The 70,963-nt window shown below is 48.5% G+C and overlaps 1 protein-coding gene and 1 long non-coding RNA gene across 2 annotated transcripts; one reads left to right on the forward strand and one right to left on the reverse strand.

Annotated features, from left to right (window-relative positions):
* Positions 1 to 18,391: 18,391 nt before the first annotated feature.
* On the forward strand, positions 18,392 to 35,974 carry TFAP2A (transcription factor AP-2 alpha). Its single transcript, XM_051612146.1, is given in 8 exon segments — positions 18,392 to 18,462; positions 23,273 to 23,401; positions 23,403 to 23,708; positions 26,638 to 26,689; positions 28,522 to 28,753; positions 29,724 to 29,842; positions 32,186 to 32,327; positions 33,863 to 35,974. Coding segments are annotated over 8 exon segments (1,320 nt in total). The 5' UTR covers positions 18,392 to 18,411; the 3' UTR covers positions 34,152 to 35,974.
* On the reverse strand, positions 26,873 to 28,608 carry LOC127381611 (uncharacterized). The gene is made up of 2 exons (XR_007888768.1): positions 28,498 to 28,608; positions 26,873 to 27,263 (listed from the first exon to the last, which is right to left on the reverse strand). It is a non-coding gene; the product is annotated as an uncharacterized LOC127381611 (long non-coding RNA).
* Positions 35,975 to 70,963: the final 34,989 nt, after the last annotated feature.

Here is a 70,963-nt window from a genome sequence, read left to right on the forward strand (position 1 = left end):
GAGATATGTTGAATCACCAGGACAACTGAAGCCTGTTGGGCTTTTATTGAGTAATGACAAGCTACTGGCAGAAGTAACTTGTGACTAGTGACAAACAGTAGTAGCCAGACTGGGGAAGAAGTTGGTCAGTGCTGTGCAGCTGCAGTTTTCTTCCTGCCAGCAGAACTATTGCCTTTCTTAGACCAAAGTACAACGTTTTTCTTAAGCTTTAGCTTAAGATTTTCAGCTTCCATTGTTTTGTTTTTCCTCTGAAGGCTTTATTATATGCCATGGTCTCCTCTTGGTATAACCAACCGTCTGGAGAAAGCAATCTGTGTTGGTGATCCATCTGCCTCACACTGCATAAGACCCAAACTTGTACTTAAACTTAGCACTGTCTATTGTGAAGAGTTTGGTTTGGGTTTGTTTTTTTTTATTTGTCCTTGCCATTCATACCAATTAACCTAGCTTCAGGCTCAATCAAGTTTTCAAATCCATCTCCATGTCTTTTTTCTGATTATCTTCTAGACCGGATGATGTACGCAAACCCAAAACCCCACTCAGCAAAAGCCCCAAATTTCACTCCCAGGTGTCTCAAATTGCCAAGCACCTTCCTGTTTGCTCTTGTTTGGGGTGGAGGCTCATGCTCTTGTTTTGGTCCCTTGTTCTATTGCTTACATAAAAAACTTTTTATGGCTCTCTTACAGGAAGGCTGCAATCACCAGTCACCATGGGGTCAAAGGCAAACCCTGATGGCATTACCGAAGCTGGGACAATCTAGTCTTCCCATGTTGGGTCACTAGGATGTTGTAAAGAGGCTAGAAGACTACTGGAAATTATCTGCCTTGCACAACAACATCACATTCTTCAGCTCCTGCAGCCAGCCTCATCTTCTCTGGTCCCTTCCTGCTAAACGGCCTCTCCCAGGCCAGGGTTTTCTCATTGGGTTCCCCAATTACCAGACATACCTGGCAGCTGGTACCCTGGCATGGGGTTTTTGTCCCATTATGGGTTATTGCATGGTGCTTTCTTGAACTTTCCTTTTGCAGCGTGAATCTGTCTCACCTTCAACTCTGCAATCTCAAAATTCTGCAAGCATCTGTTTCTTTTCTTCCAGTTAGGTGCATTTCTCTGTTTGGGAGCTACTTACAGCTTCTTGCCTGTTGCTCACACTGATAACATTCCTTGGCCTGAATCCCTAAGCCTGTATTTAGGATAGTTTTTGCTATGCTGCTTTTTATTTGCAGAGAATGTGCACAAAAGCCTCTTTTCCCTGTAACTGCAGCAAGCAGAAGAAAACAGACTGCTTTACTCCTAAACTCTGCTTGATTCATCTCTCCATGGTCTCTGTTCAAAAATTGGCTGGGTAAGTTCATGAGAGAGAGGACCATTCTTGAATACACAGCAACCACATCCATCTCAGGAAGACCTTGGTCTGCAAATAGTTGGAGGCTGGAAAGGTGTCAATAGAAGTGCCACATTTGCTTGCCCTGCTCCTTTACTCTTCCATAGGCCTCAGTTTCTGGTGTTTGTTGGGGACAAAATACTGGGCTGAAATGTTTTGACCCTCCTAAGTTCTCGCTCCCTCACAGATGTGTAGGCAGTTGCTTTTGCCACTCTCAGATCCTTTTCATATACATGTGTATAACTCAAGATAGCTGCAAATGCTGACTTACCCCAGCCCATTGTTTGTCAGTGGATGCTAATACTTCTCCAAGTAAGGCCTTGCTTGGGACATGACATGCAATTGGTGTCTCAGGTAGTGGCTTCTGTTGCTTCAGTGATAACTAAACAGCTTGAGAGTTCAGGCTGTTCCTGGTGGTTAGCCTGAACAGACCACAGGGAAACACATTACATCCCTCAGCAGGCCCTGAGGTTTCTTACATACCAGGCCTGCTGCATCCAGCATGAGGCCACGATGTCCTCTAATCAATGCTGCAGCTCTTGAGTGACTTGGCTTCTCTGTCAGAAAGTAGTGGCCAAATTCATGTGCCTGTATTTGGACCATCTCAAAAATTTCAGCCAGGCCATCTCATAGTGGAAGTAAGACTTTTTCCAGGAGCATTAGCTGTGGGATCTCCAGAGTTATAGCCACATTAATCATGAATTCCCCAAGAAACTGCCCTACCCCATTAAATACACTGGCATATTTTTTAATAAGGTCACCTGCCTTGTGTCGGCTGAGATGGAGTAATTCCCACTTTCATTACCAGTTTGATCAATTTAATATCCAACCTGCTTGGGGACTGAGCTCTAGTGATGCTGCTGTGTGTACAGCATGAATTCTGTGGTATTTTACATCCTACTTGATTGGGTCTAAAAGTACACACCATGTCTGTCGATATAACCCTGCTTTACCTTTCTCTTGCAAAGGTGTGTTTGTGCTCTCTGTCCCTTCAGCCAGTCCTGCTGTTGCCACACTTATGTCTGTCAAACAGTGTGGCCATTTGGGGAGCTATTGCTGAAGCCTCTGAAGGTTCTCACTTTCATCTGGGAACTGACGGCTTCCACAGGGACACCAGGAGGATGGTACTCTTCCTTTTGGCTGCCTGATTCTTAAGTATCACATCTCACACCTTGGTTTCAGTTGCATAGGCGCTGGGCTCACATGTCAGCTCTTTGTGGCAAAGCTGTTACAGGCCACTGTACTGTCCCCAAGCAGCCTGTCCTTGGCATTCACCAGCCACCATGTTCTGTCGCGTGCTGATGATCTCCACTGTGGCTGCAAGGCCAGCAGCTGTTCTGGGACTTCCAGAGCAACCTCTGTGCCATCCCATCTACCCAGCTTTTGGAAAAAGAAAACAGTCCTTTTGACTCTTCTTATGCAACCACTTAAAGCCAAACAGTTGGTGTTTGTTTCATTTTGAGTGGTTTGTTTTTTCCAATTACAGCCACGGAAAATTCCTGTTACTGGCTCTTTTGGGCTGGGCTTTGGTTCTTTGCAACCCAGCTGATTCAGAGGATCTCCCTCTGGGTAACAAGAAATGGCAGCATGGCCAAGCCATGAAGAGCAGATGGGTGATAGATATTTTCCCAAAGCCCAGACCACACTGATGTAAATCTTGCAAGTTTTCTGTGGGAAAAGCCTCTGTATTTTTGCAGATTATTTTTCCCAGTGGTGTTCTGCACTGCTTGCTTAACATTTGAGGTTTTGGGGAGCATTCTGGCTAACAGCATCTTAGGAAAAAAATAAAAAAAAAATTTAAATGGCCAGAGGAGCTCATTAAGGAGACCACTAAATGAGTAGTGTACTCAGTTCTGCAATCTAGAGGGCAATAATGATGCAAACTTCTGCCTACTAAAACACTAAAAAGCTTATACTGAAGGTGAAAAAAAAAAAACACCACAACAAACAAACAAACAAAAACTCTGCAACCAACCAACTTTAAATACAAGCAGGATTTAGGACTCACTGGCAGCTATTGTCTGAAATGAGCTGTGTACCCTTCAGTTAGCACACCCTGCCCTCGTTAAATACTCACAGCCTTCTCTGCAACACCCCGCTTACCAGCAAGCTGACGCTGAGCAGCGCTGTTACAAGGTACCGGTACATGCTACACCAAATCCATCAATAAATTGTATATCATACCCAACCGCTAGGTTTCTGCCCAGGTTTAGGCCAGCCTGTGGAGCCGCATCATCAGCGGATATAGAGATGAAACGAAAGACGGTGCCCGCTCCTACAGGCAAGCTGTCATTTGTCCCCTGTGCCACTGGATGGCAATGCTGACTAAAGTATCGCTGAGGTTTCACGGCGGGTAGCGGAGACCGGGCTGAGGTGGTGGAGGAGAAGGAGGAAGAGGAGGAGGAGGGTTGGCAGCGCCGACAGACAGGATTAAGGGCAGGAGGACACAGGCGTGCCGAGTCGGTGGGAAAAGAGTCCACCTGGGACATCGTACCCTTTGCTTTCCAACCTGACAGGAGATGCACGACTCACGGGGAGGGGATGGCTTCTCTGGACTCCCAGATTTTGAGAACTTGAATCGCGGAAAATTAATATTCGGTGTTAGGATTTTAAGCGTAGGAAAAGGTTGCCGGCAGGCGTGACTGAGAGTCACGCTCTGGCACAGCCTGCTAGAAATTGCCCAATTTTTAGACTTAAAAACTGTACTTAGACTTTGCAAAAATTACTTTGTAAGCACGGCATTGCTGGGCTCAATGACTATTCAGTGAACTCATTTGAATGTGCATAGACAGGGCTTGCTTGAACTGCTGCATCAAAGAGAAATGCTGAAATGAGTCATTTGTGAATCACGGCTTATTTTCTGTTGTTAGCTTATCTGGAATCCCATGGTGATCAAACAGCCTTTTACAATGTGTTAATACATCGCTACTCCATGTGTTTAGCAACAGCTCAGTTCCAATAAATTGTAGGTAGTCACCCATTATAAAGAGGTAGTGTTTTCTGCTGCAAGTCTGCTGGGACAAACTTGAAGATGAAAACCCATGCAAAATGTCATGCTTTTGCAAACACGCTTTTCCACACTGCTTCCACTCTGATTTCATACCTGCTTTCTGTCTCCTTGCTTGCAGAGCACAGTCCAGCCACAAGAGATTGCCTGCGAGGGCAAGGGCTCCAGTTCTCCAAAGAGAGCTGAGGGCAGCTTTTCCAGCAGGAGCCAAGCGCCACTTCCCAGAAACAGGAATGGAAGGGAGGCAGGAAAGAAAACACCTTCAGCAGTAGTTTAAGGTAAGGCCCTATTTTCTAAATTGGTGGCTGTCCCCATCCCACACTCTTGGCTCCATGGGCTGGAGAGCTTGGGCCAGACTACAGTCAGACTGAAAAATTCATCTCCTTACATTTGGAGGGGAGGGTAATTACTCCTTCTTCTTCTCCCCACCCTTTTAAAATTTTTTTCTTTAATGAACCGAATCAGTCCAGCAGGTCTACAAAAAAGTTGACAGGAGTTTGAGGAAGAGGGTGTGAATCCCTTAAGGCTGCTATTGTCATTGAACTCTCCATGGTGTGAAACCACAGCCTGAGGTGCTGAGCTTCTCCCCTGAAAGACTGAGGCTCAGGAACAAATTCCCTTCTGCCAGCTCTTTTATTGGAGTGAGCGGCTGGAGATGGAAACATCTTCAGCCAGCACAGCAAGCTTCACCGCAACCCGTCTGTCAGTGCCCTAAGCCCTGTCTGCTTGTATATGAGTTACGTGGCCGTAAAGGCCAAATACTCTCTGCCATCAACTACTTCGGCTTCTTCTGTCACACATAATTGTAGCTTAAAGGTCCTGAATAATTGCATTCATATTGGGCCTGATCCAGCCTTCAATAACAGTCTTAATAATGCTGCTCTTAACCAGCCACATGAATCCCTTTCAATCCCCAACGCAGGCTCAGTCATGCTGTAATTCAGTAGAGGAGGCCATTCACTGTGGGGCTAATTTAGTTTAAAATGCAGACAGCCTATTTATGGGACAATTTTTTGTTCCTGCTCTAAATTCTTATGCTCAATCAACAGCCTGTAAACCGGGTCAAGCCAACACATGACCCATTAATGGAGGCAGTTGGGGCTTACAGCCCTTAGGAGCTGTGTTTGTGCTGTGCTTCCTCACAAGTGGGACCCATCCCCTATTTAGCTAATGGGTTCTGTTGTAGGGGAAAAACATAGAAAGCCTTTTCCTGCACTGGAAATCAATTTCATGTGATCATGGCTGAGTTTGACCCCACATTTGCCCACTTGATTAGCGAAAAGCTTTTGCAACCAATGCTTGCCTTCCAAAATGAAGGAGCACCACTTTCCCTCTGCATAGGAAGAGCACAAAATGGAGGTAAGCAAAGGAGCTTCACTGTGTTGCAACAAAGACCATCCTCTCCCCATTTGTGCTGCTGGGAGTGGCATTCCCAAGAACACGGGGAAAGGTTTTCCACCTGGGGAGGCTCCACGTGAGCACTGGACTATTAAGAAATCTCAGATTCCTTAACGGGTCTAAAAGAAGATTAAGAAGTAGCTTATTTGCAAGGTTTGAAACACAACCCACAGCATGCAAGACCAGCCAGGGGTGAAGACATGCTAATATCCAGCAGGGAAGCAAGCAGCAAGGCAGGAGTCCTTACACAGGACAATTCCCCTGATTTATGCAACTGCCCCTCGCCCCCACCCCCCCCTTTTTTTTTTTTTTTCCCCCAGGGTTTTATTTAAGATAGCAACCTGACTTCAGCTGTGTGACTTACCAGGAACTTTGGTGGGGCAACCCAATACTGTTTGAGAGGAGGGGAAGGGTGGAAACAGAACAAGTGAGAGGAAGGGAAGGAAGGAGGGAGGGAGGTAAGAGATGCCTTTTGGGACAGCTTTCCCTGGTGTGGGGAGTTGTGGCCTTAGGGGCCAAATTTACCTGTGACAAGGGAGGTAGTCCTGGAAGAGCTGGTGAAAGGAATAATAAGCACTCCAGGTGGGAAACAAAGGCAGGGCAACCACCCACCCATAAATATAGGCAGGGCAGGCCTACACCTACATTGCCTACAGCTGGGGCCATCTGTCTAAAGGCAGGGAAGGGTGTCAGGAGAGGAGGGCCTGTTCCAGGTTAGTGAGGTTAAGTGTAAAGCAGGTGATGCTGACTCTGGGGCAAGTGATAGCCTGTCTGTATTTGCATGCCATATTTTTCCAGTGACACTTTGCAGAGCTTGTGTGTGTTTTCTGAATAATCCCAGACAAACACTGCACCCCTCAGACATGCATGTACATTATACGTTTTGAAAAAAGCACTGACAGTGGCAAGACAGGGTAGAGGGCAAAGACTTGGGAGACTCACTTCTGAGGAGCCCATTTATACCAGGACCTCCAACAGAGCAAATCTCACCAGGACTTGGCATGGCTGAGTTTCCTTCCTCTTTGTCCAGATGTCTCACAATGTCCCTGTACCCTTAGGCAACTCACTTCAGTCCTTTGTGTCCCAGTTTTCTTGAAGATATAGGATAAAAAATGCCACGTACCTCACAGAAAATATTTACAGTTCCTTTTAGGATTTTTCTGTGTTTTTATGCTGAATTTCCTCATCTTTGCCTTTGAGAAGCACAGAGGCTTATATTGCAGTCCTGATTCAGAGTTACAGACATGTTTCCTACAGGCACACTATTGCCTGCCCATTTGTAAATTTAACCCCTTGAGACCCTAAGGTATTTAAAATGCTTGATTTTTCACTTCTTTTCTGTAAGGCTTTTTCCATGTGTATCAGGAGATACAGGGTTGTAGAAAAAAATGTGATAAATGTAATGACTATGGAAGTGGTGCTTTAAAACCGTTTGTCATTTTGGATAAAGTTGCCAAAGAGGGCAATTATGGTGTCTAAAGGAGAATAGTTAAGGATGGGGGAAATCTCATAGCTCAACTTAAGGTCAGGCTGATGGGTAGTGTGGTTCGGGCTGCCTTTGCAGAGCTCGCCCACATTCACTCTTGGTTTTCTGGTGCTAGGTTGAAGAAAGAAAAGTCTGTGCTTCTTCTGCCGTGGAATTTCCCGAAGAGGAAACACACAGGGGCGCCAAAGACTTAGGAAAAGACACGTAAGCCTGAGATTTTATTTTTTTTTCTGCATGGTTACTTTTTGAGCAGGCTCCTCACTCCCTGAACTTGGGCAGCGGGAAGAACTCTGCTCCGGAGCCGGTAGTGTTAAGGGAGCTGTTGATCAGCCCGGGCCTGATTTAATTTGCAAACTCGCTGGAGCTTCGCAACCGTTTACACTTGCCTGGTGTAAACAGGCTGGGCGGCTGCTAATAGCCCTGCACCTCTCGCAAGGGGAGTCCTGAGGAGCTGCTGCTCCCGAAGGAGGGACAGTGTGCCCCGAGATGTGGGGGGCCCAAACTCCAGCAGGAGGCTGATGTGTCACTTTATCCTTCTGGCACAGCACTTCCAAGCACAGCCCCAAACTCACGCCAAACAAATTTCCCAACTAAATTGGTTCCAGTAGGGTAATACCACCCTTCGGAAAATAAAAAGTTTGCCGAAAAATAAAAAAGTTGCTGAGTTACTGTTTGCTTTCCTGTGTGTGATGCTAACGGTGTGAATCTCTGCCGGGTCAGTTTGTTCTTATGAGCTCAATCTGGTGAGATGGTGTCTGTGGCAGCTGTAATGGTCACTAAGGTGTAAACCCCTCGGACAGCTGTAATGTGGGTGCACGTCAGCTGCAACCTCCATCCTCCAACCACACCCTGGTTTCCCTTTGACATAGGGAGGAGGCTGGCGTAAGAACAATCACATCAGCTCTTGACTGTCATTAGATTATACATATAGCGGGCTGGTATTCCTTCAACAGCTATATGGCATGATTATACAGGATTACCCAGTGCGTGGCCTGCTCTTTCATGCACTTCCAGAGGTTTTACTCCATAGCTGTCAGGGAGGCAGGCAGCACATGCTGGTCAAAAAAACACCACAAAAAACTCAACTGAGCCAAGAAATCTGGACCAGTAGTAACAGGCTCCCATGGAAAAAAAAAGTCATGCTGTTCACTGTTTTGTTTTGTTTTGCTCTCCACCAAGTGATATATCTTAGTGACAAGTTGCTCCAGCCATACAGCATTGCTTTTAATACCATAAAGTGTCGTGGGGTGTAGGCATGTGCTAGGACAATGGCTAGAGCTAATGTTAAAGGCTAAATGTATTGCAGCTGCATGCAAGCTGGGCTAGATTAAAGACTACAGCCTTGGAAGTTTCTTGTTAAAACAAAAAAAAAAAATCATTTAAGAGGTTTGGTGTTTTTTTGTGCAGATTAATATTGTTTTGGACATCAGAGCCTCCAACAGTCATTTTCCAGTAATATGGCTTTTTGTAATTATTTCACACTTCAAAATATATGCCTTGCAGACAGCAGTTATGATGTTAGCATGGATATATCAAAGTAGATTTTATTTAAACTCTGCTGTGGGTAATACCAGGCTTTTTAAATGTCTTGGAATTATTAGGGTGTTTTATTCAATGCACTAAAGTATTAAATTCCACTTCCAATATATCATATCATGCCAGGATGGATGCAACACCAGAGTACTGTTAGAGAAGCTGAGAGTTTCAAATGTGGATGCCTAAGTTGAGCTATCAAAGAGTACAATTAGGCACCTGACTGGAAATTACCTGGTTTATAGAGGTCTTAATCACCTGATGTTCCGCTTAATATTGCTTTTCTGGCTATTGGACACGTTGTCACCAGCAGTAGGGGGAGTGGATACTGGTCTGGTGGTTAGTTCAGTTCCAATTCTTGATTTTCTTTCCTTCCCTTGATCTCCAGGAAACCAGATGCAAGACCTTGGGGAAATTCCTTATCTTCCCCTTGCATCAGTTTACTTATCTGTAAAGCAGATAAACTAATAACACTGCACCTCTCGAGGGTTTGTTGAAGCTTATTATGCAGTAATGGGTGCTTTGAGAGAGGAGTCATTATAAAAATGACAGTATTAATATGACATGAAGGTAACATGAAGGAGCCCCATTCTGCTCCATGCAAGTTAGCGGAGCTCTGTTACTTGAATTAGCAGAAGCAGGGATTTGGCCTATGCTTAAATGACTTACATTTATTTTTCTTCTTGAATGTTAACATGTAGCTAAGAGATAGCATTACAAGGAAAGTTCATTCTGGCCTATGTGTAAATATCTAGCAGCTGAATAGGCATTATTTAGCAGGGCACAGTTTCTGCTTCTCCACAGTTTCTAAGGATGTTAGTACAGACTCATTCTAAGCTGCTACAGATCAGAAGATACACTGAAATTACCAGATCAAAATCCTTCCCAAATAAGTGTACACATACAGAATTTATTTTACTGGGCAATTAAATGCGTAAGATAAATATCCTTGGAGAGGAGGGTTGTTTGAGGTTTTACGGCATATCTTATTATGGGCTCAATTTCGAAATCTTAATCCAACCAAAACTCTCCATGTAGAGACTTAACACTAGAGAGTGACTTTATGTTTTGTACTTGGGATCTGTGCAGTTGGGTGGATATGGGCAGCTGCATCAGTAGATTCTAGGGCAGGAGAAGTGAAGTCAGTGAAGCTTCACCAGGAGAAAAGCAGCCCATCCTAGAACACCTGTAGTAGCTCAAATACAATATTTGTATTTTTTGGGGGGTGGTATGTTCACTAAAACTGCAATCTACTGCAGCTATGGGATTGTTGGCAAAATAGTTGCCTGTGTTTGAAATGTAAAAGCTTTTTTTTTTTTTTTTCAGGGCATGTGAGCAGTCAGAATTGCCCAGTAAATACTCCAGTTTTATGTGTGAGTTGCATATGCAACTATTTTCTTAAAAATGGGTGTGTTTTTATGTTTAGGAAATGAAATGTACAACAGAAAAAGCAGCCAGGTTGGAGTAAACAAATAATTAGGTCTTGACTTGCTTATAGTGGATAGATTTCTTTTTCTAAAGAGAAAGTGCTTTGTGCCTTCGGGGTGAATTTATTGTCCTTTACAAAAAAAGACACGTTTTTCACAAACATCTGTAATTGACACTGCTCCCTGCGTAATCCAAAAAAGCTGAAGCACATAGTTTTACCCCACCAGTGGTTTCTTCACAGAGATGGTCTTTTTAGGAGCTCTTTTTTTGGAGAAGGCAATGACGTTACCTAGCCCCAAAGGGCCTAGGTTGAGAACAAGGGGTCTGGTGAAGTAGAATGTGCCTTTTAAATTTCCATAGGATATCAAGAGCATAGGAATTTGAACCACGTGGTTGCTCATGCAAACACCATTTAGTCCTCAGTTTCTGGATGACTCTGGTACCACAGTGTGTGCTCGGTTTTAACTCTCAGTTACTTCCCGGTTTTGCTTGTTGAGTTGCTTTAGTGTAATTAGTTTACCAAATAAATATTAAAGCAGCAAGTAAGACCCACGTGCTCCTTGGAAAAAGTTGGCTTTTTCTCCCTGCCTTTCAAAAACGTTTTCACCTCACTTCCAAAAAGTTGCACTCAGATGCCCTCTGCCACTTCATGGAAAAAAAAAGAAGGAAAAAAGAGCAAACAGGAAAAAGCCATTTATATGTAGAGCTGATATTCAAAATTATCATCACCCTGTAAACACTCTGGGGCTTCAAAGCGCCGGGCCCGGGAGTCCCGGCGTTCTCTGGGCAAGGAGGGGTTGCAGCAGTATGGAAAGGTACCGCAGTGGAGTACCCAGGGGCACAGCACCCTCATCCCCATCCTCCTCCTCCCGCCCCTCCGCCCGGGCTGCGCAGGGGCCTGCCCCCCCCGCCGCGCTCCAGGCGGGACGCTCGGTACCCTCCTCCAAAGAGTGTCCCGAAGCGAAGCCGCTATGGGGGCAGCAGGAAGGGGCGCGGAGGGGGAAAAGAGCTTTGGTTTCGTGAGGTCCCCCCGGGTGCGGCTGAAGCGACCTGTGGCCCTTGGTGAGCTTCTCTCCCGTGGGAAAACAAACTCAGTTAAACTGAGTAGCCGGGAGACAGCACCGAGGGCAGGACTGTCGCAAGTGGAAGCAGACGGATTTGTCCTCCTATCTTTTCCCCCCCACCCCCTCCTTCTCAACCATCCCAAGTCGCGCATGAGGACTTCCCCCGGATCCGCAGAGGAGAGCGGTTGAGGCTGCTCCACCCCGGGAGCCGCGTCCCCAGCAGCAGTGCATGAAAACAAGACACAAACCCCCCCAGAAAAACGGGGAAAAACCTTTCCCCTAACACCCGGAACTGAGCGTCTCCCCAGCATCGGCATCTCAAAAATAATTGAATCATATTGGACTGCAAAGTGCAGGGCGAGGAAGGGCGGGTGTGGGTGTGTGTATGTCTGTTTTCTTCTCCCTCATTTTTTTTTCCCCCTTTTGTATTTGTTTTATAGGATTTGAATTTTTTTTTTTAACGTCCTGCGGCTTTTTGCCTCTTTCCTTCTGACCCCTCTCCCCCGCTCCAAGGTGCGCTCGGGAAGACGGCCTGCTGTCCCACTCTTCCCCGGCCCCTCGGAATGCCGAGGTAGACCCACAACCGACCTGAACCTCTCCTTTCTCCCTCCGAAAACACCGACGCCAGCAGTTCAGCCGTGGCAGAGCCCACCCCGCTGCCGGCCGCTTCTCCGCATCCCCCGCTCAGCTCCCGCCCCGGGACGCCGCAGAGTTGCGCCTCTGCTGGCCCCCTGGCTGGGCTGCAAGTGCCCACACGGGCATAAGCCACCCACTGCCAAAAATTATTTTAAAAACAGGCCATAATGTGGCAGAGCCGGTGGGAACCAGCAGCGCTGAGCCTCGCCCTAGCCGAGCGGCACTGGGGCAGGGAGAAGGGAAAAGCAACAGCGCCGAAGAATAACCAACCCTAAACTCCCCGCAGAGCATCGGGAGCCGGGTTTATCTCTCCGCTCCTGCGGGGACCGGCAGCACAGGCAGGAGGGAGAAGGGAAGATTTCGCCGACGGCTGGGGACCGGGCAGGTGAGGATAATTCCGACTCAAGGGTACAAGGACGCATTGGTAACTCAGGGCGGGGAGACTCGGCGCCGGGCAGGGGAAAGCTCTCCGGGGTTGGGGTGTCCCCTGAGAGCAGCTAGAACTCCCTTGGCTGGGAAGAGGTGCCTAGTGCAATTTAGCCAAAAGGGTGCTGCCCTTGGGAGCGAAGGGAAGCGCTTTGCCCTGTCTCCTACCCGCGCCGTGACACACGGGGAAGGACCCAGGAATAAATCAGCGGGGAAGGAGCTCCGTGGTGACTTTCTCTGATCCACCTGCCAAAATCGCTGCTGACGGCGGGAACCAGCCGCTGTGACAGAGGGAGGAGGGGAAGAAAAAAAAAACAACACCAACTAAACAAACAGAAAACAACAAGAAAAAGAAAAAAGAAGAAGAAAAAAAGAAGCTATATATGTCTTTGCTTTATAGGAAAGTGTTTTGTCTCGGGAGAAAAGTTTCCTGAGCCTCTTCTTCCCTTCGCACAGGGAGGGAAAGCAGGCGGCGGGGTAGAACGAGGAAGACACCCAGAGCTGGCACCTCAGGGATAACAGCAGCCCAAGGTGCGGTGGCTTCAGCCGCCTTCACTTTTGCGTGCCGAATTTGCCCTTAAGGCTGTGAAGGAAAGGAGTCCCCTAGACGCCCAGGCCAGGGAAGCCGAATTAACCCCCGAAGTGCAGTCACCAGAAGCCCCAGGGAGGGGAAAATGAACACCCCATAGCCCTCGGGCTCTACAGCACGCCCAGCCCGTGCCTTCCTCCCCTGGGCTAAAAAAAAGCGCGGGGGTGAGTCCGATGCGAGCCAGGGCTTCCCCGTAGCCCCCAAAGCCCGGCTCCCTCCCCTCAGGTGCTGGGGCCGCCTCTGCCAAGTACCTGGGGCTGCGGCAGTCGGGTCTTGACCAGGAGGGTTTAACCCCTTGTGGGGAGCGATGGAGGCAGGGAGAAGGGAAAGATCCTGGCGGGAGGACAAGAGGAGCGTGGCATACAAGTTTACCGGCAACGTTTCGCCTAAGGCCAACTTCAAATGGAATAATTCCCCGCCAAAAAATATTTATAAAAAGTAGCATTTTAAATAATCGTCAAAACCAAAATCTTCATCTCTTGCAGAGTTGTCAGAGGAGAAGGGAAGTGAGGAAAGAAGACGCAGTAGAGTCCCAGAGGCACGAAATCTTCTCTTATCTTCCGCAACCCCCTCCAATTTTGCACGGGGCTGTCTTTGCTCCGTGTCTCCCCCGAGCAGGAGCCTCCCCTGGCCCTGGAGAGTGGGGAAGGGGCAGGGCTGGGTTATTAAATTCCGGTGCCCGGCTAATTGCTGTAATTTGACGCTAACTGTACACCGCGGGCAGGCGCTGAGGGCGGCGGTGTGAAGCGCGCCTCGCACGGCCCATTGACCGCGTCCCGCCCCTCCGCCGCGCAGGAGCCTCCGGTCCCCGCGGAGGGGGCCCGGTCCCCGCCGACCTCGGCTCTCCTGGGCAGGGAGTTGGGAAGCTTAGCCCCGCGGCATTGCAGGAGCCGGGGCTTCAAGTGCCCGCGACCCCAGTGATTTCCCGGGGCGGAATGGCTGCGAGTACCGGCTCTCACCTCTCCCTTCCCACCTGCCTGGAGACAGGGCCTGATGCTCCTTCTGCAAGGTCCTTGTCCCCAGGCTCTTAAGGTCAGGCCAGAAGGGTGCGTTCCTCTTCCCTCTACCGAAGGCTGAGACTAGCCCGGGACCCGACCCAGCACTGCGTCGTAAGTGGGGGGCAATGGACACCGGCTTTGAGGAGGCTTCAAAGTGACCCACACCTGGGGCACAAAGCCACATTCCTCTCTCTGTGAAATGCAAAGGGCTTGCTGCAAAGTGGAAATTAGTTGCATCCCTCCCCAAAATCCTGTTGCTGGAGTAGTACTGCTTCTCCTCACTCCCCCCGTGTCCAGACTCTGGAGATGGAGCAGAGGCCGTGCACCCTCTCTTTCGGGGCGTGAAATCAGACCTGAGCTACACCCTGGAAACTTTCCAGGGCACTTTGGCATTTAAATCCCCGAGGGGAAAAAAACAAAACAAAACACAACATGGGCGAGGACAAGGGGTGAGGACACCGCGGGGTCCCAGGGCCGGACTGTCGCAGGGCCGGCTTCTCCCCGGGGGGTGACAGCATGTGCCACCGAGTGCCGCTCCCGCTGGGCCAAAGCCCAGCCCACCGGGTGCCGAACTGCCCCGGGTATCGAAGCCACCCGGCTGCCGCCACCCTCCCCCCAGCCTGGCCCGTGTACCACGGGCTGGGAAGACCGTCTGCTCTTGAGGGGCTCTTCGTTTCCCCCTGGGTTCCTTCGGCCACTTGCAGAGCCTCCGTTACCCACTTGGGCTAGTTCAGCGCCCCCTCCGTATTATTATTATTATTATTATTATTATTATTATTATTATTATTATTATTATTATTATTATTATTATTATTATTATTATTACTATTGGCACGCACTTGCTGCCAACTTGCCCCTGATGAAACATATCGACCCCCCCGGGGGAGGCCTCGCCCGTCCCCACCCGGAGCACTGCAGGCACCTGGGGGGCAGATCTGCCCTTCGCTCGGTCTTGAGGGGAGCAGTGGGGCAACGAAGCGGGCATCTGCGCGGCGGCTGTGGCATGCCCGGAGGGCTCACTGGGGTCCTGGTGAGGGTGCACCCCGGGGGTCTGAGGGATCGGGTCGGACGCCGTGGTTGTGCGGTGGCGGGGGGCAGCGCGCAGGCAGCGCGGAAGCAGCGCGCAGGCGCGGGCAGGGAGCACCCAGCTCTTTATGGCCAGGTGAGAGAGTCCCGGCGCAGGTAAGGGGAGGATTTACCTACAGGCATCCCGGGCGGGTGGCTCGCCCTTGCAGTCCATGACCAGCAGGGATTTGAGGAGCCGGAGCCCGCAGCCAGGATGTCTGTCCTTGCCAAAATGGGGGACTGGCAGGTAAGGCGACCCTCCTGCCCTGGGGGAGTTTATTGTTATTTTTGGAGGGGAGGCAGGGCTGGAGCGGGAAAGGTGTCGGGCCGGGAGGGAGCGGGAGCAAATCTGGCCCCGGGGTTGACGACTTTTGCAGCTCCCCGTGCCGGGAGCTGCTCCTGGCCACCGACGAGGCCCGGTTGCAACAGGTAGAGAGCGCGGCGGGCCGGGAGGGGCAAGGGCTGCTTTGCCTCTGGGGCTGCTCTGCCCCGGCCCAGGGCTGAGCTGCCCGGCAGCGTGGGCCGGTGAAGGGCGGCGTGTGCTCGCTTGCCGACCCCGTGCCAGGGGCTGGTGGCGGCCGTCCCGCTGCGGAGCCCCGGGGCTGTTGCCGCAGCGAGCAGGGCACCCGGCGGGGTAGCGCCCGCCGGCTTCGGGAACGGGCAGCGAAGGCTGAAACTTTGCTGTGAGCTCCTACCCGAGCCGGTCCCGTGGAAAAATACTGGTTCCAGCCGGCGGTAGAGGCTGCCGGAGCGCCCCTGGAAGGCGCGGGGATGAGCCGGAGGGGAAAGCAAGCAACCACCAGCGAAAGCAGCCAGGAGGGGAAGACGCGGCCCGACGGGGGCCTCATCCAGCCTCACCGACGCGGGGGGACCCACCCGCACCACGAGCGAGCCGACACGTGGGGAGTTATCACGACTCTGAGAGCGGGAGGCACTTGGAAAGCCCTGCAGGCTCCCGACGTACCTCCGCCCGGGCCGGAGCGGAATGCTGAGTTTTACGGATAATAATAGGAGAGACGAACCGTCCTGTTCAAACACCCGAGCTTTTACTGCCAAAAATGACTCTTTATTCCAAGACAGTCCAGTTCTGGATGGAAGCCTAGCTTCTTCTTCTGCTCCCTACTTTTCAAATATCGCGACTAAGTCTTTCCCCGGGCTGCCTTAAATTATTAATTTTTTTTAGGATAGCACTAAGTTGTCTGGAAAAAAAAAAAAGTAAAAAATACATCTTTTAAATTACTTTTACGGTTAGAACTGGCGTCTTTTTATCAGGCCGGTGGGGAGAAGCGATCAAGAGCATTTTTTTATATACATATTCTTTTTTCCCCCACTGAAGTCAACTCTTATGTAATCACATTCACTGGCTATCGGCCTTGAAATCTATTGCCGATTTTTCCCTACACTCTGGCCCTCCTAGCTCCCGTTCCTGGCGCTGCTTTTCCCCCTTCCTCCCCCCGCCAAGCCTGGCCGGAGGGGCCGGGCCGAGCGGACCTGTCGTGGGGAGCGGAGGAGCCGCCTCCCGCTGCCCTGTGCGTGTCTCTCGGGGAAAGCCTCCCCGTCCCCTCCTACCCCCGCATCCTAGCCAGCCGAGGCTGTTGGCGACGACAAGGGCAGGGCCTTTGGCCCACGGGAGTCCCGAGTAGCCGCTGGTGGGAGACTGTCCCGGGTGGGAAGCTCTCCCGGTCGGCTCAGCTCCACCAGGACTGCGCTTAGGGATGATGGGCCCCTTCTTTACCCTTCTCCCCTCCTCTTTTTTTTCATATCACCCCGCCCGAGGCATTAAGTAGGCTTAAACTGCCAGCTCCATTTGAACCTCAATGGGAGTAAAAACAACAATTTACTCTCCTGCCACTTGCAGACAAAAGCGCTGGTAAAAGAAGAGCATCGAGGGGTGGAGGATGGGGAAAAGGAGAAGGGGAAAAAGAAAAATAATCCCTTTTGGGGTTGTAGATGTGTGTGTGAAGGAGCAGGCCCGGGAGCCTGGAGGCTTTGACGCCCTTCTTAGTGTGGGGACGCGTGTGCAGGACACCCCTAGGGCCCACTGTGGGTTCCCTGAGGAATGGAGGGGCCGTTCGCTCCTGGAGGCACTAAATTTCCTGCCCGACGTCGGGGGGTGGGCACCGGGAGGGTCTCCCAAGCCGATGGGGCAGGTTTTGCGGTTGTCAGAGGGAAGTTTCGGGGAGCGGCCGGGCAGCCAGGTGCTCCCCCTCCCCCGTCCGCAGAGATGTCCAGCTCCGGGGGATGCCTGAGGGCCCGGAAGGCTGAGGGAGCCGCGCCAGGCCCGACACGCCGGCCCCACGGAGGGGAAGATGCCTCGCCATTAGGAGTGGCGTGGATAAGCCAGGGAAAAAAGAAGAGAATCGCGGAAAAAAACCGAAGCCCTGTGGAGGATGGAGCAAGGCCGGCCACCTAGGAAAATAGAAAAGGAGAAGGGTGGAAAAGTCACTCCCCCAGGAGGGCTAAGCGCTCGCTTAGCGGCACATTGTTAAGCAAACGAAGTGCTCCACCTAAGAAAGTACCGAAGTTTTATGATGGTCATTGTTTTGTCCCTTTGCTCAAGTTCTTGCAAAAGACTTTTTGGCTCCTGCTACGCTCATATTACCGCTCGCTCACTTCTGTCTCGGAGATTATATTGGGTTTGTTTAGGATTGTTTTGGGTTGGTTGGTTTTTTTGGGTTTTTTTGTTTGGTTGGTTTGGTTTTGATATTTTTTTTTAAGACTGATAGCCAACAGTGCCGAAAGGAGCAGAACAGAAAGGAAAAACCTTTTCAAATATCCACCAAAAAGATCACATAAAATCCAAAGCGCAACAGAAGCTTCCGCAGACAGTAACCTCGTTAGAGCAAGACCCGAGTCTCATTTCTCCTCGCTTTGGTTTCTTTTAAACCTCGAGGGAAAGGAGGAGGAAGGGAAAAAAAGATAAAGGGGTGGCTTCACGTCCAGCCCCAAACTCTGCAGGTGACGGGACGGTGACTTTTTTTGATTTCGCTGGCTACTTTCTTCCCCGCTGAAAGGCAGAGGCAAGGGGGGAACGGCAGCCGGCAAGCCCCACTCGCAGGGAAGGAGGCAGGCAAGGCCCCCTGCCCCCCCGGGCAGGAGTTCGGCGGGTTGGAGAAAGCCTCTTGCTTTCTTATTATTTATTTCATTTTTTGCTGGTGGGTTCTTTCTACCTGTGTCCATCGCTGCAGGTTGTTGTGCTGGCGAGCAATTGGGCTGTTGTTGATATGCTAATGAGGCGATTAGGCTGTGGGTAAAGAGCTGGAAAAGGGAAAAGTTTCCACCATTAGAGGGAGATCTCCGAGCGCGGACGGGAGCGCAGCACAGCCTCCGTCAGCCGCGCTCCCCACGCCACCGCAGGGAAAGGCAGGGAGAACCAAATCCTCTCTCACGCCAATCCATGAAAATGCTTTGGAAACTGACGGATAATATCAAGTATGAGGAATGTGAGGTAAGCGCTTCCCCCGGCCGGGGCAGACCCTGCTGTCCCACAGCTGCGAGCGGGAGCCTGCAGCATCCCTCCGGCTCTCAATTTCGTTCAGGAAAACTTCTGCTCCTTCGCCAGGCTTCCTGGCGGTCCTGCAGCTGGATAGAGGGGCTGAGCTCCTTCCCCAGGAACTTCGGGGCTTGTCGAAACCCAGCTTTGTCGGAAGTGTATGAGGAGAGGCAAACAGGATCCAGCAGCAGTCTGGTCTATAGGTAGATCTTCCGTAGATAAGGCTCTGTAGGATGCTACACTCATCCATATGGATGGACGGATGGACTGATGGATGGATAGATGGCTGGCTGAATGAATGGACGAATGAATGACTGAATGAATGAAAGGGCAAAGAGACAAAGGGAAGAGAGTTATTCTTACAAGCCAGGTACCCGAGGCATCCCAATAAATTGGTTCAGGACGGATGCTTAAATTCAGCCTTTTCGATGTAGCTTCGTGTTCATTAAACCAAGCTGCAAAAATGTGTAGGGGTCAGCTGCCGAACGGAAATCAGCTATGTTCCCCAGCCTCCTAATTTTCAGGGCCACACTCCTACGGCTTTAAGCAATAATATTTTGACAGCTTGGAAAAAAAAAAAAAACCAAACAAACCAAAATAACTAAAAATCCACCTAATTTGGTTTGAAGCAGTGTTCTCATCTCTCTCTGCGTCTGCGTGTGAATCCATATTTTTAGAAAGAGGCAAGTGTCCTTTAATTTGACAAAAAGGAGAAGAAGAGGAAGAAGAAGAGCGATGCCTAGGACCCATGCCTAGTCTCAAACCAACGAATACTGTTGTCACCCGCTCTGCAAAAGTTGCCTGTGCAGTGCCTTTAAACCGCTCAATAAAGGACTCGACTTTGCAAATGAACGCAGTTATTTGGTCGTGACCAACGCGGGAAGGTTCCCCCCAGCCTCGGCGGAGCCCTGCAGACATGTATGTCTGGGGCAAAGGCGGGGGGGGGGACACACACACTCCCGACCCTGCCGCTGCTTTGGGCGATGCTGTAGCTAAGGGAAGGGACCGAGGACTCGCCAACTCACCGCCAACTAAATGATTTGGTGATTTAGTCCTGGATCGAGGAGTTTGGGATAAAGCTGTCTCCCGGTACGAGAGCCTGGCTCTTAGATCCACTTGCTGGCAGATGCTTGATTTCTAGGAATGAGGTGTTAGGGCTGGGTTTGTTGTTTTCTTTTTTATTTGTTTTGGTGGTTTTTTTTTAATTGTTGTTGTTTTTTGGGCCTCTTTTGTTGCTGCTGTTTGGGGTTGTTTGGGGTTTTTTTTTAGCCGGAAAAGAAAATATAGATATATTGCTCATCTGGATTTCAGGAGAAAAGAGTGTCTCTTTCCCCTACCCCTTCCCCCAGGATCGGTGTTCAAGTGTGCACACGTGCGAGCGTGTGCATTTCATTGCAAATGGCTTTTGTTGCCTTGCGCTAGTGGGACTTCGCACCGAGGTGCTACCAAACACGGAGAAGCCGCCGCCACTCCGCCGGCTTTCGTGCGTGCGTGTGCGGTTGGATCTGCCTTGTTTTCCTCGGGAGGGGACGCGAGTGGGCTTGTGGAGAGGACGGAAAACAGGGTAGCTGTACGGTGAAGGGGAGTAAGAAGAAACAAAAAGGAAAAAAAAAGGAAAAAAAAAAAAAAGAAAAGGGAAAGAAAAAAAAAAGGGGACAAAAGAAAAGCGGTTTGAGAGCCTGAAAGCCCGGCACGCCGCGCCGGGGGGCCGGGAGCCGGCGGGCGGAGCGCGGGGCCGGGCAGCGGCGGGGAGGCTGCGGTGGGGCAGCGGCGGCGAGTGGAGCGGTGCCTGTTTAAGGGAGTTGTTTGGGAGTTGCACAGCCAGTCCGACGGGTTGCGCCGGAGCCCCGGCTTGTCTGGGCCGGGAGAAGCGCTCGCCTTGCCTCTTTTCCTGGCTCCCTCTCCCCCCCGCGTCCCTCCCGCCCTACTTCCCTCCCCGCCTCCTGCCTTTTCCCCCTGTCTTTTCCCGGATCCTCCGAGAGGGGGGCCGCGGGGAGCCCGGCGGATGCTCCTTGGGCTCCCCAGCCCCCCCGCCCCGGGCGCCCGCCGGCCTCGGCGCTGGGCTCGAACTGGAGGAGGAGGAGGAGGAGGGCTGACACCCAGAAGGGGAGACACCCAAAAAAACTTTCCCAGCCGGTTTCCGGGACGCGGGGCACGGAGGCGAGCCGGCTCGGCGGCGCGGGGCGGCCGCCGCGGGGGCAGCGGCGCGGGGAGCCCCTCGGCGGGGTGCCGTCGAGGCATGGACGGGGCGGCGGCGGCGGGCGGCCCCGCGGAGCCCACCCCGCGCAAAGGCGGCGGCGGCGCGACCGAGGGAGGCAAGAGCCAAGCGGGGAGCCAGCAGCCGCTCTTCTCCCTGGGCTTTGAGGCCGGCTACGCGCAGCAGCCGCAGCCCGAGGTGCGCCCGCGAAGGACCGCGGGGCTGGGGGCAGGGGGAGGCGGTGGCGGGGGGGAGGGAGGGGGGAGGGAAGGGAAGAAGGGGTGATCCCGCGCCCCCCTCCCTTCTCTCCTTCTGCCCGTCTCTCCCACCATCCCTCCCCCCCCCGTCCGCACCCCCTCCTGGCTCCCACCCTCTCCCTCTCTCCGGATCTCTTTCTCTTTCACTTTTGCATGCCCTGCAACCTTTTAAAATGTTGCCCCTTTCCTGTGATTCGTCAGACGCAGCAGCATGTCCCCCCTCTCTCTCTCCCGCTCCCTCTCTCTCCCTTTTTGTCTCTCTCTCCCTCTCCCCCATCTCTGATTAGATACACTGATTCTTCATTCAATGGACGTCATTTAGAACAGGCTCTGCCTTGAGTTGCCTTCTCGCTTCACGCTCGATTTCCAGCCATTCTTCCCTTATTAAGTATTCGTGTAATATTAATAGTCATGAATATCTGCTATTAGGAGTCTCCAGGAAGGCAGCAGATCTGTTATTAGGAGCTCAAGTGAAGCAGCAGCTAAGTCAAAGGAGAAAAAGAAAGAGACAGGAAAGAAAAAAAAAAAAAAAAAAGGATTAAGAAACAAACATACACACGCTTAAAACAAAACAAAACAAAAAAGGGGGGGGAAAAAAGCGCAAAACAAACAAACAAAAAAAGGCAAAAAAAAAAAAAGCAACCAACTTTGACTCCTCACACCACGCCAGGATAGAGAACTCGCCTTGGCAACACCCGATGAAGGGCAGCAGAGATCGGTGCAAGTTCTGATGGATTATAGTGGCGCGCCCGCGGTGCAGGAGCAGCCCCGGCGCCCCGGTCCCACCGCCCGCGCCTAGCGCCGGGCTCCGGCCGCGCTCCCTCCGCGCCCGCGCCGTGCCCGCACCCGCGGGGCTCCGCCGGGGGCTGCGCGCTCCGCCGGTCACTCTCCTCTGCTTGTTGGTTTTTTTCTGCCCTGCCTTGTAACCCCCGACTCTTCGCAGATGTTAGTACACAGTTTTTCGGCTATGGTGAGTTGCTTCTTCCCGTTTCTCTCGGAGGGGGTTTGGTGTGTGCTGGATGTTGCTATTGTTGTCGGCGGTGGCGGTGCTGGTCGGGGTTTCGCAGCCAGCTTTGCGGAGAGGGCTTTTCCCCCCGTTTTCTTCGTTTTTATAAATTCGGCGGGTTAGCTTTTTTCCCTTCTTTCTTTTGTTTTGGGTTTTTTTTTCTTTTATTTCTTTTTTTTTTCTTTCTTTCTTTTTTCTTTTTTTTTTTTTTTGATCAGCTTGGAGCGAACGGCTAAGGGCTTTGCTTGCACCCTACCCCTTCGATTTCTTCACCTTGCCACCTGCAAACGAGATATTTTCAGCTTTCTCATTTCCCTTTTTCGGGATAGTGGCTCTTTTCCCTTGAATCCTCCTCCTCCTCTTCCTCCTCCTCCTCCGCGGAGGCCATACCTTTTTCCCTGGACATACCCGCGGGCTTCTCTCCCCGGCCGCGGGAGCCGGCAGAGCCGTGCCGAAACGCCCGGGAGCATTTCGGTGCGCCCACCGGTGCGGCGGGGCTGGGGGCGGCACTACCCCCCGCCTGCCCGGCGCATTCCTCCGCTTCCCCGGCGACGGGGCTGTTGCAGCTCCCAAATCGCCCACTGGCGAGGGGATAGCTGAGCCGGGCACCCGGGCGGTTCCCCCCGTAGGTGGGGGACCGTGGCAGTTCCTTCACCCCGAAACATTTGTAAAACTCGTGGGGGGAAGCACTGGTTTGTTTTAGAGCCTATGTCGGCGTCTTCTGGTAACAAAATGGCAGTGGGCTTGGATTTTCCAGGGTTTTCTTGGGATGCGTTATCGGTAATCCCAGCGACAGTATTTGTCTGGGTTCTGTCCAGGGCCAGTGGGAGGTTTTTGAGTCGCGGTAGAATTATTATTTTAATAATGCCCGCGTATGAATTATTCTTTTTATTTGCGGGAAATACCTGCTCCTGAAATGCTGGGGAGCGATCTGTTGGGAATCCACACTGTATCGCCACAGTGTTTTATTAATTATTGTAAACAGTCCGGTTATAATTGTTGCTATTATTGCTATTATCTTTATTGCCGTTACTGTTAATACTATTTTAAAAACGAGACTGCTTCTTAATTGTGTGCGAGGGAAAAATCAGAGGCAGAGAAATGCCCAGATCTGCTCTTCTCTGCCTCGGAGCGGACGAAATTTCCCATCTTTGCCCAATAGGTGAAAATCGCAAGCCTATTTTGAGGATAAACAGTTTGATTTTATCTTCTTTTTTTTTTTTTTTTTTTTCTCCCCCTCCTTTCCCCTCCTCCCCTCACCCCCTTCCTCCCCCCCCCCTCGTCGCCCCCTCCCCCCCATCTCAGGAGCGCCACGACAGTACCAGCAACGGGACAGCCCGGCTACCCCAGTTGGGGACCGTGGGTCAGTCTCCCTACACCAGCGCCCCGCCGCTCTCCCACACCCCCAACGCCGACTTCCAGCCCCCCTACTTCCCCCCCCCCTTACCAGCCCATCTACCCCCAGTCTCAGGACCCCTACTCCCACGTGAACGACCCCTACAGCCTCAACCCCCTCCATGCCCAGCCGCAGCCCCAGCACCCAGGATGGCCGGGACAGAGGCAGAGCCAGGAGACGGGGCTGCTCCACACGCACCGGGGTTTGCCCCACCAGCTCTCAGGGCTCGACCCACGCAGGGACTACCGGCGGCACGACGACCTGCTGCACGCCCCACACGGGCTGGGCTCAGGACTGGCCGACTTGCCCCTCCACTCCATCCCCCACGCCATCGAGGACGTGCCGGTAAGCCAAGGGGCAGCCCCGGGGCCCGCTCCCCTTCTCCCCTGTCCCTCCCTCCTTGCGTCGGGGGGACACCCCTAAAAGAAGAAAAAAAAAGTGGAAGGGAAGAATAATACCTGCCCCCCCAGGGAAAGGCGAAGCCCCCACCTAGAACAATAGGTTCTTGCAGCTCGTCCCTGCGCGACGCCTTCCCTGTTAACGCGCCCGCTAAAATATAAATAAATCAAATTACTGTCATCGTTAACAGTATCTTTCCTTCTCAATGACAATAAGCTGTTACGATTGGAAGAATATATAATATCACCACAGGGCCGTGCATTTGGGGATTTCTCGCTGCCTTGGGAAAAACACGAGTCTGAAACGCAAGATCTCATTAAATGTCCTCCCAGGCAAACATAAAGGGGGAAGGAAGACAAAAAAAAAAAAGTGGGTGAAAGTGGCCTAAGAAGGAAAAATTGGTTTCCCGTGATTACAGAATTGGCATATGGGATAACGACATCTAAAGCTGTAAGAGGATACGGGCAGATCTTCTAAAGGAATTAATTGACAAATCAGGGAAGAGGTATATTAAAACACTGCCTTCTTCTTTTAGCAGCAGTGCAAAGGGATGACCTCATAAATCATTAGCTATAGGTTATCAAATTCGAGCCAGACCTGCTACACCCTGTATTAAATTAAATGTTGGGAGCCTATTGGAGGATGCAATATTTGGGGGATCTAATTCTGTTATCGATAAATACAGATTTAAAAAATGATTTTTAATTAAGCATGACATTAGTGCATGGGCTATTTACAGAGCATGCCAGGGCTATTGTTTGGTTGGGAGAGTGGCTTTATGCAATGCAATAGGTTGTGATCAAAGTTCATCTTTTTGGGTTTCTCCCTGAACATGGAATTAGAACATGGCAATAAATTTACTAGAGCCCACAGAGCTTGTGCTAAGGGACTGAGGCTGCTTGACTTGCAGGAGGAAAAAGAAGGAGGGAACTGTGGTATCTGGATGTGATTTTTGCTGAAATGCCATCCCAAATTACAGGATCAAATATTACAACAATATATTTGCTGACAGTTTAATGAGTACAGTTTCGTGTTGCAAGGATAATGTTCAGATGAACTTACCTATTTTTGGGGGTCATTTTGAAATCTTTTGTAAATTATACTCGGGGAAAATAATGAATTTATTACAGCCCTCATCTAGCTAAATTAGCCACAGAAAATTGCTGGTTATGTTTAGCAGTTTTGCAATAAACGCATACGTTTCCCAAAGTGGAGGATTTAGTGAGCAATTTGGATCCGTTAAGAGCAAGTCGATTCTTTAAACTTGATATAAAATAACATGGAGGCCATAGTAAGAATAAACTAATTTGTTGACTGCAAGTCCCTGATTGCTGCAGGAGGAACATGACCTAAAATGTTCTGTTGAATTCTCCCTCTCCTCAATGGCACTTCGTGGCAGTGGGCTGATTCAGGAAGCCTCCTCTGCAGATATTTTAAATACAAATAATTTTATTTGCCTCTCAGGGATCTCTGAATTAATAGCATTGCTATACTTAGTGAAAATCCAATGCCATCTGGTTTAAATCCTTAAACCAGCCTAGTGATTTTTTTTTTCCCCCCTCTCTGTAAAACCTAATCAGCAGGCTGAATGAAGGAAAGCATAAAAATAAGAGGAGGTGTTTTTTTAAGAGTATTTTATCTAGTTATGAAAAAAAAAAAATCCTTAAAAGAAACCTGGTTTGGGAAAGGGTCGGGTTTGCATTTTTCTGTTGCTGCAACAGTTAACCTTTAATAAAAACGACCACTAAATATTTACGAAAATCAAGTAGACGGTGAAAATTATTTAATCATAAATACCTCTGTGGGATTTTAAACTTAACAGTCCTCTCTGTATGGAATATGTGTAGAAATAACACAAATAAAAGTATTATGCCACACTACATTTACTTTATGGGTTTAGGGTGCATGCATAAAGGGATCATATTTCCCCATATAGTTAAAACACAAGAACTGCAGCAGTAGTCATTTCTGAACATTTCTCAATTTAATTATACTTAAATCCAGAAGCACTTTAGGCAAGTTACAAATGAGAGCATTGAGTATAATAAAACCTGTAATAAAGCAACTTAGTACCATCCACCCGGAATCATTGAGATCAGGCACAATTAACAGGAGCATAAATCCAAGACAGAATGGAAAATGTTAGAATCAGTATTATTGTTGGACAAAGACTAGAGAAGGAAGTAATAGTTTTTTAAATGGTAATGCCTGGGTTTTGTAACGATTGCGAAATCTTCTATCTCAGCAGCACTGGTGTTAATTTGTAAACACAGCCAGACATTATATTGCCTGTCAGTTTTTGGAATTGGAAAACACGATTTCATTTGACTTTCTAATCACGTCGTGGCTCCGCCGCGCGAACCCCAGCTGTAGTCACCACCACGCAACCTGCGAGGGGACAATAGTGGGGGTGCACGGGGATGCCCGCCGGCACCCCCGGCACTGCACCCCTTCCCCCTCCTTTGTGCTTTCCCTCCCGCGGCCGCGGGCGTTGAGGCCGGAGCCGCTTCCCAGGGAGGGGAGGGACAGGAGGAGGAGGAGGAGGCCCACAGAAGCTGGAGGCCACTCGGGTGTCCGGCTCGGCCGGGCAAGCTCCGGGAGTGTGTGTGTGATTAGTTTTGACATATATTTTTTTAATTCTTCTTGGGGAAGTGCGGGGAGGGACACAGAATTTCTCCCGGTAAAGGAAACCACCACCACCACCCCCCAATTCCCGTATTGACCCCCTTCTCCCGCGGCAGGATCTGTTGTTTCTTTCCCCGCACCGTTCCTGGGGAGGGGAGCACACAATTCCTCCTACGCCCCCCCCCCCCAGCCCTCCCTGCCTTTTGTTGTGGTTGTACGTTTACATCCCTGCCTATTCCTTTTGTTGCAGCACGTAGAAGACCCCGGTATTAACATCCCAGATCAAACTGTAATTAAGAAAGGTAAGCCGTTTCCTTGCGCATACCAAACGTGTCGTCACAGGCTGGGGACTACTCTTAGGGAGGACTTACCCGGCCTCCCCCCCAACCCCCACCCTCCCCGACCCCGGGGCTTCTTCCTTTGGCACGTACTGTTGGCCAAAATGTTGGGAGGCAGAGAAAGAAAACGGGCCATAGGGGTTGAAATCTGTCCTCCTAAACGGCTACGTTTGCCGGGTATTTTAATTGTTGTCGTTAACGAGGAAAAATGTTAGCAGATGATCTAGAAAATCCGAGCCGGTATTTTAGTGCTTTAGCAAACAATTCGGTCTCGTGGTTTGCCCCATGCATCTGGCTGAGCGGCGGGGTTTGTTCGTTGTTGGTAAACTAGGCTGTGAAAGAGGGAAAAAAACCCGTTGTTTCCCCCTCCTTCGGGTTTTCTTATTTAAACCGCGGCGGTGACGAGGTGGGCTGCTGGAGAACAGGGAGCCAGTTTCTGGCAGCTGATGGCTTGTCCATCAGGGTGGTTTGGCTTTCGTTGGCTACTGTGCGCTTGCTTCACTTCGAATGGAATGGCTTGGAAACTGGTCCCCAAACCCTGCGAAAGGTTTATGGCATGTTTTCACGCTCCATTTTCTTTTCCTGTCTTTCTTCGCATGACCCAAAGGATTGGGAAAAGGGGCACGGAGCAGTTTGCAAAGGAGGTTCTCGGTAGAAAGCAAGGGGTTTGCGTTTGGGTCCTGTGTAGGGAGGGAGCTGCTGCTGGAGTGAAACTCGTAGGGCTGAAGGCAGGAGTTGGCTGCTGCCTGCTCTGACGGGTGCCGTGGCTGTGCAGCCGCCTGGAATTTGGGTACTCTGAGCACCACCAGAGCAAGGTGCTGTGCAGAGCCACTCTCCTCTCTAACCCTAACCACTTGTGCAGCCAGTGAGCTCAAAGTTACATTTCTTCTCCCGTCTGTGAAGCCTTTGTCACGTCAAATTAGATGTGCAAGGGATAAATGTTAAGAGATGCTCTTTCCAAGTCGACATGATAATTGGCTCTTTTATTAGTAATCTCAAGAGTTCGTTTAACTCCTCTTGTATCTATTAGCCTTCCCAGAGCTATTAATGTCACAAGTGATCTATCCAAAACGGGAGAGAGCCCCCTGCTCAGTTGCACTGCACCCGTGAAGAGCAGCGGGTTGGGGGTGGGGGGGAAGAGCAAGGGAAGGCACGGACCGGGATCCGAGGCTGGAGGGCACTGAGAGCCAAACGGAGCCCCGGTGCCTCCCTGCCAGCCGCCACCGGGCAGGGCTAGCCGGCCCGGGCGATGGCGAGAACCAGGCTTTCTTTTGGGGAGCGACCGGCGCTGGCCTCCGGGGCACACGCGTGCCGGCTCCTCACTGCTTACGTTGGTTTGTTTTTTTTTTTTTCCCACGTCAAAAAGTTGTGCGCTGGAGAGGCAGCGGGGCGGGGTGACCGGTGCCCGTCCCCGGGGGATGGCTCGCTCTGCCGGCACCGCCATCCCCCGGGAACAACCCACGGCGCTTGACGTGCTTTTTAGCCGAAGAGCCACCGGGCCCCCGACGGCGCTCGCTCGCTCGCTCGCTGGCAGCGTGGGGTGGGGGCCGGGTTATTTCTTCCTGCCTGTGCTGCGGGTGGAGGGTCTTCCCGCGCTCTCCCTGCTTATCCCGGCGAGCGGAGCGGTGCCCCCCGCGGCCGCTCTGCCCTGGCCTGCCTCCCCGCTCCCCCCTCCCCGTGTCCCGCAGGCGGTGCGGGCTCGGGGCTGGCCGCAGCCCTTCCTCCCCTCCCCCCCCCCCCGCCTCGGCTCCCCGCCCGCTCCTCACCCTCACCTCCCTGCTCCTCCCTCCCTGCAGGCCCCGTGTCCCTCTCCAAGTCTAACAACAACGCCGTCTCCTCCATCCCCATCAACAAGGACACGCTCTTCGGCGGGGTGGTGAACCCCAACGAGGTCTTCTGCTCGGTGCCGGGCCGCCTCTCGCTGCTCAGCTCCACCTCCAAGTACAAGGTCACGGTGGCGGAAGTGCAGCGACGCCTCTCGCCGCCCGAGTGCCTCAACGCCTCCCTGCTGGGCGGAGTGCTCCGGAGGTGAGGGGGCGGGCCGAGCCGGAGTAGGCGGGTTTGGCGGCGGGGAACGCCCGCTGCCGCCGCGCTGGGCCGGCCGGCCGGGAGGGAGGGAGGGATGGAGGCGGCGGAACGGGGGGACGGGAGCCCGCGGGCGGGGGGCGGGACGCGGGGCCCGCCGCTAGGGGGCGGGGCGCACGCGGCCGCCCGGGCAGCGCTGCCAGGCTGGGGCGGGGGGGGGGGGAAAGGCGCGGTAGCCATGGCAACGCGCAGCCTGGTTGTGGCCCCCGCGCCCCGCTTCGGGGGGCTCGGGCCCAGCACGGCCTGTGTGTGTGTGTGTGTGTGTCCCACCCCCGCGGTGATGAACCCTCACACGCACACAGCTCCCCCAAGGTGTGGGGAGATGATGACTGGTGGGTGCCCTGCTCCCGGCGCCCACCCTGCGGCCCACCGCCCTGCGGCCTTGGGGAGTCTCGCCCAGGCAATTACGCCGTGCGCGGGCCGGGAATAGCATCCAGGAGTAATTAAGGCAGCTCCCACCTCCGCGGCCCAGCGCTGCCGAAAAAGCCACATGTGAGACCACGTAGGGATTAATAACGAGGGGTGGGATGCTCCGCGGTGGGAGGTGGGGGGGGTTTGCTCACCTTACAAATTCGTCTCCTCTGTAACGCCCAGGCTGCTCCCTGGGTCAATGGTGCCTTGGGAGCTCAGATGGCTGCTTCAGGGGCCCAGCCCTAGCCACAATACGCCCTGAGCTCCCCGCTGGCCAGGGAGTTAGTTGATCTGGACCTCAGTGAAGGCCCACATTCCCTAGATGTGGAGCCATCCAAAGCGCCATCCCTATGTCTGAGAGTCAGCTTTCGGCAACACACAACCTTCAGGCTCCACAATATGTCACCCCCCAAAAAACCGCTCCGTTGCTCCCCTCCGTGAGAAAGCAGTGTGTCAGGATGCCCATCAGCCCCGTTTCTCAATGCCTTTTTGCCTGGAGCAGGGCGAAGTCTAAAAACGGAGGGAGATCTCTGAGGGAAAAACTGGACAAAATAGGATTAAACCTGCCAGCCGGGAGGCGTAAAGCTGCTAACGTTACCTTGCTCACGTCGCTCGTGGAGGGTAAGTGACTCAAAGTGCTGGGAGGGCTCGTTTGGAAAATGTGCCTGTTGCTTTTGCCTAACAGGAGAAGACTTGGTGTTGGGGTTTTTTTGTTGTTGTTGTTTTTCTCTGGAGACAGTGCTGCTTGTTAGAAACTGCAAGGGCATTTTTTTTTTTCCTGTGTCTTTAGAAAAAAAGAAAATGTTAATTGTGTGCCGTTGCTTTTTGTTTTAACATGAAACAGGCTTGCATGTGTCTTACAGACTCAGTGTTAACATTTCACCAGTTAGTTGCTTTTGAGTCTCTGAGGTAGAAGTTTTCAGGGCTCATCTTTCTCCCTCGTTTAAGTGAGTAATCCGAGAGTAAGTGGATCTCATTGGGAGCAGCATGGGGAGGATCTCTGCAAATGGGAGCTGTGGGCTCAGCCCCGTAAGAGACCCCCGAGTCTTGAGTTGGAAGTTATGGGGAGCAGAGCCTGTGGTGCTTCACTGCCCTCCTGCCACAGGTGGACAACCAAGCAATTGTAAAAGTCAGAAGCTGCAGCTACTTCAAGATTGTTCTCCCTCCCAGCCTGCAGCCACATAACAGTAAATCATTTAAGTTTTCTGACATCTGCATTTGAGAAATGCATGACCATTACTTCCTGAATTAATTTGGGAATCCTTGACCTCAGCCAAGAATTAATGGTGTCCTGAAAGCCCCAGAGCTGCACCACCTCCCCACTCCCCCACTCCCTTTTGGTCCTCATTTTCAGAACACGTGTTCCCCTGGCTATATGAGTCCCCTCTAGTGTGCTCTGGCCAGAAAAGGTGCAACTTAACTTTTAATGCCTTGGGATGCCCTAAGCTGTTAGAACCGGGAGGTGGGAAGCCTAAGAGTTTGCAGTCATTTCGTTTTGAAGCAGTTGCTGCACACACTGACTGGCACAAAGCAAGGCCAAGGACAGTATCTTCCTCCTTTCCTCTCACTTAAAAGGTTCGACTGCATTTTAGACCGGTTTTGGTCTGCAAAGAACATTTAAGCTCAGTTCGAGCTGTGCAGGTTTAGCTTGAGTTTGGTTGTGTAGGAGGGAATTTGTTGCTTTGCTTTGTTGTCACTTCGCGTTCTGCAAGAAATGCTTCATGTTCAAAGGGTCGGGCAAAGAAGCGCTGTGCAATGCCAGGCTTCATTTTTTTTTTAAACATCGAAGATTAGTGGCCCCACTGTATTTATATTGTGTGAAAATTACTGTGTCTTCATGCTCTTGAAAAGGCTTTGCAATTGCATCAACGGGGCTGTGGTAAAAAAATCGGGAGGGCAAAACTTGTAAAAAGTCTTAAGATTTGGTCGATGCTTAACATTATTTGTGATGTTAATGAATATGGAGAAGGTTTTATGGTAATCTATTGTTCTGTTTGGCTTTCACATACAAAGGCTTAAAAGAATTTTTAAAAAGCACAAAAAACATAACAAACAACAAAACAAAATCAGAGGCCCGATCTCCACATAACTTCGCAATGGTGGCTGATATTGGGGGGATGATAGTATAAACATTGGTGGGGCTTTTGAGTCCTGTAGCGATGAGGCAGTTTCTGGAGTACTGTTATTGTTTATGATCCGCTCCATTTTATGGAAACAAGCTCACTGGACTGAGGCTTTGAAGCTCTAATTGGCGCATGCGTTCTTCCGGAGCTAGAGCTAATGGCAGGAAGCCCTGCAGTAAAAACCAACTGGTTCAGGAAATTAAAACCAAAGATTTGAAAATCAACAAAACAGACAGACTTGGTGGAATGACCCTAAAATTCTCATGGTTAATCGTTTGGGGGTGAACATATAATTATATGGGATCAAGTTAAATTTTAAACACTTAGCTGTTTAATGCATTTTATTTAGAAGAGCTCTAGGAGTAATTATGATCAATATTAATCACTGATGCATTGCAAAAGAATATAGAGAGGTGACTGAGGCAAACAAAGATTTCCAGAGTAAATAGCTAGGAATAAAATGTATGTAAATGGCTGGGTATCGGTATGGATATGTAAATCTAAGCACACATTCTAGGTGGCTGGAGCCTGCCTGTCTAAAAGTATCTGACAGTCAGTGTAAACTTAAAAAAATTCTTATGCGAGATTTCACTTGTAACGATTGTCATGAAAATACACATTTGCATTGCTCTCAACTGAAGCAAAGAACACTCCTGCAAGATAAGATGCGATTAGCATTTCTTACCCTACCTTTTTCAAAGAACAAAAGTCCAAGCCTTTTAGAAGAAAAGCCCAAGCAGAATGTAGTGCTTTTTTTTCCTAATGGATTTTTGCCTCTGTGCGATGTGTACTGATGAGCTGTGTGTTTCCCTCCCATCCCCACCCGTGCCTCCCCTTTCAGGAGAAGCAGTACATCTAGCTAGAGATTTTGGGTACGTTTGTGAGACAGAATTTCCTGCCAAAGCAGTAGCTGAATTTCTCAACCGACAACATTCCGATCCAAACGAGCAAGTCACAAGAAAAAACATGCTTCTAGCTACGAAGTAAGACATTTACTGATTTCTAGCACGTTGCTCAGACGTGAGGGGAGGGTGACAAACGCGGGTTTGGGGCTTTTATTTGTGAATATTTGCTACATGGAGAGTGGCTGATAGTTTTGCAAATTGTGACAGGGTGTATGTGTTTGCCCTCCTGCTGTAGGAGAACTCTATAACCCAGCTTGGTTTCCATCAACACAGTTTGTGCAGGATTACCTTGAAAGTGAGTCGTGAAAATTGTGGGTGGATGCTTAGTTAAAGAAAAAGCCGTAATTCTTCAGAGCTAAACATTTGCTGGGCCTTTTCACGTAGCTTATCAATTTAGGTAGAAGGGGAAGGCTTCCCATTGACAGTAAAATAAAACTGGCACATAAAACTGATTTCAGTTCATTAAAATCGGCGATGGTTCTTTCTGCCTAAGCAGCTCTGTTACTTAGTGAATATAGGGATATTAAAAATATATTTTAAATGGCAATCTGTACACAGTTAAAATGCTAGCGGAGTTTGTCATTGGTGGGGCCTGACTGCCTAGACTTCCAGGTGGTGTGTGAAAAGAAAATGATTGTTTTGATACGTTTGCTGGAAATTAAAAGGGTTGTTTAGTAGCCCTTAATTACCAATGGAGGTGTCACCAAAGGGCACAGTGCCAGAGGGCGCAGGCAGAAGATGGGAGCCGCTTTATGGCTGGAAGACATTAACGTGGGTTTTAGAATACAAACTGTTTCAACACGCCTCTGAGCTCTCTTGCTATAAGGTGTGTTATTTCCCCAACTCTTTGTGCAGTGAGTGGATGATATAACCTAACTTCTGCACTGTGCCCTTGTATCCTCTCTTTCCACCTCCCTGGCAGGAAATTTCCAGACCCCAGTTAAGTGTCAGCCTTCCCCTCTGTGGGAAGGTCCCTTTGGATTTGGAGATATAGATGTACATATAGAAATGTTACAGAATATCCTAATTTGAAGCCTCGATTCCCCTCTCTGACCTCACTCTTTCTTCCTGACGCACAGGCGTGTTTTCGCCTTGCGAAGGAAGAGGCCCATGTCCCTCTCCAGTTCCAACAAAAAGCAAAAAGAATCTTCCAAGATGTGAATAAATCCCCGAACCTATTTGTATATTGCACCCCATCCAGCTTGCAGGGGAACCTTAAACTGCATGTCTGCTCCAAAACCCAGCTGGGCAGGGATGTGTGTTTGTGGGGGGGCTGTGATGTGGGGATGGGCAGCAGGGATGTGTGTGTCTATCTGTGTGCCTGTGTTACTTGCGTGTTGGCTGGGGCGTGATATGTGCATGCAGTCGTGTGTGCATATGAGGGGAAGGGAAGAGGTTTGTGTGTGTTGGGGAAGTGTGAGAATTTGGGAGAAGGATGTGTAGAGGAGAGGGAGAAGCCAGAGAGTGCGTGTGCATTGGGGGGCAGCAGTCCCCTTGATCCAGGGGCTTGTGTAACCTAGCAGGGAGCATGCACCGGCTTTGCTGGCGCCAGTGATGGTTCATTTCTCTCCCTCTCCTTCTCCTTCTGTCTCTCTGCTCCATTTGTGCTACAGACAGATCTGTAAAGAGTTCACCGACCTGCTGGCTCAGGACCGATCTCCCCTGGGGAACTCGCGGCCCAACCCCATTTTGGAGCCGGGCATCCAGAGCTGCCTGACCCACTTCAACCTCATCTCGCACGGCTTCGGCAGCCCGGCAGTGTGCGCTGCTGTCACTGCCCTGCAGAACTATCTCACCGAGGCGCTCAAGGCCATGGACAAAATGTACCTCAGCAACAATCCCAACAGCCACACAGACAACAGCACCAAAAGCGGCGACAAAGAAGAGAAGCACCGAAAGTGAGGATTCCCCCCCTACACTCCTCTCCCTTCCCCCTCATACGTAGCCCATCGATCCATTCATCTCCCTCCTCCCTCTCCCCCTGCACCCAGCACCCCAGGCTACAGCAACAAAATGAGCGTCCTTCTGCCAATCCTGTTCTCTGACTCTGCAGGACTGCTCTCTGCCCTCTCCCCACACCCCCTTCCCAGCATCCACATTTCGATTTGCTCCCTCTCTGCTTCCCCCCCCTCCTCTCCCTACTGCCACCATCGTTTTACCCCAGTTTGGAGCCTAAGAGAACAGAACAGGGGGACGGAGCCAGCAAAGAGAAAAAAGTTCTGTCTTGAGTTTGTGAACTTTTTTTAAAATAAAACAAAAGCAGGAAAAAAAAACAAAACAACAAACAAACAAACAAAAATAAAACAAAAAGAAAAGGACTTTTTTTTCTAAAAATATATTAAAAAATAAATAAAAAAACCAAAAAGAAATAAATAATACTTAAAAAATTCTATGAGCTTCACCGGACTGAATCACCACCTTCCCTTACATAAACTTCAGTTAAGATTGTAGCCATATTAAAACTGAAAAAAAAGAGAAAAAAGTGCAACAGCAAACAAACAAAAGGCAAAAAGGACTGATGACTTTTTATCAGTATTGTGAATAAACTTGAACACAAAATACAAGCAGTTCCATGTCATATCTTCAGTTGTAGAACTTTTTCCTGTCCAAGGTAAAGTGACCAACTTGAACTTTCTATTGCAACACGATTCACGGTTATTATATAAGGGAATCAGTGTTCATGTATGTATATATTTATTTATGTGTAATTTAATGGGAATTGTAAATATGGTGAGTCTGTTTTAAGCCTTTTTTTATTTATCTGGTGATCTCGTTTACCTCTTGTTTAGTGGGTTTTAAATCTTCCCCTCTTAGTTCATCATGTGGTTCATGGTACTTATTTAGATATCAGAGGTTTTTTGGGGTTTTTTCTCTGGGATTCATCATTTTTAGCCCTGTTGTAGCATGTTAAAGGCGACAATGAAGCAGCTGAACAAATAAAAAAACCTGAATTTTTATATATAATTAGTATGACATTTAGTTTCTCATTGAAGATAAAATAAAGTGATGTTGGACCCTGGCAAGGTTTTTGAACATGTTAGTGGTTTTACAACCCTTATGTGTTGTGAAAAATGAAAGAAGTTATTTTAATCCACTGTCCTTCTCCTGAAAGCACCATCAGAGCAATAAATTAATACTGTCTTTTAAAACAAGATTTAGCTTTCCTTTCCCCCCTCCCCCCTTCTTTTTTTTTTTTTACCCCTTTTTTCTTTCTCCCTTTCTTTTGTTTCTTTTTTTCTCCTTTTTTTCCAAAGAACTTCAAACATTCGGGACCACCTGGTATCCTGTATTTCCACTGGCCATATTGGAAGCAGTTATAGTTGTATTGTATTGAGTTGTGCTGGCAGTAGTTTCCATGCCTATCAATGTATCATAGTCCTTTGTTGCCCAGATAAATAAATATTTGATACGCTTTATGTCGATTTTTTTATTCAGTGGCTGTCTTTACCCAGGCGTATTTTTGTTCTTGGCAGTATTTTTTATTCAGTATGGTTACAGTAATTGAGTTTAACTCTCCCTTGACAATTGCTCCTTGCAATAAGCAGCTGAACCCATTGTTTCCCTCAAGTATAATAAAAACTTACTTTCAACTTGGAGTTCAGAGCAGGGTATCATTTAGATATTCCACTGAGCCTGTATTCAGACAAATGACACAATAAAGCACAATGTATTCTTTTGGATAAAAAATTGTCTGTACTACTAACAAAATGACACACTATCTTTTCTTCAACCAAAACATAATTTTATTTAAAAAATAAAGTTTTATTTTATTTATGTTGACCTCTAGGTTTTTATTTATGTCTATATATAGCATGCAGAATTATAAGCCTATAAAATTTTGTACATGTAGTTGTCCTAACAGAGAGTGGAGATTAAAAAACCCATGTTATCTTGAGAAGGACATTTTAAAAGGAATCATTACCGAGCAAATACCAAAAATTATCTGCTATGAAAAAAATTATATGCTGGTGAATCAGAGCTGGGTGCTCCCTCCCCCTCAAGAAAAAATAAAAGCTCCATAGTCGGTGCCAACAAAATCATCTCATGGTTGTGAACTTTAGTGAAATCTTGCAGGAGACAGATTATTTCTGATTGATGGTTCGTGTTTTAGTGGAATGCACAGACTGACATTTTGAGATGGTTGTGTCAAGTTTATAAGGGACTGAAATTTTTATCTGGAGTTTCTTCTCATGGAAACCAGTTGTGAGATAGGGAAGTTTGCCTAAAAAAAAAAAGAAAAAAGATGAGTGTACATCTTCAAGATGGGCTGTAAAAATATGTGAGAATTCAGGCTTTGAATCTTTTTTCTTTGGCCCAGGGGGTAGGTGAAGTCAGGATCAGGCTGGATTATATTATATCATAGGAAGGGAGGCTAATGCTGTTTAGAATGCAAAGGCATTTTAAAGAGATGGTCTTTAAGTGCTGATGATATTTCAGTGGTGGTGGCTGATTTTTCTCTTTCTTTTTCCTTCCCTCCCTGACTCTGTCTCTCTCCTTTTTTTTTTTTTTCATTTTTTTTTTTTTCCTTTCCTTTTTGCTCAGGCAGAAATTGAAGAGGTTAAGAGGGAGGTGTTTACAATAAAGCTGCTAAGAAAATTAACATTTGCTCATATATTTTGACGTTTGGTAGGGCTGGTGAAGCAAAGCATTAGATAAAGCCCAAGATGTTTCATTTTGCTTTGGTAATCTACTTATGGAAGGCAGTGTAAAATCAATCTTGCCAAGCAGAAAGAGAGTTGGTGGAGTCTAAATTCTATTTTCAAGAGCCAGCCAGTTTATAAAAATGGTGAATATTTTTTCCTATAAATTGAAAGCTGATCTTTTGAATGCAAAGCTGCAATTGTTTTAAAAACAGTTATTTATTATTTCCAAGAGAGACTGGTTAACTGTAAAGTAGATGTAACAAAATAATGAGGTGAATGAACCCTAACTGTACATATTCTTGACATAAATGAAATGCACAGTATTGTAGCAGGTGAAGTGAAGCATTGTCTATCAGGGCTGTTTTTCTTGGCTGCATCTCAGATTGTGTGTGGGATCCTAACCTCAGGCACAATAGCATTCATAAACAGCAATACATTGCTGCTCTTTCTACAGCAACACATAAATACTCATTTTTAAACGAAAACAATCTTATTAAATACCATTCATTCATATCTGGATTTACAGATGCTTGTTACTTTTTGAAACCTGTACCCAATATAATCGTTTTATACTGGGCAATGTATAAAGCAGTCTTATGCTAGAACATTATAAGGTCATAATAAATAATGTTTTAAAGATATAATTAGCTACTTTATGCTAGGGGAACGCATTTTAAGTATCCTGCTGCTGCGTTAGCCAAGCCACCAGAAAACAGAAATGAAATGACCTTGCATAGATTTCTTTAATACTGTTATTTCTAAGGAAGGATTTTACAGGTGATAATGGAAATCAGACTAGCTCCAGTTCAGCCTCTTCTGCTGTGACCAATATGCGGTTACTAAAACGTGCTAATTACTTTAGCATTCTTTGAATGTGTCTTTAACGTTGTGATCAATGCGCAGCAGTGAAATTCTAGGTCATGCTTTTGTGCACCAAACAAAAATTTTTCCCCCAGATTGGCTGGAATGAGGGGGAGCGGTGGCTGAATGTTAGACCGTCGCTGCCATGCTGAGCTAATTCCTACATGTGAACCAAAATACAGCTCGGTGCTCTTTCACCGTGAACAAGGACAGCCCTCCTCTTTGTACCATAATTTACCCCACCCTCCAAAAATCGAATATTAATATAATTTGAGATTTAACTGGTGGAACAGCCATCAGGACAGCAATGCCCTGCAGCTGAAATAATATTTAAAATAGAAGGGATTTGACATTTGAGAAGTCAGTGGCTTGAAATACCCAGTTGTACTTAGCTAATTCAGTCCTTAACCTCTGGTTTCAAATAAATCAATTACAGTCGATTCCACTTCAGTTCAGAAGTGCACGAGGTTTTTAGTTAATTGAATACATTTTATTCACTTGCCAGGAGTATTCATTTATCCAAACCCTTACATTTAGAGGCGATTTCTTTATTGTCCATGATAAATTTGACTGTGTAATCAGATCAGCTCCTTGTTTGTTTACTTGTCTTCTGCCTTTCCTTTAAATTCCAGAATGTGCACTTCCCTTTCCCTCCTTGTTTCAGCCCAGACCAGGTGCCCAGAGTGTCAGCCCTCGTGTTTGCAATGTGTAGCTAAAACACCATGTGCCCTTCTGACAGGGAGGAACGTGAAGCCTGCCTTAGCTATTGAGGGCAGAGGGATTTAAACACGCTTAATCGAACGGGAAAGGTTGGGAGTCTAAAAAATGCATGGTGCCTCATTCTGTCCTGTGTACCTTTTCTGAACAGAAGAGCTATGTCTCTGCTCCTTACCCTGCAAGCGCTGGGAGCAGATAACTCTTAGGGAAGATTTGGGGCTGGCTTGCTGTCATCAGGAGGAGATTTTTGTCAAGCACTGGGCAATGGAGTTGTGCCACTGATCCACTTTGAACCGATACTGATACACAGTGTACTTGTGTGTGTTATTTGCAGAATCCTGCTGGCATTGGTTTGCTGTTTTGCAAAAGGAAAGGGGTTAATTAGCATCGTTATCAATCACTAATGCTTGTCTAATGTGTCCAAAGAATAATCAAGTTAGGGGACTGTATGAAGCTAACATCTGCTTCATTCCAGCTAAAGATTTTTCCCCTATATTGTTCAATTATTGGAAGTCCACACCGGTTTCAAGCTTTTGTCAGGGCCATAAAACAGGGTCAGATCGTTAGAAATCTAGAATGAAGGGGAAAGTGCAATATAAATAACAAATGGCTTCATTATTTGAGTTACAGGTGCAAGAATGGCCATGAAAATGAGCAGGGATTACTAGAATGTGTTCCTTCTTTTTATCTCCAATATGGAGTAAAAAAGGCATCAGCTATGTCTGGTTCTTAAATTATTTATTCTGCATAGTTTACAGCCTCTGCAATATTTAGTTTAGTAACCCCAAGCTCCCCAAAATAAGTAGTTTAAAGAAAGTGATTGGAAACTGAGGAAAAGTTGGTGTCTTTCATAACCCATTACTAGTAGAGCCTTACCAGCTTCAGTATAGCAAAATAGCCTTGTTTTCTAGGGGTTTTTGGGTAGATGAAAGAGCTGATATTTTGGACAAGGTAAATAGAAATATAGCTTATGATGGCTGTAAAGATCTGTGTTCTTGAACTCCTCTGTTCTTGTGCTTGGTGCTGTAGATATATGTGTGAGCTCTGTGGCCTTTTATTCTTTCTTACAACCACTGTAGTCATGTCTCTCTGATGCTGAATACAATTATGGTGGCCCAAAGGGCTGAAATTTCTTATCTAACCAATTGGGTGGTTAGAGCACCTTCACCAAGTGAACATCAGACTAAGACTAACAAGAGTTTCCTGGTAGGATAGGAGTGACCTGTTGTTTCGTAGTGGAGGTAGTTTTTTTTTAGATTCCAATTTTGTGAGGCAGGTGCCAGCACCCAGAGCCTGTCCTTGAGAACCTTGTAATTTCCTCAAGTGTGGGAGTCTCTTGAAACCAGGGCCCTGAGGTTACTCCAAGCTACGTGGTTATTGTCCTCTTCGCAGTCACAGAGCTTGTTTGTGCAGACACCTTCAAAAGAGGCTAAGCTGCAAAACAACCTGCATGAGGAAGAAACTGTCCTGTGTTCAGAGCAAGAAGGTAGAGGACTGTTGGGTTTGAAGTGTGAGCTATTTCACCATGTCACTGCTCGAGTGTGCTATGCACACACATCCTAGTTTTTTTAGGAGATCTCCAGCATCTACATGAAGACCTTCCCCATCCAGAGATGCTCTCAAGCCCCATAGCCTTTGTTGCCTGTGGTACAGTTAATTCCCTTTGTAATACTCTATTGAAAGCAGATGTAGGGGCTTTGAATAGAGTTGTTTTCTAGCAGAACTGTGGGCTGGGCAGTTACATTAGCAGGCTGAGGGATGTATATTGCTTCTACACAATGTTTTTAGTTATGGTCCTAGTTGTTTGTTCATCCTGCAAAACCTCCTGTCTCAGTGCTGCTTTGGGCACAGCTGGCCCCCTCCTCTCTGTGTATAATCACGCCTGCTCCCCAAACCTGAGGATAAAGAAGTGGAGGTGTGAAATATTTGGGGCACATTTATGGTTGTAGAGCAGAGCATTTTTTGGAGCTCCCAGGAGAAAGAAAGAGCTGTGTTCCCTTTCCTTCTCTCTTCCTCCCTCCCTCCATTTTCAGCCTGCTGGCAAGCCCCCCTCTCTTCAGCACATCCTTCTTGCCTTTTCCTTTACTGCTGGTTGCTACTCCTTGTGCTTGTCCTGTCTCTTCTCTGATGCTGTGGCCCTTCCTTTTCTGTGATGGAGCTTATCTTTCTGGCCTGCAAGCAGGGCAGCTTGGATGATAGCTGAGGGCACACCCCACCCCACACTGCAGCACATACTGCTGTGCCCAGGCAGGGAAAGGGCAGTGGGGCAGCCCTGGGGAGGGGAGAGGCAGGGTCTGTGCCTGTCCTGAGTGCTCCTTTCCTTGTTAAGCCTGACTAGCTGTGCTATAATAATGCTAAAAAGAAGCTCCTGTCACCCTTGCCCATGGATTTTGGAGCCTATGGATCTTGGTATGGGTGTAGATGACCCAGGCCAGAAGCCGATGGGTGTCATGTTGCTACAGAGCATGGACACAGGCTGCTTCTGGAGCACTGATGTTTGGGATGGGGGCTGGCTGCTGGGGTCTCTCCCCATCCCCATACCTTTGTGAGAACTTGCAGGTATCCTGCTGGAAAGAATGGGGTTTTGCAGGGAGCTGGGGGAAGGGAGAGAAACCAGGAGGTGGATGTGGCTTGGGAGAGAGTGAGATGGAAAAGGGGCAAATTGAGTTTTTTGCCTTGTGACTCCAGCAGAGCCTGGACAGGGCCCTGGTAGGGGAGATGGATTTCACCCCATCCCTAGCTGCAGCTGCTTTTGGAAAGTTTCCGGGGAAAGGGCTGGGGAAACTGAAGCCTCCAGCAGAACAGGCTGCTGCTGTGACCCTCTCAGAGGCCGACTGTTTATTTGTTTACATTGCCATACCCGGGGAGGTTTTTCACCTAGGGCACCTCTTTTTCCCTGCCTGTCTCCCTGTACACAGAGGTGTGTACAACGTGTGGCTGTGCGTGGAGGTGTGTGTGCATCTCTCTTTATGGGTGCTCGTGTGTGCATGCGTATTTATCTATTTATCTTTATGGGCGTGTATATTTATCTCCCCATCCCTGAGACTTTTGGAGAGGTTGGGAGAAGAGGGGGTGGGGTGTGCTGTCTCCCGGATAGTTGATATTCCAGGTTCAGCCTCTTTCTCCGCTCTCATTCTCTAAACCCAGCCAGGGGGAGTGTCGCCCCAGGCCGAACATATGCTTCTTTCCATTGCACTAATCCACCTTCAGCGTGGAGGAATAATTGCTCGAGTGTCCATGGCTCCTCGGCGCTTTGTCCCTCGCTGGCTCCCATCAGCTTGGCACACGCCATTTCAATCAAATCCTTTCAGAGCCCTGTCTCCTTTTATCACGTCCCCGCTCCGGCGGGAGGAGGGAGGGGAGGACAGGGCTCCCTGCCGCCCTGGCGGGGCCGAGCCAGGCCGGGCTCCTCCGTTTCCCCAGCCGGGAACAAAAGGGCTACCGAGCCGCACCGGGCTGAGTTTGCTCTGCCTGCAAAGGCGTTCGAGTATATTGTTGTTGTTGCTGGGAGGAAAAAAAAAAAACAACACAACAAAACTGTCCCGCCAGGTGTTTGAGCTCTATTCCCTGATGCGGTGAAGATGGGCAGCTCTGGGAGCCAGCTCGGCCTGCCAAACCGCTCACGCGAGGGCAGGGAGAGCGACTGGGGAGAGTGCTTGTGAAACCTTCATCTCTCGCTACTTGTGCTGCTGGTGACAGAGCAAGGGCTGGGAACTGACGGCTGGAAAACTCCCTCATGGCAGGAGGAAGGGGAGGCGGTTGCAGGAATATACACCCTCACACCAGGATAGAGCCGCTGGGGGCGGGAGAGGGGCAGGGATGCTCCCCGGTCGGCTCGGGACTTTCGGAGGGGCAGCGTGGGGCAAGCTCTGCTCCGTGGCAAAGGAGGGCTCTGTCTTTTATTTATGTATTTTTCCACCCTTCACCTTCGGCGAGGTTGCGAAGGGGGTTAAAAATTCCTCCTAGGAGCCCCGAGCTGAAGGAGTGAAAGGAGAAAACTGCAGTATGGTTAACCGAGGGAGATTTAAAATTAGGGCGGGGAAAAAAAAAAACACAACCCACAAAAAACCCCAAACAAACAAACAAAAACCCAAAACAAACAAACAAAAAACCCCAAAACACCACCAAGCCCCACCCCCCAAAAAAACCCAAAACAAATAACCAAAAAAACATGAGAAAGATTGGCTCTATGTTTACATCCCTTGCAGGACTTTTCTGCTCTTTCTCACCTCTTGAGCAGCTGCCTAGGATGGTTGACGGGGGCCAGCCCCCAACCTGAGCTGGCCTCACCGCCAACCCCGAGCCCACCTTTCCCGGGAAGGCCGCTGCGCTCCCTAAGGCGAGGGGCTGTCCGCTAACCTGCCCGCCTTGCTGCTGCTGCTGCTGGAGAACTGGGCAGGCTGCTAGGGTTCCAGCTTGGGGGGGGGGTGGGGTGGGGTGGTTCTGCTCTCCCATCAGCTCTTTGGGGTCGCCGCAGTTGAGGACCGAGGCTTTCCCAAGAGTGCGGACTGTCGGGGCAGCGCCGGGATGCTCACATTTCACACGCCGCCGCCTCTCCATCCTTCCTGCCTCAGGCTCCGGGGGAGCTCACGGAGCCCCGACCCGGGGAAAGCTGCCGGGGGAGCTGTTAGGGGCTTTGTCGGGACACACCGGTCGGGGCGAGGGGCGAGAACACGGGGGAAGCTGCTGAGGGTAGAGGGGAGAGCCACCCGGCAAGCATGAGACGGCTCAGGAATGCGCCGGCGTTTTTCTTCTAGCAATGTTTGCCCCGTGAGTCCCTGAATAGTTTTTAACTAAAGCGTGGGTCTTTCCTGCTGCTGAGAAAAATCGCCTTAAAAAAAAACAGCCCAACAACAATCACCAAAAAAACCCAGTCAAAAAAACAAAACTAGGTTTGGATTTAACCGCAACACCCACAGAAACTGCCTTATGAAAACCAGACTTTTCTATGGAAAGACTCTTCTGGCAGCAATTAGTCTGGCTTTCTTTAACAAAATTCTTTGTAATGTCATTCAGCGAGGAAAAATAAATCTCAGGGTAATTTTAACAAAAAATATATAAATTAAAAAAAATTAACATATACGGGTTTGCCCTAGGGGAAAAAAATATTAAATTTTCCATTGATCGAAAAAACCCCAACAACTGGCTAAAATTTTGCGAGGGTGGGCTTTCACGAGATATAGTCTCGTTCGGTGTCAGTGTGATGGGTGTGAAAGGTATTGAGACACACACACACACTCGTCACCGACTTGATTTCAGGGGTATTTGCCCCAGCCTCTCTTTGCTCAGCCGGGCAGCGGCAGGCGGGAGCGCCGCTACCTGCGGTGGGAGGCTGGTGTCAATCCCCCGCAGCTGTGCCCGCCCCCCGGCAGGCAGCGCTCGGCTGAAAATCGCGCGGGGAGAAGCGCATCCCTTTCCCCACACCCCACCCCCTGGGATGTGGGTGTCCCCGCGTGGGTCCCGGCCTCCGGTAGGGCAGTGGTGCCCACCCCGACTCCTGAGGGCTCCCAGTGTGCTCCCTGCCTGCCCACCGGGGAAAGAAGAGGAAAAAGGGAGGATCTCGTCCCAAGAGGCGGGGGAGGGTGGGGGTAGCTGCCTACCTGGAAGCATGTCGTGGATGCTCGGGCAAAGTCAGTCCCTCTGCCTCATCCTCAGGTTTTTGCTACTTTCCCCCCTTCCTTCCTCCCTCCCTCCCTCTCTCCGTGCACTGGCAAAAGGTTGCATGTTCCAGCCTAGAGACTCAAACGTTAAATTGCTAAACCAGAGTAGAAAAGGAGGGGGACGAAAAAAAAAAAAAAAAAAAAAAAAAAAAAAGGCGTGTTTATATTTCAGATCTTTTAAAAGGTCGGTTTTAATTAGGTTAAATACAAGTATTATTGGCCCAGAAACACGTACTGCAATAAGCTCGTTACAACCCTAATTGCAACGAAAAAAAAAAAAAAAGGAAAAATTAAAAAAAAAAGGCGTGTGGGGAGAGAGAAGAGCCGTACTCTTCGTACTCTTTCGGCACGACCTACCCCCCGCAGTGCATGCGTGGGTTTGCGCGGCACCCCGCCCCGGAATGCTGCGCATCCCTCCTCACCCCGGCCTCCATCCTTCTGGGGTGCGTTTGACATTTCTCTGTGGTGCTTGCCCGGAGTGGGGGGCTGTTTTTGCGGCTGAGCGGGGTGTCTGTACTTTAGTCTGTTCTGAACATAACGTGGAGCCCGGTCCTGCTCGACCCTCCAAAATAGCTCCAGCTGGTCCTACTCTCTCAACCCTTTGGCAACACAACTTGAGGGGGGGAAGGGGGAACCATTTGCCCTGAATCACAAATTTTCATGGCTTGGAAAGAAAAAGGTAACCCTCATGTCTAGCTCAATTAATAAACATGGTGATTTCACACCCAAAAGGAGGACATTATTTCACGGGAGCGCTATCGGCTCCATCACAAAGGGTCACAGCGCAGCTGTGGCGAGCCCGGGGTTATTATGCAGCCTGATGATAGGATCCCGCTTGCCATCCCGGCTCCTTCCTCGGGGCGACCAATAGCCCCCGGCAGGGCTTGTGCCACCTCTTGATAAAGGACTTACCCGATGTGTGAGGAAATGGAGCAGCTTTCAGATGAGAGGTAATCAGCTTGCGGGCGCAGCCCCAGCCCCTCGCTTTCTCCTCACCCCGTCTCCTGCCTTTCCATTTAACTTTTTTTTTTTTTTTTTTTCCCCCGAACAACAGCAAGAACTATTTATTTATTTATTTAAACACAAACCTGACGCTCCCTCTCACGTTTTCCGGCCCCGCGTGGAGCAGAGGCGGGAGACACCCCCACCCCCCCCGGCCTGCCCTCACTACTGCCGGTGGCAGGAAAAGCAGCCTCCCCGGACGGAGGGACAGTTGTGGCTGATAGATTTCTGGTGTCAGGAATTGGGTCCAGAAGCTGAGAGGCAACATATTAACTGCGATCCCATAATCTCTTAATCACATTACATTTTAAGTGAGCATGTGTAATTTCACCCATCAATGATTTATTTAAGCAAGGGAGCACGATTACTTTTCTCGCACACAAACGCTGGCTGGGGGAGCATTGTTTGCCAGAAATAAAATCTGCGGTTTCAGGGACTATCTGTTTCTCCGTGCTGAGGATTCCCCAGACCCACGCTCCTGAAGACAGAAGTTACCGCGACCGATCCTCCTACCCAGGCCAGGCGAGGGCGAGATTTCCCACCCTTGTCATCCCCTTTTCAAAACCAGCGCAGCAGCAGTATCTGGCGCTGGTGAGGAGAAGAGTGCCTTCAGTTGCCCAGTGCCCCGGTGCTTTCCCAGCCCTTGCTCAGGAGAAGTCGCCGTGGAAGCCAAGGGGAGGTTTGCTGGCGGGGGGGGCGGATTTGACCCTTCCTCGCCGCTTTGACTAAACCAGGTATAATTTACAGAGAGAGCTGATCTGACACGGGTTCACTCTCCCCGTATCATACATGAAGGAAAAGGGAAAGGCGAGTAACCTCGTGGCGCAATGCTAAACACCAGTCCGGGCATTTATTTTACTCCTCCGACTCTCACCAGGACATCTCCGGCGTTGTGAGAGCCGCCCTGCATTTCGGTCAGCCAGCCCCTTCCCACTCTGCGCCCAGGCTGCCCCCTCGCCCGCCCACCCTGGGCTGATCCTTTCATGTTGCCCCAAGAAGAGCAGGAAAGGGACGTTCCGGTTGTCGGTCAGCATCCTCTATCCTCCCGCTGCTCGGGAGCCAAACTTGCCGGCGAGCGGCCGGTGCCGGGGCGGGGACCCGCTTTCCTGGCGGCGGGGCTGCATCCCCGCCCATCCCCGCCGCCTCCCGCCTGGGGACTGCGGCCGCCTGCGGGCAGCGGCTCCGCAACCCCCCTGCCCCCTCCATCTTCCCGCGGCGAGGGGAGGCGGGCGCACATGGACTCCCCCAGACAGCCCCCCACCCCAGGCCACCCTGTCCCGCCGTGCAGCCTGGCCCCAGCGCCAGGCTGGCAAGAGCCTAACAGCTTTAGTGTTATTATCGTTATTATTGTTATTGTTTCTCTTAACCCCCTTGCAGATCGCTCTGTGCGGAGCCACTGCTCCCCTGCCCTCAGCGAGGGGATAATAAACCCACCCACCCGACACAGGCGTGGGGCTGTCCGGGAGCCGCTGCCTTTCCTAAAGCCGGCTGGGCGTTTCCAAAGGTTTTGTTCTACACGTGCCGCTATATTTATTAAATCGTCGATGCAAGAAGATGCCTGAGAGAGAAAATCTTAGGCTAAAGAGAAAGCGACCTCCTCCTCTTTCGTTAGGATTTCGATATATATCTATTTTTTTAATATAATTTTTATTTCCCCTCCTCCTTTTTCTTTTCTGGAGCTGCTGTCAGGCATTTGGCAGATTTAATGTTGCAAAGGAAACAAAGGGGGGAAAAAAAGTAATTACATTTTTGGAAAACAAACAGTAATTACACGATACAATCGGTACAACAGTAAGCGAAACAGCAGCGGGAGTTAGAAACAATATTCCAGCCATGGAGATGGGCTCCGCCGCTGACTCAGCGGTTTTGAATACTCCAAATTATCCTTACATCGGATTTCTGTAGCATAGTTCAGCTGCAGTCTATTGGCTTTTAAATTAAAACATATCTCGCTGATTAGGCACGTATTAGTGCCTGAAAAAGAGGAACGAAAAAAAAAAAGAAAAAAAAAAAAGAAAAAAAAAGAAAGAGAAGGAAGCAGGTTTCCCAACCTAAAAAAAATTAGAAAATTCTGGTGGGTCAGGAATATTTTATGATCCCTGCTTCCCTATTTATATGTAGAGCAGAGGAGCCGCGTTTGCAGGGGCGGCCCGGCAGCATCTCCCCCCAGCTCCCCGGTTACTGATGCCTGTGGCGGGGGCGGGAGGGGAGCGGGAGCGGCTCCCTCACATCTGAATTGCTGCAGCACCTGTCACCTGGAGAAGTCGTGACTTCACATGCCCCGCGGCTGTGACTTCACGTTGGGGCGCATTATTCCATCACTGAACGGTGTTGACATAAACACCCCCTCTCTCCCGACCTTCCACCCCCCGCCCCCTTCCCCCGGCTTGCCCGACTTTCGCACGAATATTTGGGTTGATCTCTAGGGTGACAGAAAAGTTGTGCGTGTGTGGGGTTTTTTTTTTTTTTTCCTTTTCTAATTAACCATTTCCCTCCCCTATTTTTTTCCCCCGATTGATTCAATTTTATTTTAATCGAGAGCCCTTAGGAGTAGTTGTAATGATATGAATGGTTAAGGTGGGAAAGGCTCAAGGCTGGAAAATGCTCTCTTCTCAGAAGAAAATAGCAGACATCCCGCAGAAATAACCGACCGAGTGTAGGTCTTATGTAGATGGAGAGAAATCACAGGGCTGTTGGGTGTAACGTGAAGCATACATCAAATCTAGAGTTTGTTCCCGTTAACGGCCAAAAATAAAAAATACAAAAAGAGGGAAAATAAAATAAATTTTAAAAAAAGACAAGAGAGGAAAAAATTAATCTGCCCCCAAAATGCTGATTCCCACCACTAAAACATGCGTATCCCAGAGAAAAGTTTGGAGCTGTGTCGCTGCTCAGCCCCGGTTCTGCTCGGGACTCCCGAATTTCCCAGGGAATGGGCGCACTAGCGACACGGTGACAACAGCAGAAAATATGAGGCTCCTCATTGCCTGCTCCTTTGAAAACAAACCCGCCCTACTTTTTGTCAGGCAACCCCAGACAGAAATGGCAACTAAGGCTTAAAACCCTTTGGAAATTCCTTTCTGATTTAAGAGAGCCAGGGGGCTTTTCCTCCTCTCCCTGCCGCTGGTTGCGAGGAAGGGCAACAAAAGAGGTAAAATGCCTTCTCCAACTAACTGGCTCAGCGTTTCAAACGCTTCAAAAGGAAAGCAGGAGCTAATCCGAAAATGACCACTTTAATGTACACGAACCCATGGCTACAGCAGCAGAACCGAGGGGGATTTTGAACTCCCCACCACAACAAAACCCCACACTTAATGTCATAATAACAGATATTAAACAAAGGGGAATGAAAGGATCTCACGCTGGTTTTTCTGCATTCTTGAGTCTAATTAAAAAAAATACAGAAAGAAGACATAGTTTGGGTCAAAATGGCATGAGAGCTGCCTTGTGCCAGTGAAGGGGCTGCAATTATCAGCTTAGAGGCCAGAGCTGAGAGGTTTTATTTGCTCTTCAGCTTCAGGGGAGCCCAAAGCCGGCACAGTGGCAAGGGTGGGACAGGCATATGCCCAGCCAAGGCTGGAAGGGCTGGGAAAAGGGGGCTGAGTGGCTCTTTTCCTCTCCTTTCCCCTTCCAAAAGGGGACTAAAGCAAATATGGCAGAGCCCCACGAGCCTTTTTTTTTTTTTTTTCCTTTTTTTTTTTTTCCTTTTCTTTTTTTCTAGGAGGCCACTTGGGCAGTCTTTCCATTAAGATGGAGCCGGGTTGTTTACTTAGTGTCAAGTTGTGACTCGGCTTTTGCCTTTGGGGCTAATGCTGCCCGGCTGCGAGGGGAAGACTGCAGTGAGCAACAAGTGCCCTGCGTGACAATACCTCCCCGGGGAGAAAATACCTGACCCAGAAGGGACCTTCTATAAAACTGGGGGCCAGAAGCTGGAGCCAGACAAATTTAAATTCGAGATAAGGCACAAGCAGGTGATTAACCGCTTGAATAAGCTACTGAGGGCAGCAGTGGGTCCATTCCTCCCTCGATGTATCTTGGCAGAGAAGTGGATGCCTGCAGAGGAGATGTGACAAAGTCTAGTCCAAATGACTGGGCTCAGTATAGAGGTAGTATGGTAAAAGATGACAGCCTGCAGTATGAGAGAGGTCAGATGAAGTCCTCACAGCTGTGACTCATCAGTGACTTCAAGACTTCGTGATTTGGCCCCTTAAAATAACCATAATGCTGCTTTGCTGGCATTGGTGTTTGGTTGGTATTACTGATGCTGAACGGTAGTCAAAACTGTCTTTTCCTTGGCTCATATGGAAGATATACTCTTCTAATGCTTGTTTGGTTTATTTCCAGAGGAGCCAGACTTCACCAGCTGCCAGTAAGACAGGTCTTCTATGAAGAGTCACCAGCATTGCTGCTCTGCATAGACCCTTTTCCATCTGTGCAGAAGACTTTCTTGGTGCTTGCAGGTATCTCAGGCTTCACCCAAAGTATTTCAGTCCCCCATTGTGGCAAGTGACGGGATGGGGTTCCTTCAGCCAAAGCACTTGAGGAGATCTATGGATGGTAATCCCACCCAGAAAAGGGACATAATCAAAAGGGAAGTCAGAGAGAAGTGAGCAGTGCTTCTCTCATGTTATGGCAATCGCAGGCAGCAAGGCGCACCTGAGCTCCATGGCCCATTTAGTCCCCCTCCATTGGTTTGATGGATGAGCTCAGAGTGCCTCAATGTATTAAGTTAATGCTTCAGTGTATAAAGAAATAGCAAGGAGCACACCCCACTCTTGCTACCAGCAGGACATGGGGAGGCCTGATGCATCCTTCTTTCCTAGGTACTGTCTGTGCCTTGTCCTCAGAGGTTTCATCTGCTTGAGCCACCCTGGCCTTAGAGTCTGTGTTGCAGGGGAAAGAAGGGTCTTTCCAGCTTGCCTGTTGAGACCTTCCTAACCTAAGGGCCTTTGTAAGAGGCCCAGGAAACCTTCCCCCATAATTGTAGGGTGCTCAGCTCCAGGCTGGATGTGTTGTGCAATTATCATTTATCAACACGGTGACTCCTACCAGCCCTACCAGCACAGCTGCCTCACTGGAGGGAAAGGTTAAGTATTAATTACTGCTTGTAAATCTAAGGGGTCTTCTCCAGGCAACATCACTACCACTTCTGAGGCTGGTTTTATGCTGAGTTTTTAAGGAAAAGCTGTCTAATGGAGGTTTCAGCTAACATACTCCTCAGCCTGTAAAACACTATAGGGGGAAGAAGGATATCTGATATTTGAGGGCTTGAGCTGGGGCTCTCCACCTTCTGTTTTCTTTATGGCTTTGGACTGACACCTATGCAGTGGCGTTTGAAACATTTATGTGCTGTTTTGAGTGAACACCTGCAGAGCAATCCCACTGCCCTTTGCAGGGAGCTCTGGCAGGAGTGGAGAGGGAGGCATGCTGTAGCTCCTTTTCCTGCTTGCAGGTGTAGGTTTGCACTACTTAATCCTGCAGTGCTCTTTGTCTAATGCAGCTCGGGGAGCTGAACCCCAATATTTGGTGTTTCAGGGTTGCTCCCCACACACTCTCTGTAATGAAGGCTGCTCTGGATCCCTCCAGGGCATGTGGGCTCCTGCACCATGATGATCGAAGATAGCTGTCAGGTCAGGGGAGAAGCCTTACTTCAGACAGGGCTTCAAGCATCCCGTGTGCTGCAAGGCTGTCCCAACACCATCATGTCTTTCTTTGCGGTAGGGTGCCCAGGTGATTTAGGAGCTGAGCAAGAAGCTAGGAGAGTGCCCGTAGTGCCCTGCCTGCCTTCTGAAGACAGGCTGTAAGTGAAGCTCCCAACCTAGAACACTGATTTTGGAGAAGCTGAGGTGTGCTTCCTTAGTCCCCTTTGTGTAAGGCACAGTATGGTGTTGGGTGGGTGCAGCTCTCATTAACGTGAGTAGATTAAAAATGGCAACAGACAGATGGATTTGAAAAGAAAAGTGATTCAGTGCAGCAGCAGCTTTGTATACAATTAATTTCTTGAGAGGGTGACTTAACTTCCCTATTGTAAAGCCAGTTGGACTCTAGAGATAAAAATAACAGAAGGAATTTGAATCTAATAATACAATTATCATCATCATCACCTTAAAAGAAATGGTAAATGAGAGTTGTAAGGAGCTTGACCATCTTTCCCAGGCTAATAAAATAATCTTCTGGTTAATTTTGCTCATATCTGATTAACGTTGTGTCTAATTGCCATGCTGCTTGCAGTTCTGCTGCCAGTATAATTTTTGAAGCATTTTACTGCTTTTGGTGTGGGTCTTTTTATATTTTATTTTAAATTTTTTTTTGTTAAAAGTTTGCCCTTGTGTGAATCTTCATTTACACATTATTCACTGGGAAGTGCAAAGTTTCTCAACCATCATTATACAGGATTACTAGTTAAACTGTAAGAATAAATGAGGACATAGTTAGGGCCAAAACTTGTCAACATTTCACTTTTCTTAGGATGAACACTCCTGGCATGAGTGCCGTTTTTCTGTTGCCTGTTTGAGGAATATAATAGATATTAAATGATTAGCACAGGCTCCTGTAGTAAGATTGTCCCCAGCACATGTGGATGTCTGGTGTGGGTTAAGTTGCAAAACGTGACTTGCAAGCTGTTGACACTTCAGAGAAGCAAAAAGCACTGTGTCCCTTCTGTAAGCTACAGTTTATTCTTCACAGTTTTTCAGTATAGAGGTACTGGGATTGAATTTGCTGATGTGTGCCCAGTTCTTCTGCACTGAGAGCAATGGGAAGCAGCTAGGTGTCTCTCTGCACTTTCAGGTACTTCAGGGCTTTAAACATCTGATCCCTGTGTGTCTGTGTTCTTATCTGAAAATCAGCCTAACTGACTTGGAAGCAGGTGAAAATTTCACCAAAAATACTCACTGGCCTGTTTCTAAGGAGATGATAGAAAATAAAGACAAAAAGTGGTACCTTGAGTCTATGCTGTTCAAGCTTACACTTGTAAGGGGAACATCTAATAATGAATGCTGCAGATGATGATACATGGGACAGCCTGCACCAGCTGAATTTGGGGAAAACTTCACTTTAGGAAAGCTACTCCCAGGCCTCAGCATTTGGACATCTGGATAAAGAGGATGAGTTGTCAAGGCATCATATTATCCTTCACACCCTTACCAACAGATTGTTTTTCTTCTGGTTTTACCAAAAAAAATTCATGAGAGGAAAAATTCACAAGGAAAAGAAGCAAACCCCACAACCCTGCTTATAAATAACACCAAGGTTTGAACCCAAAGTGATGGAGAAGTCACATGTGCCCGTGTCCTGGATTCCCCCTGTTGAGTAAAAAATCAGTGCTGTCACTTCAGATTCCCTCCTTGCTGTCTCCCTGGCAGTGTCCAGGCTAAGAACGGTTGCATGCTTCTACTGCTGCATTTCTTCTGTGGCTGTGTCACATTTCTCTGGCTGCTCCTCAAAGAGGTTGTTTGTCCCTAAACTCAACGGCCTCCTCCAGACCCAGTCTCTGGTATTTGATGTGGATTTTGCTGGCAGAATGCATCTCGGTGGCCTTTTCTGTGGGGTCCTCTGAATGATGGACAGACCTGTGGCTCCTCAGCTGCTGCCCTTCGTCCTGTCCCTAAGTGCCTTCTGTGAACTTCCACAAAAGGACTCTGAACACAGCTGAGCAGCGTGATACATCTTGGCATCCCTGCCTAGACCTCTTCAAAATGTGCTTCCCCTTGTTCATAGCAATCAGGCCATTTCTGATGATGGTTCAGCAATGCCTCCCAGGCAAGTGAGGGCATGATCGGTCCTTCTTCTCCAAATTTTGTTCTGAGTGAGTCAGCCAGTTAGGCAGGGAAAGGCTCTGCAAGTCAGGGGAGAGCAGTGGCTTGCAGTGTTTACATGTCCCTCACAGCCCTGTTTGGAAAGGGAAAATTGCTTCTGGGGCCATGCACCCAGGAGCCTCTGTGGTGCTGGGATGCAGGGCGGTATTACCAACACCCCAGCACCTGAGGCTGTATCTGGTGGAGGATAAGGTGGTCAGGGTGTGTAATTCTCCTGTTTCCTGTCCAAGGTGTCTCCCAGGAAATTAGCCAGGCAGCCCCACTGATGTCAGGCTGGTTTTGCTACCAGAGGACTTCGGTAGTTTTTGCTTTTACCTAAAACTGATTGTGGAGTGGATGATACAAGTATCTGTCCTCTTATAAATTTGTCTATCTGTATCTCTCCATGTTGGCCTAGGCTTATATTCTAGCCCTAGGACTTTTGAAGTCTTGGGGCTAGGGGATTGGCAGGCTCTGAATGTAGTGATTTTCACAGGTTCCTTGACTGTAAAAGTAGAGTTGTCATTGCATCTAGGTGTACCTTCTGCAACAGTATTTACATCTGGAGATACAGAGGTGTCTTAGTAACAGATAATGAAATCCAGAAGTGACTTTGCTGCCAATCATCATGAAGTGGCTACCGAAGTAGGAGGCAGGCTTTTTTTCTAAAAAAGTAATTTAACTTTCCATTGTTACTTGGTGTTTGAGTCAATCAGTTTTTCAACAAGACTCCTGTTAAGATTGGTCTTAATTTTACTCACTGTTAAACCCAGGATATTGTATTAAATGAAGACAGGGAAAGAAGGATGGAGTTTTCCATGATAATTTACTTGTGAGGCAGCAGAAGGCACACATATCTTATCCTCTCCTAAAAAAAAAAAGATCCCCTAGCTAGGCATTTTTTTTAGTGATTGGCCAGAGGTTTTAGTTGGTTAAGTGTCCACTGAGATACCTGATTAATCCCAACCACAGCTGAGCATGCTACTCCTCCTCCTCCCATTGCAGCAACACCCCTTAGACAGGAGAGCTGATAAACTTCGCTGTTGCTGGGGCTTACAGAGACAGAAGCAATTTCCCTGGGAAAGGTATGGCGCATTCAGATCACTTGCCTCTAAATTAGCCTCTATTTGGGCAGATCTTGTTAGCAGGAAAATGCCTTGGGATCAGGCCATGTGGGATCTGGGGCAAGGAGCAGCCTTGAACAGAGGAAGCAGGGGCTTCTCCTGTTTGGCTCGTGAGTAGAGCAGTTCCAGCAGGAATAAAAGCCAGATGAGACCTGTGCATTTACAGCTCATGACACCTCTGTCTCAGGCTTGTAGGACAGTGCTGATGTTAGTCCTTTAGTGAGAGGGGAATCAAAGCACAGAGCTGTTAAAGTTGTTGTTCAAGGCCAAACATCTCATCTCACACAGGGCTGGGAAGAAATGCAAGCCTCTTGCTTTTCAAACTCTGATGTAAGCCTATTTTCTCTGTTCCCCCTGTAGAGCGGTATAGGATTTCCAGTTCACTGGGGGAAATATGAATGGGAGAGATACAGAATAAAAGGAAGATATGAAAGAGTTTGCACCAGGGCGTGAATTTTTGGGAAGAAAACTACAAGCATTTTGTAATTCGTATATCTATTCTATTCTACTCTATTTTCTTTTTTTTTTTTAGATTACTGGGTACAAAGAAGGATTTGGCCTGCGTCTGTGGACAGAATAATTAAAACAAATCTGCTTGAACTAAATCCCACTAAGGTACCTGTCTTGTGTTCTTGTATTGCTGATATCAGGAAGTACACTATAGTGCTCCAGGCACACAGAACTTAAATATAATGTTATTGCAAATGTAAAAGGTGAGAGTAAGAGTTTTCTCATTCAACTTTAATTCCTGCTTAGTGGGTGAATTTGCAGTACCTAAATGGTGGTGGCTGTGGTGGGTATTTCTTTTGCACCGTTTTCTTTTTAAAGATGCAATCCAAATGGGATTGTAAAATCTCCCGTGTTTTAGACCAAATTAACCTAGTAGCAAAAGAAAGTTAGAATAACTGGTGGCAATTACAAAGACATGGTGGGACAGCTCACATGACTGGAATGTGGTCATGGATGGCTATGTCCTTTTTAGGAAAGACAGGTTAGCAAAGCGAGGTGGTGGAGTGGCTCTTTATGTGAGACAGCAACTAGAATGTACTGAGTTCTGTCCAGGGGCCAATGAGGAGCAAGTGGAAAGTCTGTGGGTACGAATTAAGGGGCAGGCTGGCATGGGTGATACAGGTGTGGGGGTCTATTACAGACCTCCTGATCAGGATGAGGGAGTTGATGAGGCTTTCTACAGGCAGCTGAAAGCAGCCTGACAACTACAGGCCTTGGTCCTCATGAGGGATTTTAACTACCCAGATATTTGCTGGAATGCAGCCATTCACAGTCTAGGAGGTTCCTCCAATGCATCAATGATAACTTCTTGATGCAAATGCTGGCAAACCAACTAGGAGACGGCCACTGCTGGATCTTGTACTCACCAACAAGGAGGGTCTGGTTGAAGCAGTGATGGTCAATGGCAGCCTTGGTTGCAGTGATCACAAGATGGTGGAGTGCAGGATCCTGTGTGGGAGGAACATAATACCTAGCAGGACCAGAACCCTGGACTTCAGCAGGGCTAACTTTAGCTTCTTCAAGCAATTGTTAGGGGAAATCCCATGGGACAGGGCACTAGATGGTAAAGGGGCTTAAGATAGTTGGTCAACATTCAAGGACCACTTCTTCCAATCTCAGGTTCTGAGCATCCTAATGGGTAAGAAATCAAGAAAAGGAGCCAGGAGACCCACATGGTTAAACAAGGAACTGCTGGGCAAACTCAAGTGGAAAAAGAGAATCTATAGATCATGGAAGGAGGGGCTGGCCACTTGGGAGGAATATAGGACTGTTGTCAGTGGATGTAGGGAGGCAATTAGGAAAGCTAAGGCCTCCTTGGAACCAAACCTTGCCAGTGAGGTCAAAGACAATAGAAAGGGCTTCTTCAAATACATTGCAGATAGAACTAACACTAGAGGCAATACAGGTCTACTGCTGAATGAGGTGGGTGCCCTGGTGACAGAGGTTATAAAGAAGTCAGAGGTGCTGATGCCTTCTTTGCCTCTGTCTTTACTGCTGCAGACTCTCCCCAGGAGCCTCAGATCCCTAAATCCCCAGAAGAAGTCAGGGTAAAGGAGGATGGTAGATGAGGCCTTGGTAGATGAGGATTGGGTTAGGGATCAGTTAAGCAGTCTGGACATCCATAAATCAATGGGTGAAGATGGGATGCACCTGCGTGTGCTGAGGGAGCTGGCGGAGGTCATTGCTAGGCCACTCTCCATCATCTTTGGTAAGTCGTGGGCAACAGGAGGGGTGCCTGAGGACTGGAGGATAGCAAATGTCACTCCAGTCTACAAGAAGGGCAAGAAGGAGGACCCAGGTAACTATAGATCAGCCAGCCTCACCTCCATCCCTGGAAAGGTGATGGAACAACTTGTCCTTGGCACTGTCTCTAGGCATATCAAGGACACGGGGGTCATCAAGAGCAGTCAACATGGTTTTACCAAGGGGAAGTCATGTTTGACCAACATTATAGCCTTCTATGAGGAAGTAACTAGGTGGATAGATGATAATAGTGCAGTGGATGTGGTTTATCTTGATTGCAGTAAAGCATTTGACACTCTCTCCCACAGCATCCTCGTAGCTAAACTGAGGAAGTGTGCTCTTGATGGTCAGGTAGTGAGGTGGATCAAGAACTGGTTGAAAGGAAGAAGTCAGAGAGTTGTGATTAATGGGACAGAATCTAGTTGGAGGTCTGTGACTAGTGGAGTCCCTCAGGGGTCGGTACTGGGACTGGTACTATTCAATATTTTCATCAACGACCTGGATGAGGGAACAGAGTGTGCCCTCAGCAAGTTTGCTGATGACACTAAACTAGCAGGAGTGGCTGACACACCAGAAGGCTGTGCTGCCATTCAGTGAGACCTGGACAGGCTGGAGACTTGGGCGGGGAGAAATTTAATGAAGTACAAGGGCAAGTGCAGACTCTTGTTTCTGGGAACGAACAACCCCATGTACCAGTACAGGTTGGAGACTGACCTGTTGGACAGCATGGTAGGTGAAAGGGACCTGGGGCTCCTGATGGACAGGAGGATGACCATGAGCCAGCAATATGCCCTTGTGGCCAAGAAGGCCAATGGCATCCTGGGGTGTATTAGAAAGAGTGTGGTTAGTAGGTCAGAAGAGGTTCTCCTCCCCCTCTATTCTGCCTTGGTGAGGCCACATCTGGAATACTGTGTCCAGTTTTGGGCTCCTCAGTTCAGGAAGGACAGGGAACTGCTTGGGCTGGCACAGCGTTTGGCAGCCTTGGCCCCCTCATGCGAGCTGTGGATTAGGCCATCTGTAATGATCTCCTACCTCTCTATATCCTTCAAACCAAAGTCTTTGCAGAGCATGTGAAACCTTCGCTTTGCACAGCTGGGGCCAGCTCTTTCTGTCTGCAGCAGCCATCACCACAGTTCCCCAGCTCTGTCTGCTGCCTGGGTGACAAGTAAATGCTTTATTAGCACCGGGATAAATTCAAATGCCTGCACAACCCAGGAGATGGGCCGCCTGTATTTATTGTCTCCTCCGCTGCAGTGGGCAGCCCTGTCTCACCTCTGCTCTGCTCTGACGATGGGGTGATGTCCCCTTGGTCCTGGTGCAGGAGCTCAGGCCCAGGAGCCAAACTCATCTTCAGCTACAACCACATCATGACAAGTGAACCCGGTGGGGCTCAAGGGGAAAAAACAAACCCAAAAGTTAACTTTGTAGCATTATTGGAAGAAGTATATGTGCACAAGGGGCTATTCTCCTCTGCATTTATATGGTTCTCCTGTTTGTGCTAATAGCAGCAACATCTGTATGTCCCATGGTGGGAAGAAACCTCTTAGTGAATAATAGAGTGTTAAATTCTGGGTAAGACATCAAAGTGCCAGTAAAACCAGTACTATAAGATTACCTCTGGCAGCTTCAGCTTGTGACCAAGCTATTTTTAATATTAGAAAATCTGTTTCTGCTCTCCCAGGAATAGTTATGCTGTATTTTGCTCTTTCAATTCAGAACATGCTTTAGTGAATTTCTTTCTCTTCTGCTTTCCCTTTTTTTGGCTATCTCAACATTATCGCCTCTCCTCTTACAAGGACAGTAAAATTGAGAGTTCATGGTTTCAGGGAAACTAAGACACTTATTTTAAATTGTGATAGAGACTAATACTCTTCTTTGAAGGTGGGTTGGGCATTTGATATAAAGCAAGAGAAATTGTGTGTCTAAGTATGCTTATATATGTAGTACCTACAAATATAATATACTTATTGATCTGGGTTCTCAGCAGTAACTAAGCATACAGAGAGTATAAGAACCACCAGAAAAGGCCACAGGAACACAAAAAGGCCCTTTTAATTCCACCTTTCTGCTTTTCCATCCTCCTCCCCCACCCCTCCTTCTCCAGCCAAACCTAGGTGTCTGTGGAACTCATTTACATGCTTTACTTCCATTGCTTACTCCCCTGATTTATTCCATATGTTTATGTTCTTTGTGTGCAATATTCCTGCCTGTGTTCCCTCTTTGCTTATAATTTCCTAATTTTTCAGGTTCTACCTCCTGTTTTTGTGTTGATTTGTTGTTTGGTTTTGTTGTCTTTTTTTTTTTCTTTTTTTTTAACCTGCTCACCATATGTCATCTCTGGGAAATTTCTGCTTGAAGCCAAGTTAGCAGCAACCACCAGTGCTACTTGGAGCCTTGGCAAAGCGGGGCTTTTAAAGTAGTGCCTTGTTCAGAGGTACTATGCAGAGATTGCAGACAGGATGGGACCTACCGGGAGATGCAATTAGTACGAGCCCTGCTTCAACGAGTCAACGCTCCCCTTCTCCTCTGCTACTTTGGGAGCCATGGCTTTCTGGAATGGGCCCATAAGGAGGGGAAATATCAAGACACTCTCAGTACGTGGCTTGGTTTAACAAAATACTGAGCTGTGCACAGCAGCTCTGACTTGACACAAAAGTGCTTGTAGTCTGAGAACAGAATTTTGAGCCTGAGATTTATTTTTGAAACTATGTTGTTGGCAAGAAAACTGTTCTGTTATGCCCTGATATTCATACATGATTTTTTGTTTATGAGCAGGGACTGGGAAGCATCTACTCTGCATCTTGTGGATCCCCCTCGAACCGGATGCATGGATGGAGACCCTGCAAGCATGATACCAGCCACAAGACTTTCAAATGCTGGGGCATCTAGATGCCCCCTGGGAGTGTTGCTTGAGCAGAACTTTTTGGATTTTCAACGAACCTGGTGGCTTTGTGCCCCTACACAAATTCTGGTGAGTCCAGAAGTCCTAGACTTAAGTATGGGAATGTGGTACAAGGTAGTGGGCACTCTGCAGCAAATACAAGTTTGAGTGTTCAGCCCCCCTACAGCAAGGCATGAGCTGCTCTGGAGGCTGGTGAGAGGGCAGGTGGATTGCAGGGTGTGATACACCTCTGTGGCTTTCACACCCAGCTTCAGCTGCTGAGCCCTCACAGGCCTGCAACGTGTCTCAGCAGCCAGAAATTTCAGCAGGTGAAGAGCTGTTGCTGAATTTAGTTAGCAATGCCTGTAACTCACAGCTGGTAGAAGGACAGAAATTAATATTTTTTAAAAAACGATGATTAAATAAGCAATAAGACATGTATGTGCACACGTCTTGGAGCATGTTAGCAAATTAGTAGTTAGTGTCTTAGATATAATCCTTGGTTTTCTTCCCAATGATGCAAGAGTGCAAGTCTTTGTGTTTCATGTTGATTTCTGACATTGCATCTATTCCACCTTCTTGATTCTCTAGAGAAACTGGGGATTTAATAGCCTGAACCTGCTTGGCAAAGGAGTAGTAGATGTGAGGACAGAGAATTGCTGCCACCCTTACTCCTCCCTCTTGATTCTTGAAGTTTCAGTCAGCTGACAGCTTGGCAACAAGGTCTGGGGATGCCCAGCCAGGCAAAGAGTATGGAAATGGATGGAGGGCACTCACAAGTGAGGTGAGACTTGGCTCTGGAAGGAGGGGAGGGAGAGATGGCAGGGGAGAGGTGCCTGAGGTGCACATGAGTCTCTGAGCACCACCACATTGCTAGAGGTGAGAGAAACCACTCAGGTTTCTGCTGGTTCTGCAGAAGTCCAGAGAAGTTTTCTCTTTGCCTGCATAGGAGCCAGGATCCAGTCCTCGCTCTCAATACAACTAGACATTTATATCTGAACCGTGCTCTGTATTTTCTTATCTGGGAAGGAAACGTATCCTTCTTGACTCTGTGGGGTTTCTGTCGAGAACAGTCTCCATGGCATTACTGTGGGTTTTGGTTCAGGACTGTGTCTCTGTAACAGCCCCATTGCCTCTGACTCGAGCTTAAATCCCTTTCAGGAGAAGGAAGGTGCATTGTGATCATCTTGATGTCAAACTTTGCCTTTCAGTGCACAATAGCAGCTCCCATCCTGTGTGTCTTAGGACTCATCCTCTGGGGGGGCCTTTTGTTAAAAGGGGCCCAAGCAGTGCACGCATGTAAAAGCAAATGCCATGGATGTCTAAGACATGGGGATAAATGTGCTTTTCTAGGTAGTGGAAAGGAAGAGGGCTCTTTGTGGGCCACATCTTGATTTTTTTAAAGCCAGCAGGGATGAGCTTGGATTCCAGTTTGTTTAAAATCACAAATTTTGGCTGGGCTCCTGCCACGAGCCACTCTGCTCAGCCAGTGTTAGGTATCTGTGAGCATATCTCAACACTGCTCCTTCATTTCTGGGAGAGGTCCCCCTTCCCCTGAAGAGTGAGGCTCTCCCTTGTGCCAGCCTTCCCTTCTTTTGGGAAGGACACGCTGCTTGGGCCATGCCAGAGCATGGGACATTGCCTTCTGGGACACAGTCTGCCCTGGCTGCTCCTGCCCCTGGCTCTGCTCCCCAAATTTTCCACTCAGCACAAGTACCCACATGCCAGGGTCACCTGCACATTAAGGGGAGCTGCCAGACCAGCCCTCTCTTCCTTCCTCACCCATAATGGTGCAACAATTAAACCAACTGTTACGATTTTTTTTTTTTTGTTTCTCTGCAGAGTTTTGCTGATCTACACAGGGGAAAATCTGACCAGCTGTTCAGACACTTGTCTGCAAACCCATCTTTGTAATTTTTCCTTTGTTTTATTTAACGTCAAATTGAGAACAAGGTTTTCACCCCTCTGTTTTTTTAAAAGTTACTGATTTTACCATGTTTGGTTTGGCAGTTAAAAAAAAAAAAATCAACAGAAGGATTACATTTCCATGGCACAACACCCTAATCCTCAGGCAAATGATTTGTCCAAGCTTAATATGAAGTACTTTGGATGTATTGTTTGATGTAAACACTAGTTCTAATAAAATGGTGCCTGAGGTACAGTTCTTCAACTTGTAATACCCTATTTGTGTTGGCCTGTACACATTGCATTTGAAATCATTATGATAAAATATATCCTCTTTAGTCTGATAAAAAAAAAATAAATCACAGCATAAGGCCTGCTTTCCAAGGAAGGACACTGAGTGTAGTGAGGAGTCTCCTGCGCATGCTGTGAGCCATGTAAGGCTTGACCAGAATTACATCCATCCTGTCATTCATGGGGGGCATGAATGAGGAACAGAAATCATCCTTGTCTGGACAGCATGTCAGTCTTGCCCTGTTCTTGAGCAGCCCAGGGAAAGCAGCTTTCCTTCCCTACAGATCAATACCGGTATTTTGGAGTCCATTTAATGTTATTCCTGGCTTTGCCTGGAGTCAGCCCACCTATTTGAAATTATTTGTGTTTGGTGATATAAATACGCTCCAGGTGGGACCATGGGTCTTACTGAAATGCTGAATTTTAAAGACTTGGTTAAGGGGAACTGGACAACTAACTAGGGAGAGGGCAAAGACTCAGGGGCAGAAATGCAGCATAGCAGGCATCCCTGCACAGGTCAAGCCCTGTTGAAGAGCAGCCAGCTTAGCACCAGCAGGCAAAAACGTTTGGCATGTCAAGACTTTACATTTGTCTTACTGCTACATTAATGTGCGAGTGACGGAAAGTCACTTCCAATCACCTTCCCTGCTGCTTAAACTACCTGGGTTCCTGTGAAAGGTTTCCACAGAAATAAGAGGAAACCCACAGTTCTGGCAGTTTTAAGGCAGAGTGGGCTTCACTGCTGCCTGAATGCCTTTTGCAAGAGGGTATATACCAACGTTTTGGGCAGGTTTCCTTGATCTCACCCAGCTAGGGCTTTTTAAAAATAATGGTGTCTTTTAATTCCTTTTACAAAATAAAGAGGCTGGCAAGGGTAATGGTAAATGGGGCAAGGATCTCCTGTCATGGAGCTTCTCTGTAGCAGAAATGAAGATGAGAGAAAAGTCACTTACAAGACAAGAGGAGGTGACAGAATGCCTAGAGACTTGCCTGCATACAAGATGGAGGGGAAAAAAATTACAGGCATGGATGCTAGAGACTAAGCACACCTATTGCCAGCTAGCACAACATGTTGAGTTGCTCCCTATTAAACAGCACAAACAGAGGATGATTTAGTCAAGAAAATACAGAAGAGGACTTCACATGGCACTGCAGTAGAAACTCCCAAATTGTTATACAAAGGTCCTTCTGCAAGCTCTGTACTTTCTTCCTCCTCAGTGGAAGGCAGCTCTGTTCAGATGTGGGATCTCTTCTACTGCTGCTTGTGCCCCACTCCTGCCCTGCTCCCACTCCTTGTGGGTTGTCCGTCACCACAGCTAGCCTGGATGTGGAGAGCTGCTATTTTGCCTTTTGGAGAAACATTTTCCTTCATCACAGTTGTGGCAGGTTGACCCTAGCTGTGCACCAGCTGCCCACTAAAGATGTTTTATCATTCCCCTTCTCAGCTCGACAGGGGAGAGAAAATAGGATCAAAGGCTCCTTGGTTGAGATAAGGATGGGGAGAGATCACTCACCATTTACCATGATGGGCAAAGCAGACTCAACTTGGGAAAAATTAATTTAATTTATTGCCAATCAAATCAGAGTCAGGTAATAAGAAAATAATCCCAAATCTTAAAATGTCTTCCTTCACCCCTCCCTTTTTCCTGGGCTTAACTTCTCTCATGATTTCTTTACCTCCTCCCTGTCAGCAGCACAGGGGGGATGGGGAATAGGGGCTGCAGTCAGTTCATCAGATATTGTCTCTTCCACTAAAACTCTAACACTCTTCCACTGCTCCAGCATGGGATCCCTCCCATGGGACATGGTCCTCTATGAACTTCTCCAACAAGAGTCCTTCCCATGGGCTGCAGTTTTTCACAAACTGCTCCAGCGTGGGTCCCTTCCACAGGGTGCAGTCCTTCATGGACAGACTGCTCGTCCTTTCCACAGGATGCAGTCCTTCAGGAACAGACTGCTCCAGCATGGTGGATCAAGAACTGGTTGAAAGGAAGAAGTCAGAGAGTTGTAGTCAATGGGGCAAAATCTAGTTGGAGGCCTGTGACTAGTGGAGTCCCTCACGGGTCGGTACTGGGACCGGTGTTGTTCAACATCTTCATCAACGACCTGGATGAGGGTATAGAATGTACCCTCAGCAAGTTTGCTGATGACACTAAACTGGCAGGAGCGGCTGACACACCAGAAGGCTGTGCTGCCATTCAGAGAGACTTAGACAGGCTGGAGACTTGGGCGGGGAAAAACCTGATGAAGTTTAACAAGGGCAAGTGTAGAGTTTTGCATTTGGGGAAGAAAAATGTCATGCACCAGTACAGGTTGGGGGCTGACCTGCTGGAGAGCAGTGTAGGTGAAAGGGATCTGGGGGTCCTGGTAGACAGGAGGATTACCATGAGCCAGCAATGTGCCCTTGTGGCTGAGAAGGCCAATGGCATCCTGGGGTGTATTAGAAAGGGTGTGGTTAGTAGGTCAAGAGAGGTCCTCCTCCCCCTCTATTCTGCATTGGTGAGGCCGCATCTGGAGTATTGTGTCCAGTTCTGGGCCCCTCAGTTCAAGAAGGACAGGGAAGTGCTTGAAAGAGTCCAGCGCAGAGCTACTAAGATGATTAAGGGAGTGGAACATCTCCCTTATGAGGAAAGGCTGAGGGAGCTGGGTCTCTTTAGTTTGGAGAAAAGGAGACTGAGGGGTGACCTCATCAATGTTTACAAATACGTAAAGGGTGAGTGTCAAGAAGATGGAGTTAAGCTTTTTTCAGTGATGACCAGTGATAGGACAAGGAGTAATGGATACAAATTGGAGCATAGGAGGTTTAAGGTGAATATCAGAAAATTTTTTTTTACTGTGAGAGTGACAGAGCACTGGAACAGGCTGCCCAGAGAGGCTGTGGAGTCTCCTTCTCTGGAGACATTCAAAACCCGCCTGGACGCCTTCCTGTGTGATGTACTCTAGGTGACCCTGCTCTGGTGGGGGGGGTTGGACTAGATGATCTTTCGAGGTCCCTTCCAACCCCTATGATTCTATGATTCTATGATTCTATGGGTCCCCCGTGGGGTCACAAGTCCTTTGCACCACCAAGGGCTCCTCTCTCCATTGGCCCTGCCAGGGGCCTGCTCCAGTGCGGGCTCTCCACAGGACCACAGCCTCCTTTGGGAACCTACCTTCTCCAGTGTGAGGTCCTCCATGTGCTGCAGGTGCATATCTACTCTACCATGGGCTGTAGGGGAACAGCTGCTTCACAATGGTCTTCACCACAGGCTGCAGTGGAATCTCTGCTCTGCTACCTGGAGCACCTCCTCCTGCTCCTTCACTGACCTTGGTGTCTGCAGAGTTGTTCGTCTCACCTACTCTCACTCTTCTCTTCTGGCTGCTGTCATGCAGGAGTTCGCCCCTTCCCTTCTTAAATATGTTATCATAGGGTTGCTACCCTAGGGTTTGGCCTTGGCCAGTGGCAAGTCTGTCTTCAAGCTGGCTGGTGTTGATTCTGTTGGACACAGGGGAAGCTTCCAGCAGCTTCTCACAGAAGCCACCTCTATAGTTCCCTACTACCCAAGCCTTGCAACACAAACCAAATACAGCACTGTCAAAGCATCCAGCAAGCAGGATCTTTTGGCACTGCCAGAACAGCTCCTCTGGGTCTGGACCCGCTTTGACCAAACAAGAAAGGACCTGGGGCACCCCAAAGGAGGAGGCTGAGCTGAGTAGTTGAGGCTGGGAGGGAAGAACTTAATGCTGCTGCAGAGAGAATGCCACTGGGAAGCAGTTACAGTGGGTTTTTGGGCTCCCCTTTTACGCTCAACCTTTATCCTGTTTCTAGTATTGCACAGTGACCAACGTGGGACCCCCGTTTCCACCCACTGGGGAGAGGCTTGTGCCTTCCAGCTCCTTGGAAAGGGAAGCTGAGAGTTATTCCAACCTTCCTTGCAGTCTGTGTAAGGCACCAGTGGTGAGGGACAGAGGGACTTTGCTTGACACAGAGGTTTCAGGTTTGGTGGGAGGGGAGCGGTGCTGCAAACCTTTGTCACCTTTCTGTTTTCCCCAAGCAGAGACAGAAGCATTAGTTGCACCATGAGGTAAAATTCAGCTTTCTTGTTCAATGTCTTGAGTTAGCTCGTGGGATGAGCTCATGAACTGGAGCATGATCAGATATTTCAGCTGCCAGGGCACAGCATGTACCATTGCAAGCAGCAGGCCATGAGAAGCTGGGTAAGTTAGCTGAGACTTCGTATAAAGGACAGCAGGAAAAGCCATCTGATCCTTCTGGGTGCCCCTGTACCTGATAACATGCTAAAAGGGGACTGACTAGTCCAAACTAAAATGTGTAGACTGGCATAGTTGAAAAAAAGATGGCAAAAGAGATGACCTTTCCCCTTTCTTTAAGCTGACCCTTGTGGAAGTGGGAGGGGCTGGGGAGCTGAGAAATACAAATAGCATCCATCCCACCTCCCCTTTCTGGAGCTTGGTTTCACAATCAGCTTTCCAGTTAAAACAGACAAGTATCTGTGTGAAAATTCAAGAAGCAACAACAACAGAAGATGGGTTCCTACCATTTCCCCAGGGGACATCACTCAAGTCATGACTGGTCTCTGATAATGCTCTCAGTTTTCAGTTTTGCTTGTTGCAGCTATTTGTAAGCAAGCCTTTTTGGAGCTCCCTTTTTCAATCATGTGGTGTGACCAATTATTTGCTGTTTTCAGGAGGAATTAGGCAGAGTGTTTTGGTCTGTCAGTCTCCTCTTCCAAGTAATAAGCTATAGGACATAAGGAAATGGCCTCAGGTTGTACCAGGGGGGGTTTAGATTGGATAATAGGAGAAATTTCTTCACTGAAGGGGTTGTCAGGCACTGGAACAGGCTGCCCAGGGTCACTAGCCCTGGAAGTGTTTAAAAGATGTGTAGTTGTAGTGCCTGGGGACATGGTTTCATGGTGGACTTGGCAGTGCTAGGTTAACAGTTGGACTTCATGATCCTAAAGGTCTTTTCCAACCAAAACCATCCTACAGTTCTATGACCAGGCATCAGGATTTCCTAAGCTGTCCGGACACCCTGTCTAGGCTCTGGCAAGTCAACAGGAGCCGTTATTGCTGCCAGTCAGGGCCATCACCTGCAGAGCCTGGGCATTCCTGGAACAACCCTGGGCAACAGCACCAGGCTTAGCTCCAAAACCCTGCCTAGGTGACATGGGGACCCACATGCACTAGTGGCCATGCAGCTGTTGCCACCAATTTTTGCCCCAGCCACCAGGTACCCATGGCTGGAGGTTCCACTCCTGAGCCTGTTGCCAGCTCATCGTGTCCTGGGGCAGGCTGCAATCTCTCTATATCCGCTTAGTCATTTTTAAAACCAGCACAGCAATGCTTAGCCCCAGACCTAGTAGGGAATTACACATGGAGGCTGATCAGATAAAAACTCTGCCTTCCACTCCAGGAGCAGGGGCTGAAATTACGCCCTGTAATTATAATGTAGTTAAGCTGTGACTGCACTTTATATTTTTTCTTTCCCTTCAAGCCAATTATTACTAAAACTGTAAACTCTGTATGACTGAGTTGTTTATCACTGCCCTGAGAGGAAATAATCATTTGGCTTCACACTCCTCAGGAGCCAGGTACACTACTTACCTTATATTTACACTGCTGTTAAGATAACATTATTATTAATACTGCTATTTTTCCTGTGCTAGCGCAATATTGTTGGTATTAATAATACTTAAATCAGGTCCTCAGTTCCTCAGGAGGAATCACAGCCCATGGTTATTATTAAGCTTGCAACTGGGTAAATAAGCAGTTTGTCCCAGCAAAATTATGGTCTTTACGGTGAGGTGGCAATAGACCACAGAACCCTCACCTGCTTGCCCAAGCTGATTGAAAAATATTCCCCTGGGCTCAATGAAGGTTGGATCTAGCTCCCTGTGGCTGAAAGGAGCCAGGAGGGAGCACAGGATCCACATCCTTGCTATCACCAGGGTTTCATCTGTGATCATGGCTGACATGCCACAGCAAAGGCTGGTCCTAGCAAATGGGTTGGCAACAAGGAGGGGAGACTTTGCTATCGTTAACTCATGGAACAGTGTGTGGGAAAAGGGAAAGCAGAGTACACTGTCTGGGCTTGTGGTGCTCCTGAAAGGCCGTTCCTGGCATCAGAGCAGAGGATCTGAGAGGCCCCTAAGATGGGATGATGGACATGTTCCTGTCACATGCAGTGTCCATGCATGTTTGCATGAAGCAGCAGACTCTGTGGTGGAAAACTAGGGTTTGGCACTGGGAAGAAAGCAGTTTGGCGTCATCCCTCAAAATATTTCTCATGGGTTATTTTTTGATTTGCTCTTTGACAGTTTATCTAATCTGTGGAGGTGTAAACCCTACTCTGGTCCTGTGGGAGTTTCTGTGGAGTAATTTTCTCCTGGCTGACTTTAAATATGACAGAAGATTACTGGGCGTGCTCTAAGTTCTCAGCCAAGGAGACCAGGATGTCTTCAACCGGGCCACACTGGGAGGTATGGCTATACATTCAGAAATCTGACATTACAGTGTATCCCCCAGACCTGAGAAAAGGAACATTATCTCTCCCCCTTCTCTTTTCGAATGCCATAGTCTGCAGAGAAAGGATTCTTTTTTTAGCTAAATAATATAAAACAGAAGTTTAAGAAAACATTAATTTTTGCTAGTTCATAATTTTTCAGCCTTTCTAAACATAACATTTTTTCCCCAAACAACTCCACCAGAAATCTCTTGTAATAAATCTGAGATACCCTTTCCTCTATGCCATCAGATATGAAAACACATTTTTCTCTTCCATGCTGTTAAAAACCTATTTTGCTCTCAGTAGCTATTTGCTTGCTTGTGCTTCCTCAGATAGAGACCGGCTTTGGCTTCACAGCCATTTTCACTCCAAAATGCCTGGACTGAGCTCAGGGTTCTGCACAGTGTTTATTAATAAAATGCTTGTCTCACACCACTGTGCTGACTCCTTGAAAACCCAGCAGTGGGCAGAATGTGATCAAGGAAGACTGCATCAATAGATGCATCTTACCAGAAAGCTTCCACATAATTAACAACATTTGTAGCCTTAAGTTGGCATGCACTTTAGAGGCAGTATGGATCTATTGCTTCCTGCTCTTCAGGTGAATCCAACTGATCTTAACTGGGCCGACTTTTGGTATTACAAACATCATCAGTGATTAAAAAAAAATAAAAAATTGATTGTTTTGTTTTGTTTTTAAATGAGGATTTCATTTTTTTAGTGTGTGTGGAGAAAGAACATACTTTCATATCGTTACCAGCCAAATTGCCCCATTTCTTTGTTCGTGGAATAGCTCCTCTGTGCCTAAACCTTGGGCAGCACAAGAAATAGAGGTCAAATCACTGTCCTCTGCCTCAGGTTGGCAAGCTGCGACTTCCACAAGTAACTGCCTCGCAGCCAAAAGGCTTTACTCGTCTGAGGAGCTGCCCTTCGTGGTGTGGGCTGAGGAGGCACGAGAGACCTGACCTGCTGCAAATGTCACCAACCAGCCTTGTCGCTACCGGAGCTGGAAAGATGCAGCAGCTGGCTCAGCCTCTCTGCTAGCATCCTCTGGTTACATGGAGCTCATTAAGGAAATATTGATAGCGCCGAAGTTTACGCAATATTTGCTCCAGCCTGCTGCCTTTGAAGCTGCACAGCTCTCGAACAGCTTGCTAGAGCAGGAGAGGGGAACATGCGCACACAGAGGAGAGAAAGAGAGAGAGAGAGGGAAATCAAACGCTCTGAATGAAGAAATCTTGCCAAAAATCTCTGGGCCGGGTTTGGGCTGAGAATGCAAGCATCAGATAAAAATAACAAGTCACACAGCAGAGGACAGAGCGCCGGGCTCCTCTCTCGCCTGGGGCCGCGCATGCCCCCTGAGCCGCCCAGCAGCCTCCTCCGGCAGAAGGCTGGAGCAAAAAAAGGGTCTGCGTTTGATGTATGAGCTTTGGCTTGCCATTGTGAGTCACCCCAGAACTAGCTGTAGGCGAAGCAAAAATCTTTTGTGATTAATTAGAAAAACTGGACAATTATGAATTGACTGCACCACAGCCAGTGTACGGTAATATAAATAGTAATGAAGCTGGTTGGACGCGACGAGCGCGCTGCGTTGGTGCGAGATCACAGGAGGAAGGATCCGATTTAGGTGGTGTCAGTTTAAATAACATAATTTCTGCTCTCTGACTCTTTGTTTGCTCCTTACCCGGGATTAGATCTGAAACTTTAAAACCGAGTTTTAGTTGTCTTATCTAAATGCCTGGCTGTTCTTTTGATGTCTGCCCGAAACATATGCTTCTCTTCAACGACCATCTCAAATGGTGATGTTACGATGAATGAGCAAGTCTAGCGGTGCTGTAAGTGGAGTGCAGTTATTGTTGCTCCTTTGTGTTTGTCAGTAGCCCTCGCACAGGGTATGACAGGCTCCATCCCCGCACGGAGAGAGGAAGATTATTTGAACTCCCCAGGTTCTTGGTAGTTTTCAGAGAGGGAGGGGGGAAAAAAAAAAAAAAGCAAACATCTATAGGTGGCTTTCTGCAGCACAATGGATACTCCTGCTCTCAGTGTTCTACATCACTCTTCATTTAGCTGCCACCTAATTAAAAAAATATATCGGTGATAAGATGACGTCAGCCCCCCCCCCCCCCCCCTCCTCCTCGCCAAGGGAGGCGCAAACTGCCCGGCCCCGCTTTGTTCTCTGCTGCCACCGGCAGGGGCCCTCGGGGGGGGCGGGGGGGGGGGCGGTCCCTGTCGCGACATGCTCCTGACCCGGGAGTGTCTTAGCCGCCCTCTAAGAGAGAAATGCAGGGAAGGAAGGGATGGAGCCTCCTGCTGGGTTTGTTGCTAAAGCGGTTCAGGTACCCATACAGGCCCCCACCACCCCTACCTGGTTGCCACCTTCACACCTGATTCTTTCTTCCTTGCTTTTTATTTCACGAGGAAGAATTTAATCCTAGTACTTCATACTCACAAATACATCCAGGTTAAAACCATGCCTGGCATTTTCTGTGTTACATCTCTGACAAGCACACGTAAGTACCTATAGATGCATTTCTAGAGAGAGCTCCTGGTGGAGAAATACTCTACACTTCCAAGTCAAGAAATAGTGGTGGTGATGTACACGTAGCCTTTAATTAGCATTGTAATCCTGCAACAAAAAATACAAGCCTGCAAGATGAAGGCATGCCTCTGCTGTAGTTTCCTGTGCTTTTACTGCCTCTGAGACAAAGAGCAAAGGTAGGATGGGGCAGGTGTGAGAGGCAAGACAACAATAAACATTTCTTGAAGATTACTATCGATCTTTCAGTAGATGCTGTTGACAGAAGATGAAGATAACATCATGCAAAACAGAGTGAATGGCTCATGATGGCATTAAGTGTTCTCAGATAGGGTTCATTTTGGGGAAAGGGTGGCTTTTTTTACACTTTGGAGTCTGCTTGAATTAATTGAGCGCTGATTAAAGACTTCAAGTACAGCTGCAAACTGCTGAAAATAACACCGGAACAGTGGGCCCTATGTAATGAAATGTCCCACATACCTGCAGAGATATGCAGGGTGGCACTGAGCTGTTGTTTTTGCTGATACATTAGGTCTA

The sequence above is a fragment of the Apus apus genome, chromosome 2, assembly GCF_020740795.1.
Source record: "Apus apus isolate bApuApu2 chromosome 2, bApuApu2.pri.cur, whole genome shotgun sequence".
Taxonomy (NCBI): domain Eukaryota; kingdom Metazoa; phylum Chordata; class Aves; order Apodiformes; family Apodidae; genus Apus; species Apus apus.